This window comes from Carya illinoinensis, chromosome 15 (assembly GCF_018687715.1).
Source record: "Carya illinoinensis cultivar Pawnee chromosome 15, C.illinoinensisPawnee_v1, whole genome shotgun sequence".
Taxonomy (NCBI): Eukaryota; Viridiplantae; Streptophyta; class Magnoliopsida; order Fagales; family Juglandaceae; genus Carya; species Carya illinoinensis.
In genome coordinates this window covers 44466704-44527306 of record NC_056766.1, presented here as the reverse complement: position 1 = coordinate 44527306, position 60603 = coordinate 44466704, and the positions used below count along the sequence as shown (strand labels likewise).

General features: G+C 34.5%; 7 protein-coding genes and 1 non-coding gene across 10 annotated transcripts; 4 read left to right on the top strand and 4 right to left on the bottom strand.

The window, feature by feature from the left end:
- Positions 1 to 7785: 7785 nt before the first annotated feature.
- LOC122295651 (cytochrome c oxidase assembly factor 6) lies at positions 7786 to 8559 on the top strand. The gene is made up of 3 exons (XM_043104741.1): positions 7786 to 7922; positions 8020 to 8157; positions 8266 to 8559. The coding sequence occupies exons 1-3, from the start codon at positions 7839 to 7841 to the stop codon at positions 8386 to 8388; spliced, it is 345 nt and encodes a 114-aa protein (XP_042960675.1). The 5' UTR covers positions 7786 to 7838; the 3' UTR covers positions 8389 to 8559.
- Positions 8560 to 20211: 11652 nt separating this feature from the next.
- On the top strand, positions 20212 to 24243 carry LOC122297106 (bHLH transcription factor RHL1-like). Its single transcript, XM_043107002.1, has 7 exons — positions 20212 to 20941; positions 21040 to 21141; positions 21231 to 21371; positions 21540 to 21605; positions 22667 to 22732; positions 22911 to 22979; positions 23803 to 24243. The coding sequence occupies exons 1-7, from the start codon at positions 20384 to 20386 to the stop codon at positions 24202 to 24204; spliced, it is 1404 nt and encodes a 467-aa protein (XP_042962936.1). The 5' UTR covers positions 20212 to 20383; the 3' UTR covers positions 24205 to 24243.
- Positions 24244 to 28243: 4000 nt separating this feature from the next.
- On the bottom strand, positions 28244 to 35512 carry LOC122296344 (NADP-dependent glyceraldehyde-3-phosphate dehydrogenase-like). 2 transcript variants are annotated; one of them, XM_043105954.1, is made up of 11 exons: positions 35180 to 35512; positions 34823 to 34913; positions 33069 to 33188; positions 32346 to 32539; positions 32137 to 32265; positions 30773 to 30892; positions 30460 to 30596; positions 30203 to 30358; positions 29155 to 29533; positions 28638 to 28776; positions 28244 to 28559 (listed from the first exon to the last, which is right to left on the bottom strand). In XM_043105954.1, the coding sequence occupies exons 1-11, from the start codon at positions 35201 to 35203 to the stop codon at positions 28546 to 28548; spliced, it is 1503 nt and encodes a 500-aa protein (XP_042961888.1). In that variant the 5' UTR covers positions 35204 to 35512; the 3' UTR covers positions 28244 to 28545. The 2 variants fall into 2 exon arrangements, with proteins under 2 accessions (XP_042961888.1, XP_042961887.1); XM_043105953.1 differs by having other exon boundaries at positions 28660 to 28776; positions 35180 to 35509.
- Positions 35513 to 41623: 6111 nt separating this feature from the next.
- On the top strand, positions 41624 to 43046 carry LOC122297436 (replication termination factor 2). The gene has a single exon (XM_043107482.1). The coding sequence runs from the start codon at positions 41776 to 41778 to the stop codon at positions 42904 to 42906; it is 1131 nt and encodes a 376-aa protein (XP_042963416.1). The 5' UTR covers positions 41624 to 41775; the 3' UTR covers positions 42907 to 43046.
- An 849-nt stretch (positions 43047 to 43895) lies between these two features.
- TRNAT-AGU lies at positions 43896 to 43969 on the bottom strand. Its single transcript has one exon. It is a non-coding gene; the product is annotated as a tRNA-Thr (tRNA).
- A 913-nt stretch (positions 43970 to 44882) lies between these two features.
- LOC122296998 (UDP-glucuronate 4-epimerase 3-like) lies at positions 44883 to 46784 on the bottom strand. Its single transcript, XM_043106788.1, has 2 exons — positions 46700 to 46784; positions 44883 to 45211 (listed from the first exon to the last, which is right to left on the bottom strand). Exons 1-2 carry the CDS (start codon positions 46782 to 46784, stop codon positions 44883 to 44885), a joined length of 414 nt encoding a protein of 137 aa, XP_042962722.1.
- LOC122296346 (probable CCR4-associated factor 1 homolog 7) lies at positions 46411 to 47947 on the top strand. The gene is made up of 2 exons (XM_043105957.1): positions 46411 to 46818; positions 46981 to 47947. Exon 2 carries the CDS (start codon positions 47050 to 47052, stop codon positions 47872 to 47874), a length of 825 nt encoding a protein of 274 aa, XP_042961891.1. The 5' UTR covers positions 46411 to 46818; positions 46981 to 47049; the 3' UTR covers positions 47875 to 47947.
- A 1557-nt stretch (positions 47948 to 49504) lies between these two features.
- LOC122296345 (trafficking protein particle complex subunit 5) lies at positions 49505 to 54078 on the bottom strand. Of its 2 annotated transcripts, none has more exons than XM_043105956.1 (8): positions 53874 to 54074; positions 53605 to 53693; positions 53042 to 53105; positions 52788 to 52865; positions 51210 to 51286; positions 51037 to 51103; positions 50848 to 50955; positions 49505 to 49782 (listed from the first exon to the last, which is right to left on the bottom strand). In XM_043105956.1, exons 1-8 carry the CDS (start codon positions 53943 to 53945, stop codon positions 49753 to 49755), a joined length of 585 nt encoding a protein of 194 aa, XP_042961890.1. In that variant the 5' UTR covers positions 53946 to 54074; the 3' UTR covers positions 49505 to 49752. The 2 variants fall into 2 exon arrangements, with proteins under 2 accessions (XP_042961890.1, XP_042961889.1); XM_043105955.1 differs by having other exon boundaries at positions 49745 to 49918; positions 53874 to 54078.
- Between the last annotated feature and the right edge of the window lie 6525 nt (positions 54079 to 60603).

The window sequence follows — 60603 nt, the reverse complement described above, 5'->3', positions numbered from 1 at the left end:
GTTTAGTTAGACATTTCGATCTCCTCTTCAAGTTATTAATAGCTAGAAGTACTGTTGCACTTTACAGATTACAGATTTTTTGTATCTCAAAAGGTTGCCTAAAAAACATATTTGTGAGTAGAAATAATGTTTACTAGGCCAATTGGGAAATAAACACTTAAAAGAATAATTAATTAAAATGGGTTGCACTTTTGAGAACGTAATCGCATTTTTTCCTCTTTTCTTTAGGTTTATATACCCCTCTTTCCTTGAATCTTCACGTTTATTCATTAGTGATGAATCCCCAATTTCCTACAACCCAACTCAAGTATATATATATATATATATAGAGAGAGAGAGAGAGAGAGAGAGAGAGAGAGAGAGAGTATACCTATCTCATGAGAGATAGTACTTGTCAAATTGAAACTTGGAGCTGTTTGGAATCCTTTAACACAATCGATATGGTATTTAGCACCCACTAGACCTAGTTCGCATTAGAACTTATATATGCAAACACATTGACCACAATCAACCCAATAAATCAAATTGAGATTTAGCACATGATGGAGTTATATGCTGGCCGGCATAGATATCACCTCACTATATCAGGACATCATGATCTGATAATGATAATTAATTGTATTGTTAAATTACTTTATAATAAACAATCCAAGTAATTTTTAACAGGAGAAATCAAATCATAAATAAATCAAAAGTACCATAATTTACTCTAGGGATCATCATAAGTAAACCATGTTATACTCTATGCTCGCTCATCTACTTATTGTATAAGGAAAATCATGCTTTAGCTATAGATAAATTGCATAAAAGTAAACTTTTTTTAAAAAAAAGTAAACTTATAATCTAATGTGGCTTGATGTGATACATTAAATTGTAAATTTATTTTTATTATAAAATAAATCTAACGTATCATATAAAGTTATATTAGTTCATGAGTTTATTTTTATAAGATATAATTTTCATGGGTGTAACACTTTTCATTGCATAATTTATATATATATTATCTTTCATTTTATATTTTATTATTTTTAGTTATAGATTGCTTTGATATATTTTAGATGACTTTATTAAAAATTTAAAAGTCAATTAGTTCAGTAAGAAATTATGTAAAACGGTGTCACACTAGCTTATTTAAAAAACACGTTTGATTTTTTTTTTAAATGTTATTTATAACTTATTTAAAATTGAAAAATACTTTAATATTAACTTAATATTTTTTTTATTAAAGAGTTTTTAAAATGATTTAAATACTTTTATAGGACTCCTGATACAATCACAAAGAACTCGTAAATCTTAGTTTTTCGTATCTCCAATGATGGTCATGTCGTTCAATTTGACATAATTTAAAAACTTTACAGGAGGTACACCAGAATAAAAACAACGTAGAAACCGAAAGAGCCAACGTTTTTACATCTTTGATCGAGCATGATCGGTCACCACCTCCTGGCTCCAGATAAAGAAGAACATCTAATGACAGTACGAAAGATAACTGTAGAAAGTTATTGAAACTGCCAAAAATGTCAGTCAACTTCGTAGGTGACAATATTGCTTGCAAAAATTTTATACATAAGTAGGTTTTACTTTTCACTCCACCCACCGGTTGATTTCTCCATGTCACGGTTCTAAACAAAAATCCACTCTCCTCTTACCCCCTCCCCTCTGAAGCCACCATCCTTTGGAAAGGTTCAGTGTGAGAAAATCATGGTCTTTGTCAATAAATAAGAACACCAATAACCGTATCTTCACTTCTCTAACTGCACATGGAGCAATAGTTACAAAGAATCTATTGAGAAATGATGCTTTGAGTGGTTAAGAATCATAACACATCAACCAATCGAGTTTATATGTAGCAAGCAAAAAGCAAGTCCATCCTCAGATTCGTAATGTTGTGTGGTTTTATCTGTAGAAATATAATCTGGTTGTTTTATCTTGAATAATTATTATTCATGCCAAACATCACCCCCACAAACCCCGTGAATCCACTAAAGTAAAAGAAAATAATAGACAAACTTGAGAGAGATGAGATTTACTGAGATGCTCAGATTCGTAATATTGTGTGATTTTATATGTAGAAATACAATCTGGTTGTTTTATCTTGAATAATTATTATTCCTGACAAACACCACCCCCACAAACCCGTGAATCCACTAAAGTAAAAGAAAATAATAGACGAACTTGAAAGAGATAAGATTTACAGAGATGCTCAGATTCGTAATGTTGTGTGGTTTTATCTGTAAAAATACAATCTGATTGTTTTGTCTTGAATAATTATTGTTCCTGCCAAACACCGCCCCCACAAACCCTTGAATCCACTAAAGTAAAAGAAAATAATAGACGAAATTGAGAGAGACGAAATTTATAGAGATGCGAGATTTACAGTATATCTTCACATAGAGATATTTAAACTGAGAGAAAGATATTTGTATTGAGGGAAAATACTACTGTTTGGGAAAAAGCTCGACAAAAGAGAAAAAATTTATACCTGACAACCACGTGTATGGGTGTGTGGTACAAGAGGCTGATGAATAAAATCACTCTATTGCTTAAAACAGACGTTCTTTTTTTAGAACTGCTACAGATACAAAGAGATTACATAAAATAAAACTACAAACTAATGTAGTTTTATAAAATCCGTTAAATTTGTTTTGTAATAAAAATAATTTTATAATTTGATGAATTCTATCAAATTATATCAATTTATGAATTTATTTGTATATAATCTTTTTATAGATAAAGTATTTTCTTTTTTTCTTTTATTTTATTTTTATTTTATTTTTATACGTAAAGCATCGGTACCTGCCCGCAATGCCCGCTGTCGGCCTCCAAGTGTCGGCCTAGCGAGTCTTGGTCCAGTTTGAGCTGACGTACGTCTTCTTTTGATAATTTGGAGAATATTTTTTTTCTTTAAATCAATTTTTTTAAACAAAAAATCATAACTGATTCTATAAATTCAAAAGAGAAAACAAAAACAAGTGCATGTATTCATTCAAATATTAATTCGATGAGTTATTTTCAAATGGAAAAATATTTCTTTAAATTCTTATTCGAACTTAAAAATCATAAGCAAAATAAAGACTATAAAAAATGGTAACTTTATTTTAAAAACAATTATAAAAAAAAATCTTATTTATTCACATATCAATCTGCTGAAAATTATGAAATTTAAAATTTAAAATTTAAATTTAAAAAATAAATTGATAAAATGAATCTTATTATACGTAAAATTATAAATACATGTAGGCCGACTTGTAGCACTGCTCAATAAAAATAGATACTTGAAATGGGTCGTACTGTATTTATTATTAATCTAAATAACAATAACGAACTTACTTTATATGTCTATATTTCTTATTCAAAACGAGTATGTTCGTGGAAAGAAGGGAAAATTAGGCTCGAAGGGGTCGGGGGCCAATTGGCATAGACAGGTACGTACCACCATATATGGCACCACATGATGCATGCACCCAGCTCCATCATCAGTTTGCATTATTTTCTTATAGTACTGTCTACCTCAATGCATATAAATGCTAGGGGTCCGATAAAAGTACCAACTTGCTGCTGCCTCTCTCAATCACAATGAATTATTTCTTTTCGCACAGCACGGGATGGGGCATATACATGCATCATCAAGACATGATGCTACCATCCAAACCCTAGCTATATATATATATATATATATATATATATATAATATAGTAATACTTTTCATCATTTTAATTTTTATCATTTTCTCATCATCACATAACGTAACATTAAATTATTAGATATTATTTATTATAATTTACTTGTGAATTTATCATCTAATATCATATTATAAAATAATGAGATGATGATGATAATTAAAATAATGAATAGATTTTTTTCATATATATATATATACACACACATGCACACTCGCAACGTGCGCACGTGCCAATCAAATCTAAAATTTTGAGAAATACTTATAAAATCAACTCTAGTCTAAAGTATCTAAACTAAAACATTTCAATAGGACCAAAATTCATTTGACAACTTTTAAAGACATACAAATGAGGAAGATTTTTTGTACCATATATATAGGCTAGACCCTTTTTAGGTGTATGTTATAAAATAAAATAATAGATTGTAGGTGAAATGCATTATTGGAGTTTTTAACAAAGAAAAATATAGTTACAAGCATAATTGTGCACTAATCTGTATACTAATGTGATGTGATTAGTCAAAAAGTAGATTTTATTGAAAATAGTGTTAATTTAAATTTTAAATATGAATAAATCAATATTAGTACACAGATTAGTGCGCAACTGTGCTTGTATGTAACAAAACTCTTTTAGCAATTCATGAAGATGACTATGAATTTTCATGGGCCAAACATTTATTTTTCAATTATATATATACAAGGCTGTATATAATATATATGTATATTTTAACTAGAAAAACATCTCATAAAAATAAATACATAAATTAACATAGTTTGATGTAGTAGTTGGAATGTAAAATTACTTTATTATAAAATAGATCTGAATGAAACTATGTCAGTATGTAAATTTAATTTTATGAAATCTATTTGTAACTGCAACACTTCTCAAATATATACACATATACACACACGAGTTGGCTCATTCAAGTGGTAAAACTGCCCTCTGCTACCTTATCTTCACTCTGCCTAGGATCTATATACACACACGAGTTGGCTCATTCAAGTGGTAAAGCTGCCCTCCTGCTACCTTATCTTCACTCTGCCTATGATCTATATATACACACACGAGTTGGCTCATTCAAGTGGTAAAACTGCCCTCTGCTACCTTATCTTATCTTCACTCTGCCTATGATCTGCTCCCTCTGCAACATTTCAGTGTTCTGCTACACCACTACGGCCTCTTACCATTATTGTGAAGATAATAGATGCAGACTAATTGCTCTGGAACCAATATCATGCAGACAGAAGGAAATCTGGAAATGAATGCTTTAAATGGCATGATCTTTTTCTTTTGCTAGCTGCTCGAAATGGTAACTACCAAAAACACATGTCCCTCATTTAGAACACTACTGCATAGTTAAAATTTAGTCAGAAAATTTACTTTTATTAATTTAAATTTAGCTACACACTTTTCAATAACATCAAATAACAAACTTTCCAAATCTATCATTATTCTATTAAAATATTGAGTTTAACATTTTCATTTGTTTTAATTTTAATTGTAATTGTTATTCCATAAAAATTATTTAAAAATTAAAAAAAAAAAAAAGCTCTCCAATTTTCACTGGGATATATTTACCTTATTCAACTGGACAGGTTTGAGAGTAGAGATGAGAATTTTGAGTTTGAGATGAAAGTTTAAAATATTATATTTTAGTATTATTATTATTTTAGAATTTGAAAAAATGGAATTAAAATTTAAAAAAGTTAAATTATTTATTATATTTTGTATGAGAATTTATAAAAATTATAATAATGAAATAAAAATTTTAAATTTAAAATAAAAATTCTCGTTTACCAAACCTGTCGTTATTATGTTCACCTGTAAATTTTTACACCCTACAGTGGGAACAATTGTATGGGAGAAGTCAACATTCTTTTCAAAATAGTGTGGATTTTTCTGCAGTTTTTATTTGCATGAAGATTTACCAAGAAGGAATATTATATGTCTAAAATATGATTTGGCCAGTGACTATGGTGTTAGTTAAAAACACTGTAGATTTTATTGAATTTGGTGTAGATAGAATTTATGCAACTTAGTTAAATTTTGACTATAGTCATCTCACTACTAGTGCTCTTAGCTACTGCATGCATGCCTAGTGATCATAGAAGAAAATGATAAACTTACAATTAGTCTACGATTAATTTACCAGTACTCTACTTAAAATAAAGTTTAGTTAAGGAAAATTGAAATTCTTATAATGAAATGTCACAGTTTCATTGGTTGTAAAATAGTTGTAAGTATATCATTACCTTATCATGAAATTAACACTTGTTGACAATCTCTTGTAATGTTATCTAGGTCAGTGCACCAACATCTCCTCCTTAATTCTCTTCCATTAATTTGATATTTGACACATGTATACTCTTTTGGGTTATAAACTTGTTCATCTCTTTCATCCACCATTTTCATTATCATTTGCTCAATAAACAACACCTAAAAATGCAAATAAATATAAAATCAGATGTAGGAGTGTAAAAATTAACCGGAAAACCAGACCAATCTGAACCGGTGGAACCGATTTGGTTTTGGATGATCCAAGCCTAGACCGGTTCCCTTAGTTCCAGAACCGGCCAGTATCGGTCCAGTTCTAGTTCCAGTTCCATACTTTTTAGAACTGGACTAGACCATTTTGCTATATTATATGTTTCAAATTAATTTTTTTTAATATTATATATAATTTATATATATAATATAAATTATAATTATATATAAGATAATATTATTATAATACATAAAATTTTAATTTTAAACATAAAAATTTATTTGATCATATGCTTTAATCATGAAATATATATTTTAATAACATTTGATGGCCTAATAAATTCTCAATATATTCTTTTTGATAAGTACATTAGTAAATTAATAGTACTAATATGCATTAGCATATAATGTATATTAATTACAATTTACATTTTATGGCCAAATACTAATAGTCTAATACTATATTACTATTAGTAATCTATTTTAAGTCTATATAAATTACTATACTAAATAGTTATATACGAAATAATGATATAGTAATACTAATAATATCACTATCAATGATATACTTATAATAAATTAAAATCACTATAAGAAATACTAATATATAGTTATTCTAATTACTATAACTAATACTAGGGCTATACACCAAACTGAGGAGCAGACCTCCATTGACGGAAACCGACCGTCGGAAGTCGGAACCGGCCGAAATAGACAAAGACCTGGTCGGCGAACTAGTTAAATATATAAGAACTGACGACGGGTAGTTCGGTTTTGGTTCTCCTATGCGAAAAACCGTTGAACCAGTCAACCGGTTCTTATATATATATATATATATATATTTCTTTTATACATATATAAATGATGTTGTTTCACTTATTTCATTTAAATGAGTGAAACGATGTCGTTTTATATTCTGGAAATAGAAATATATATATAAAGGAGCGGCGCTGCACTGTTTCAAAATGCGATTAATAAACCATCCCCACCCCCTTTCTTCTTCTTCCCTTCTCCTTCTTCCTCAATCTTAGGTTTTCTCCTTTGCAACTCTCTTCTTAGACTCATGGCAGACTTGCAACTTCCCTCCTTCATCACAAAGACGCCGACAGAAAACCCAAGACCGCACCGATGCACGTCGAGACCGAGACTACTTGTTTTCTCTCCCCAGTCGACCAGTTTCGGCCTATATATTTCTCCAACGTCGATTTGCCACCGAAACCTCGCTGAACCAATCAGTTTTCATCCCTAAATAATACTATTAAAATTGAAAAACTAGACCAAGTCGGACCAAAACTGGAGGTATTGATTTAGAAGGGTAACCGGTATATAATTGATTTTTTAAAATATAAAATTAGTACATACCTATTTGATCCTAAATTTTATCTAAAACTAGATCAAACTGGCTAATTACACCCCTAATCATGTGTACATTTTTATGGCAAACAATATACTTGGGGAGTGACAAAATGTGAAGGTGAATACATCGTAGTACCTAGGATGTGTGTGTCTTAAGGCCCAATTAGTCATAGTTGACATTTTGGGGCCCATGGCCTTTTGTGGACCAGCTATCTTAACTCGTGGACCATGTCCATTAATGGGCCAAATCAATGCCTAATCAAAATCGTAGTAAAGCACGAAGCAGTACTTCGACAATTCCTCTTCGAGAATTCTTCCATGGCTCTGGAAGCCTACGCTTCAAGAAACGCAGACACAGTCCACGCCGATGTTCTCTCCGAAGCCAGACAAGCTTGCTACAAGGTCCTTCTTTTTCTCCCTCTTATTCTCTTTCCTCATCCTCTTCTTTTGTTTCATATTTCATCTCTTTGTTTTTCTTGTTGGATCAATAAAAACTCAGGCTCGGGATGCTTTCTATGCGTGTCTGGAAAAGGAGTCCAACAAGACACCCACGGAGATCGCTTCGGTTGGACTGCTTTACCCATCTGACTGCAAAGGATCGAGGGCCGAGTTTGTCAAACACTGCCGAGCATCTTGGGTAAGACAGATCCCATTCTTGCAAACATTGATTTCAAGATTTGTCCAATTTTAGTTCTTTTACTTCTTGGTTTTGAGAACTCTTGTCGTGGCTTTTGAAAAATGACAGGTGAAGCATTTTGATAGGCAGTACTGTCGGAACCGGAGGGTGCAGAGGCTTTTGGATGACAAGGACTCAAGACGAGGTCCGTTGACGCTTCCGCAGCCTTACACTTTCAAGCCTCCGAGTTAAGAGTTTTTATGAGCATTTGGCTTTCTGGGTGTTTTAAAGCTGTTAGTTTTACCCGGCATTGATGAATTTTCACTTGTACAGCTATCAATCAAAGTACAGCATACATTGCCTTTGAGTATGGAATCTAAACCTATGATGGTTAATTATAAATCATTATGGGTATTTTGTTAATTTGATTTCTTTATCCTTGACCGTTGTTGGTGGTCCATAGCTTGTTGAAAATCAGTAGTCAAGCTTGAGGAGCAAAAGTCGTGTGGAAATGTTTGGTGTGAACAGTGTCCTATTTAGGTTGAGTCTATAACAGGGGTGTAAAGGTTCACTTGGCACCAAAAGAAATAGAGGCAATCATAATGGTATTTTACAGGTTTTTTGCATGCCACATTCAACTTCGTGCAAAGGCTCTAGAATGGTTGTAAGGTCTGTGGTGGTGTTACTGCGGAAGGAGCCTGTTATTGCTTGGTGTCATTTGTTGTTGGTGTTAGAAAAGTGGGATACTCGTATATGTTAAACCTGATTCCCTGAGTGAAAAACATTGTTATATTAATCATATTTTCCATGCTGAATTAAGGGCATTGGCATCTGATGATGTTATTTTTGTAAAATACTTGGATAGTTGGGCAGTTTAATATTTTCCGTTCTTCCATTGTTCCATGTCTTTAGTGCAAACAACCTATTGTGGCATTGAAAAAATGAATTGAGACCGAATGGCATATTTCCACTTCCCATGAAGTTGGGTAGCTTTGTTGAGTTTGTTGATCATATGAGTGTGAGGTGAGTGCACAGTTTCGACATTATTATGCTCATGATGAGTTATTCCTATTTTTTTAATCTCTTGCTTTTAAAATGTTCTCTTTATCAAAGTACTTTGGATGGGAATTTAAATCACATTATCAATATTAGTGGAAAAGCCAATAAAGACCAATGTAGACATTTTATTTAGTTGGAGAAAGAGGGACCGTTTGCCTTAATTTTGCCAATGATATAATGTGGCTGAAAATTGTTTCGGTCTGGAAATATTTATTCCCTCCAATCTTTCCAGTAGTGTCAGTAGTTCAAAGTAGGAGTTAAAAAAGAAAAAAACTTGGTAGGTAAAAGTAGCCAATTTACTTGCAGTTGACCTTTTCTTTGGCTGAAAGATACTATGTTATTTAGCCCTTAGTGGTTTATCATGAAGTCAATCTTCTTCATTGCAAGAATTCATTATCAATAAGAGAGAGAGAGGAGAGGAGAGAAGAGGGGGGGGGGGGGGGGGGGGGGGGGGGGGGGGGGGGGGCGCCGGGGACTTAGCGAATGACATGATTGAGTGTTGGATTGAGTCGTCAGATGACAAATATAAGGCAGTAAACTCCTCGTTGCAAGTGATAATTTGGATATGTTGTAAGTATTGGAGCATCATTGCAAAGATTAGGAAGGGAGCATCCCCATCCTTTAGAGGGGAAATTGATCGTCGTGTGAATATGTACTTAGTTACTCTGCGTACTCCATTTTGATATGAACCTCATCCTCAAACATCTCATAATGATGTTGACATTGACATAGATGTTAAAAAGTTGTGATCACTGGATTTCTTCCAGACCTTTCTGCACTTCATCAGATATTTTATTTATTTTTTAGCTTTTGCATGGTTATGGGGATTTTGTATGCGAACATTTGAACAGTGAAGAAACATGTTTCTTTGTTGCCTCATGGTGCAGTTCCTTGGTGTTTTGTCTTGGCAATTCCCACCAAGACGCTAGTAGTCTTTATTACAAAAAGGGATCCATGAACACATGTTAACGTGTCAGTACCATGTGTTACTCCTATATATGGGGGTTCCTGTCTCTATTGCCGTGTTTTGATTGTCTTGATTACTTGATTTTCATTGCACTAGTTTTTGGATTCGATATATAAGAATGCCATAAATGTACAACAATGTTTTCGTTCATATGTCACCAATTTCATCCCCTTGGTCTCTGCTGTATCTCTAGGCTCTGCTTTATATCGACCCAGTTAGGCAATCTTTAGAACCAAGCTTGCCTAGTTAACATCATAGTTATCAAGTACGTTCCGTTTTGGTGAAAATTATCAAGATATTACATATCAGGGAGCAAATTGGTACAAAGAATTCTTATCCGTTTGTTTCAATCGTGTCTTTTATAAACTGATATATCTTGATATATCTTAACATGATACATATTTCTCATGTCGGGTCATATCGTTGTGATAATTATGTAGACCACGCAAATTGGCCAAAATAATGTAAATGGTAGGCCACAGTTCCTTTCAAATGAACAGTTGGAAAACAAAAAGGAATCCATGTACTTTGTAAATTGTATTATTTAGGTTGAGGATCAGCAGTGGAGCCGTGAAGGGGTTGTTTTCTTGAACAATGGGGACAGACAAATAATATTAAAGTAACATCCCACTTTGTAATGATCATGAAAATGGGATTTTTCTTGTAATCATCTGTTCTTCACCAGTACCCTTCTTTCCTCTTTGTAAAAATGATGCAGCAGACATATGCAAAATCAGGTTTTATATGCAGATCTCGTGCGCATGCTTATCAAGTCAATGTTTGTTATTTATGTGCATCCGTGTTAAACATTTAGCTATACCTTTAGCTTTTTTAAGATTTAAGTCCAAGACTCGAAGCTTAGTCTGGTAGAAAAGCATTACCTTTTTGTACCCTTTTACCACTACTTTGGTACCTTTTCTTTTTAATTTCTGCAGACTATAGATAATGTTTGATGATGAAGCTTCAAAGGAGGCCACCCACTCAGGCTCAGGCTCCAGCCTCCAGCACAACAAAAATAAAGGAAACCTTTAATGAATGATTGACACAACCGCACTTAAAAGCTGATTAAGATTATTAACAGTGCAATTGTGCCTGTAATGTGTTTTACCATGTCATAATATATTATATTATATCAAATCACGTAATTTATAAATTTATTTATTTTTAATTTTTTTTATAATTAAAATATTAAAAATTTTATATATAGTTATTTTTATATATTTTTTATATACTCTATTAATATGATTAGTTATATTATTTTTTTAATAAAAAAATAATTATTTTAACTAATCAAATAAATAAAATATAAAAATGACTACATATTTTTTTATAATTCATGTAACTTTGAAAAGGAACTACTTTATAAGCTTCCCAACAAATCCAGCTTTAATCAGAACCTGAAAAATATCAGAACACAAAAGAAGTAGGAAAGGGAACCACTTTGTCAGGTTGGAGACTGGAGAGCTACTTTTTTCAACATCATACCAAACGTAATTTATTAGAACTACTTTTTAAGGATAACTACTTCACATAATTGCTTCATTTTGGCAAAGAATTAATTATAGCAATTTACTCACTCGATCGATTAATATCCAACTCATAAAATCAATGAAAATATGACGTATAGGATATTTAATGTCATAGGCTCGTTTGGATAGTGAAATGAGATGAGATAAATTGAGATAATTTATAAATAGTAATTAGATTGTTGAGTTGAAATGAGATTATACAGTTTTTAAAAATTGTATGTTTGGATTAAGAAGTGAGATGAGCTGAGATGAATTTAGATTAAAAAGTTATTTTAAAATAAGTATTTAGATAAGAGAGTATCTTTAAGTACGAGTTAAACCATATCATCTCTGAATCCAAACCAACTTAAATCTTAATAGTACTTCAAATGCTTAAATTTGATAGAATTTTTAAACATTGACTCTAGTGATAAGGGTCTTGGTGTTGGTAGTAAGTTCCTATCATGTTTAAAGTTTGAATCATATCAAGCATAAATAGTTTCTAGGGGTCATTAGAATGGAACAATTTTCTCTTGAATTATTTGATGTGCACTATTAAGGAAACTCTTTGTCGAGGATTTATGTACACTCGAAATTAATCGGGACTCTATTCTCAGACATTCAGTGCTAATAAAAATTGGTTATATTTGATAGTTTAAAGTGTTAATGACTAGTTTTTACAATTTAGAATTGATAGACTTATCTGCCACTACCTAATTCCCCATAATTGGTCTAAACCTTTACAGATTCCAACTTGGCTATAATAATATATACACATTTGGATGAGTATTAGCTGTAGGATAGTCAACATAAGGTCTTGGAAATTGCATAGGTCAATTTATATAGGGGAAGGCATTCAGAATGCCCTGTTAAACCAGTAGGCAATATTTTCTTTGAATTGTTGCTAAAGGGAACCCCATCTTCCTTTTTGTGGAGCCCAATTGCTTATTACTTTTATCCATTGATTCTTAACCGTTGGATGGAATTCAGACCTTTTGTAGGTCTTCTTTTGGGGTACCTGATATATATGTATGTATAAAAAAATATATGGAGAGAGAGAGAGAGAGAGAGAGAGAGAGAGAGAGAGAGAGAGAGAGAGAGAGAGAGAGAGAGAGAGAGAGAGAGAGAGAGAGAGAGAGAGAGAGAGGCTTTCATTACATTTGGTTATGTGGTGAGGAATCAAGATTAAGCTGCTCATTAGTCTCTAATCAATTATTAATGTGTAGAGTTTTGGACTTTATGGAGGCTGCCTTTTCTTTTGGCGATACCCTTATTAATTTATTTTTTTATCCTCTTCCTCCTTAATGATAGATAAAACGTTTTTTCCACTAAACATTTTTCCCAGAGTTGACTATGCTGTAAAATAGTATTTATTTCTCTCTCTTTCTCTATGTATTTGAGGGTAGTGAAAGTTCTGGTTAGGAACATGTCAATTTTTGCAAAAAGTCCTTGTATTGTAACCCTAGAGTGTAACTTCTGCATAACATCATTAACCTTATAAATATTGATATGCCTGTCGCATCGATTCTATAAGATTATTAACTTTTGTGCTTGCCACATCGATTGTGTTATATGCGTGTCCTTTACCTATTTAATTAACGCTCAAAGATTGAGTTATGCTTTTAGGTTCTTTCCTATAATCTTACACTATGATTGTTGTTTTAATGATAAACCGTGTGCAAAACTTACGTATCTTAAAATAATATGTAAAATTGTATTTAATATTATTTTTATTAACTATGGGCTTAATGCTGTAATTTTTAAATGCCGGCTTAATAGGTATACGAAGAATAGGTCTATGCTTATGAGAAGCCCATCTAAGAATAAAACAAAACAACATAATCATATATTTTTGAATTGGTTTGGCATATTATGTGTTAGTTGATGGGTGGGATGAGGTGTAAAGTGATCCTATCAACTGAAGAAAGGTGGAGGATGTGATTGATGCAAGATCAGGACATCTACCAATAATTTTATTTATTTCTTTATTTTTGCTTTGCCAAGAATTTGCTAGAAAGTATTTATATTTTCAAGCAGATATATAGGGTTTATTCTCCTTTCTCCACACTGCCTATCTCTATTTACTTTATTTAATTCTGTTTTTTTTTTTTTCATTTTTTTAAGGAAATTTCCTTTGACATGATCGATAGTGACAAAAAAAAAAAAAGACATTTCCGAATTAAGAAAGAAATAAAGTTTCAGAATTTCAAAAAGGAGAAATTCTTTATCCCGGTAAATAGTAATAGCAATTGCAAGAATCTTGTTGTTAAGTACTATATTCCTGCTCTCCTTCTCTCTTTGGGTTGGACTTGTCTTTTAAGTAAATTCAATAATGGGATGATCTCAAAACGACTTATATTGTCACTTTCTTGGCCTAAAATTAATCATGTGATAGTTGATCATAAAGTTTAAGGTAAAGAATATTACTTTTCTGTTTTTACTAAACATTTTTTGCTCAAGTTCGCTCGAGATGTTTTTAATAATGGGCTCGAACAAAAGTTAGACAGATTGTTCGCTCAAAGTTCGCATGATAGTAGGCTCGATTGCAGGACAAACATATTGTTCATTCAAGGCACGCGTGATGTTGGGCTTGGGCGAAGTATTAATCCTAGTGTTTGCTCGAGCAACGTTCAATAGATTGCTTGAGCTAATATTTGATTGGCTGTTTGCTCGAGGTGTACTTGACATTTAGGGTTTCCAACACCATTTTATTTATATGTATATATATATATATATATATTTATTGTTTGTTCTTTTGTGAAAATGCGCATCAAATAACAATGAAGAAAAGAGGCAAAGGTGTGAAAGCATGTTGAGAGAGTGAAAAATCTCTAAAGAGTGAGAGTTGCAATTCTGTGAATAGAGTAATACTCTTGTAACTCATGATGTCTGATTGTAATCTCCTCTATAATAAAATCCCTTATAATTTTGTGGAGGTAGACATATTGCTGAACTACGTTAATTTTGTATCATGTGATTATTTACTTTTATCTATTTGTCATCGTTAACTTCACAACATGACATCATAATGTTAATTGGGAATCAGTAATAAATCTTTATTACCATGGAAAGAATTGTGTGGCCATTGCAAAGTGTGGTCATGATCAGTCCATAAGAAGAAAGTCGAGTAATCTTTTTATTTTACAAGAAATTATAATTTTTTTTGTAACTAAAACATTTCTCTATTAACCAAATATAATGTTTCAAAAATAACCTGAATAATTACATAACAATCAAACCTTATCCTTCTCATGTTACATTAATTGATATTACCACTACTCTCATGCGTACATTGATTTTGGTCTTGGTTTTAGCAAACAATATTTGATTTACGAGCCGCTGAAATTCCCCCACAGAATTAAATGATGTATTTGAATATAGTTTATGTCCTTGCTTCATATATATATATATATATATATATATATATATAATATGAGATAACGAGATAACAAAGAGAGTCACGGCCATTCAAGAATAAAAATGTAGACTAACCTCCATAAATGTGTCTTTTGGGAAAGTAGTTGGACAAGGAATATTACTGATAGGGTCCTCGGTCGAGATTCTAGACACCAAGCTGCCGCGCCCCTTCTTGCTCCTCAATGACCGATGTGGGCTGCCACTTGCTTGACCGTAATGGTTATGGGTGGTGTTGGCTGAGTTCGTATGATTGATCAGTGGCTGATGGTGGGCGAGATTCTAGTGACTGGGCTTGCATGCGTGCATGTGCAGAAGCTGAATCGTCAAAAACAGTTGTGAGTGGGATCAGGTGGTTAAGTGGCTGGCCGACCAAGTCAGGCACACGTGGCTCCTACTGGTGGGCTGACCAAGTCAGGCACCAGGTGTCTCTTGATGGTGGCTGACCAAGTCAAGCACATGTGTCACTCGCTTGGGGGGCTGACCAAGTCTCACACAGGTGTCTTCTGATGATGAAGCACACATGGCTAAGGGTGGTTTAAGTGGGTTGGCCGAGTGGGTGATGGCTGAGCGGTTTAAAGGATGGTTGGTTACTCCCTACAAAGTAGGGGAGCGGTTGTGGCTAGACAGGTGGCAAGGGCGTGTGGCTTGGCTGGTGGGTGGTAACTGTCAGCTTGTCCCCGACCTTGCTCCAGATTCGACCAGGGTGGCCTGGTGCAGACCAGATGCCCTTCAATGGCAACTCATGGCTGCCTTAAGCGATGCCCCACTAGAACGGTTCAAAATAATCAGCAAGCAAATGCGAATGTGGTGCAATAGACACAATCCAAAATGCTGAAATACCTCAACAGCGCATTAATCAAAGGAAAACAATGAAATGAATAGGTTACCCTGATTCACGAATTACACAGGGTGAGCCTTCTCCCTTGGGATTCACGGATTGCACCCAATGGAGCCTAAGTGACAAAGCACCAATGTGTCTATGGGGACTACAAGCCAAATTCGTCCAAATGTTCCAAGATAAAAACTAAGTGATAGCCTATTGCCTCACTTATACTAGAAAGCAATTAAAACGATTATAAAGGAAAAATGGTTCTGGGCCCACGCCTCCTGGTTAAGGCCTCGTGCTGTCAGTGGCCCATGGGTGGCCAGGATGACTCACAGCATAGGCTTCATGCTTGCACGCATGGGTCTTCAGGTTGGCCTACCGGGCTAGCCTTGGCTGGTCCATAGTTCTTGCATGTGTGGCCTAGGTTGTGTGGGTTGGGCGCCATTGGTGAGTCGCTGGGTTGGACCGTGGTTGGCTTAAACATGGCAGGCTGTTGCATGACCCAGGCTAGTGGGGCCTGGGCGTTGGTCTGCATGGCCCAGGCTGTGGTGCCTGGGCGTTGGTCAGCAAGACCCTGGCCAAAGCCAGGGTGTTGATCAGTATGGCCCTGGTCAAGACTAAGGCGTTGAGCAGCAAGGCCCTGGCCAAGGCCAGGGCGTTGATCAGCATGGCCCTGGTCAAAACCAGGGCGTTGAGCGGCATGCCAGCATACATGGGCCTGCTGGGCAGCCGCACTGTCAATTCCAAGGTGGGTGTGCAAGGGTGCGCTGCGCGGGTGCCTAGGCCATGCATGGGCCTTCTGCCTACGCACGACCCATGCATGCACACGGTGTGTGCGTATAGCCCATGCGTGCCCAGTCCGCACTAGGCGTGCGTGCAGTCTAGCCGTGCGTGCAGTCTAGCCGTGCACTGAGTGTGGTGTGACAACCTCGCTTGTGTGCATGCGCCGACTGTTCACTGCCTGATGGAGGGTGACCGTGGTCTAGTATTTACCAAGGGTTCGGTCTGTGGGCAATCAAGCGACGCCAATAGTGCTGTTGGCGTGATGTCCTGGCATGGGCTGGTGTTGGTCAAGGCATGGCCCGTGGCCTCCTGCCTTGGGGTTTTGATAATTACTTGATTGGTGGATTTGTATTAAGGAAAATGATTTATACAGTCTAAAAGTGCGCAAGTCCTGAACATTTTCACTGGAAAAAAGTAAGAGAAATATAAGATTCATATAAAGTACTAGATTTTTTTTTTTTTTTTTTATAATGAGATCCCATTTTTTTAAAATAAGTATACAAAACTTACACATCTTAACACTATATCTAGCACTGCTCATACAAATTTTATCTAAAATTTGCCTAATTTTAAGTCGTCATGCTATAGTTGAAATAGTTTGCCCCCACTTCTCAACTAGAAAGGCCAATTTTGTACAACTTTTGGACTCATTAAAAAAACAAAAATAGTCCTTATAATTAACTAAAGGCTCGTTTGGAAAATGAGATGAAATAAAAATTTTGTAAATAATAATAAGATAATTTGTGAATAGTAGTGAGATAGTTTAAATTGAATATTTTTTGAGTTTTATAAAATTAAAATATTGTTAGAATATAATTTTATAATACTATTTTGTTTTAGAGATTTAAAAAAATTGAATTGTTTTTTATTTTTTATTTAAAAATTTGAAAAGTTGTAATGATTAGTTTAAAAATTTTATATTTGAATTATGTTTACGAAAAAGATGTCAGAAGAGATGTAATGAGATTTAAACACAAGGAAATAAGCGTTAATTTTTGTTGATTGATTTATTTATTTGTTAGAATTTTTGTTGGGCACATTCTCTCGTAATTCTAAAATCTTGTTTAATTGCACAAATTATCTAATCTAATTATTATAAATTTTTTAAATATTGACATAAAATATAATAAATAATATAATTTATTTAAATTTTAAAATAAAAATAATATTTTATTTATTTTTAAACGTATCATCTAATCAATGTTATCCATTCATTTTTTGAAATTCAAAGTCGCACTCTCAAGCAACCTCTCGCCTCAATAGCGACTACTGGGATAGTAGTACGTACCCTACGAAGTCGCCGAAATTGTAGCAAAATTAATCTTGAGTCAAAATAATAATAATTGTAATAATTAAATTAAAAAAAAAAAAAATAGAATGTGGCGGCTAAATTCATGGGAAGTGGGTCACGCTCTGCGTACACCACGCATTCGATTATACAAGTCAAAACTGGCTCACATTTTACTCTTTACAAACTTATATATATTGTCAATAGTTATATATTTTAGAGAAATATTTTAATTATAAAAAAATTATATAAAAGTAAATTTATAAAATAAAATAATTTGATGTATTACGTTAGATTATAAAATTATTTTTATTATATAATAAATCTAACGTATTATATAAAAATATGTCAATTTATGAATTTCTTTTTATTATAAAAAAATTAATATATCACATCTTCTCATATTAGTTTATAAATTTTATTTTATGACATTGTTTTGTGAATATAGCACATATCATAAATTTAATTATTTTTATAGATGAGATGTGGTAAGTTAAAATTAACGTTGAAAATTGAATAAAACATGTTAGAATATATTTTTTAAATATTATTTTTGTTTTAAAATTTAAAAAATTAAATTATTTATTTTATTCTGTATGAAAATTTAAAAAAATTATAATTATTAGATTACAGTGGATGAGTTAGCTATAGCCTGTGAACCAAAAAGAATGTCTTGTAAGATAAGAAACACATGTTGATGATCCTATCAAACATATCCAAAATGTGTGTAGAATGGTGATGAGAAAGTCCCAAAAGTGTAGAAATGAGAGAAAGGGTAATTATTAAGGGAGTGGGCAGCGTGGGGGAGATGATAGGCGTGTGCTTTGGACTGTTGTAGCGAACTGAAAGCGAAACCCATGGGATATTGGCCGACCATGCGAGACCTTGGAGGAGGAAGAAAGCAAAAAATCCTGATTATTCACGCCAATGCGTGCGGGGTGTGCATGGATTAATGTACACTTAAGGGTTTGATGTATGACTTATATATATATTATATATATATATATATATATTTATATATACTTAAGGGTTTGATGTATGACTTATATATATATATATATATATATATATGCTACTTGCATGTGTGTAAATACATTTCTTGCTAACTTATACATTTATTTCTTGCTATGATCACATGAGGTTGTATTTACACACATGTAAATAAAATATATATATATATATATATATATATATATATATATATAATTCGATTAATGCTATACACCACATTAACATTCTATTTGCATTTCACTATATATGATGTGATACATTTACTACCACTTGATGATAAAGAAACATACAATAAATGATCATTTAATGGTGATAAATGTGCTACATCTTATTTAGTGAGATGCAAGTGAGTTGATAGTATAGTATTTAAAATTTTCTTTATTTTATAGATATAGCAAACTCCTCAAGTCTCAAATAGGATTACGAAAACGTAATATCTAACAAGAGTTATTATATTTCCAAATCAATATATAGAGCACACCATCCATATTACTTATTCAAATTTTAAAATTTATCTTTATTTGCTATACTTTACGCATCGGGCTTGAGAATTGTTGTATAATCAAACTTAAATCTTGTTTTTGAGAGCTTTCAAGCCAAGTTTATGAGGTCTCAATTAATCTAAACTCGACTTCAATTCAATCCCATGCATAATAAGAGATCAAGTGCACATGATCAAGGTTGAATTATTTGACTTTGAAAGATTAGAAAGAGCCTTAACTAGAAGTGTTGGTCAATCAAATAAGATGAAGAACACCTCTCCTTCCACCTTCAAATCCATTAAGGTCGTCACAAATCACAATCTAGTCTAGCCATTATGGACATGATCTGATCGAGCAAAGACAAAATCGTATAAATATACCAAATAAATGTCTAAAATCGACGCATCAAGCCAACTTGGTTGAAAGATATTGTTGTTTTAAACAGCTCTAAGATGAGAAAACAATGTTGATGATATTTCAATCTGGTTTCGTGACATCCTCAAAATATAGTTTTTTTTTTTTTTTCTTGGTGCTTGACGCATCACATGATAAATTCGTAAGTCATCATAGTCAAACATTCCAGCCCTACAACTACAACCACAGAGAGTGAGATCCCAAACATCTTGAAGCTCCAATGGGTCTTCACGCGCTTGAGTCGCTAATACGACGAAACAAACAAACAACCCCAAACAAACAACCCCTACTTTTCGCATTTATATAACCCCAAGACATTAACCTCCGAGACAAGAAACAAACAGAGAAGCACAGATACACGGCAACTTCATCAGCTTCCAAACATTCGTAAGCCCCCATAAATATGCTTTCCTTGTGTTTTCTCAAGTACTTCTCATTCCCCTGACTCATTCTCTCTCTCTCTGAGTATCCAATTCGTATAAGCAGCAAGATATGCAACCTTGTAGCAGAGAAATGCAAGGAATGAACTCCCTCTTAAACCCACCTCAAATCTCTCTCCAAGACCTCCATAACCAACAGATACAGATCCAGAACTCTCAGATTCACCACCACCAGCATCACCAGGTCCAGAACTCCGGCCACTTCGACCCCACCTCCCAAGAAGACTTCTTGGAGCAAATGTTCTCCACCATCTCTCCTTCATGTTCCTGGTCTGACCTCAACCCCACCAACCCTACCAAGACCGCCTGGGAACTCAAGCCCAGAGACCTCACCGACGAGTCGGTTCCGTCCAACCATGACAACAACAATGTTGCTTTCCAGTTCGATGACTCCTCCACCCTCGCCTCCAAGCTCCGCAACCACCAGATTAGTGGCTCTGTCAAGTCGGCTTCAGCTGCTGCCTTGATGCTCCAGCAGCAGCTCTTGATGTCCAGGGGTGTGACCGGCGCCGGAGCCGGAGTCGGCGAGTCTGGGCTGATTCAGATGCCGCTGTCTTTGGGGTCAGACGACGTAGTCGATGGGTCTTCGTCTTTCAAATCTGCCAATCCGGTGAGTTTTTTTTACAGAAAAAATGGAAACCGTCTTATGAGTTATTTGCATTAATAATGGCGAATCATGGAGTATTTTTTTTTTTTTCTCTTTTACAGGGAGGTGAGGGTTCTATTCAAGCTCTGTATAACGGGTTCGCTGGATCTATTCACGCACAGGGTCAAACACCTAACCAGGCTCAGCATTTTCAACATCCTCAGGTAGTTTTTGCAGCTGAAATTTGATAAAAATGAAGAATTAACTCGTAGGGTATTATTTTTCGGTTATTTTACGGGGCAGACCTATCCAGGGCCAAAACTACGGAGCTCCTGGCGCCGTGATGAACCAAGCTCCGGCGAGTGGTTCTGCGGGGAGTGCGCCGGCTCAACCAAGACAGAGGGTGAGGGCTCGGCGAGGTCAAGCCACTGACCCACACAGCATCGCCGAACGAGTAAAGACTTTTCCTTTGACTTTTGCGGACTTACTTATTTGTTTTGTTTCATGCCCTGTTTGTTTTCTTACGTTTTCCGAGCATCCAAACGGAAGCAGTTACATATAATTAGGGTTGTATTCGTTCTTATTCTCTGAAATGATTGGGGGTGATTTCGGTATGTGGCAGTTACGGAGGGAGAGAATCGCTGAGAGAATGAAAGCCCTACAAGAACTGGTTCCCAATGCCAACAAGGTGACGACAAAACCAGAAAATTATTATTATTATTATTATTATTATTATTATCAGCCTGATTTATAAGAGAAAAAAAAAAGAAATAAATTTCCATTTTTTTTTTTTTTTTTCTAACATGAAAAAAATCTTAAATATATAGCAATCTGGATGGAATATTTTGTTGGGTCATTTTAGTTAGAGTAATGTCATGTATAATTGTGAAGTGGGTGAATATCATATAATTATTTAAAAAAAAAGTAAGATTTATTATTAAAAATTTAATTTTTTTATATAAATTTCATATTTATTCATTACTTTTAAATTGATTACACATACTCACAACTATAAGTATTATTTCTCTTTTAGTTATTATCTTTTCTGCTCAATATTTATTATATATTGAGGGCAGATGTTGATCATAGTTAATAAATGGAAGTATTTTCTTTTCCTCATTGAATACAACAACTCAATTAGTAGGTGGCTTAGAATATTATTCGGGTTAAGTTTGATATGAGTTGAGTTAAATTGTAAATAATAATATTTTAAAAATTTTATAAAAATATATTTATTTTTTTATAAAAAAATTAAAAACATAGATCAGTGTTCTCCTTAATTTTCGGTCGATTGATGATATTCACGTGAGGAGATTATTTTATTTGAAAATCATTTCTAAGTTTCTGTCTCTATCTAAAAGAAATCTACCGCCTACCAAGTATTTTTTTCTTGAGTTTGGTAATAGGCATGTTCTTTTGTTAATGTATTCAGGTCATATATAGAGGTCAATAGTATGAAATTACTTGTACATAATAAACTTCTGTCGACCAACCACATAAGAAAATACTTATTAAGCACTGTTTGGATATTGAATTCATCTCATCTCAATTTATATTATTTTATTATTATAATTTTTTAAATTTTTATATAAAATATAATACATTTTTTAATTTTTTTAAATTTTAAAATAATAATATTTTTATTTTTTAATTTATTTCATCTCAATTTATTTTTACGTGATCGCATAAAAACATATATTAATATGTTATATATATATTTTTTAATATATGGGAGTTTTGGTACGACAGACAGACAAGCCTTCAATGCTGGATGAGATCATAGACTACGTGAAATTCCTCCAGCTTCAAGTCAAGGTACAGAGAAGGCTCTCTCTCTCTCTCTCTCTCTCTGTGCTTAAAATTACATGTTCTGTACTGGAGTTTATTAGATAATAATAATGGGGAAGGATTGATTCCCTTTGGTGGTTGAAATATCGAGAATTTTTAATTAAATGCATGGGTTTCTGAAACTAAACTTCCATTTTGGGTACAGGTTCTGAGCATGAGCAGGTTGGGCGGTGCTGCTGCGGTCGCTCCCCTTGTTGCTGATATGTCTCCCGAGGTACTTTGAAACCAAGAATTAGATAAATTTATGAAAAATTCTATAATTTGTTATATTTTCATCTTTTTATTTCAACACACACACATATATATATATATATATTAATATATAAATATATATACCTTTAAATAGAATAAAAAAAAAAAATTACATAATGATACATAATGTGGAAATGATATATAATATTTTATATTATATTCTTAATAATCATTATATGATATATTTAATTAAATTTTATAGAGTATAAAATCAGAATTTCAACTCAAAACTACTATATGGTATGTGATCTAAAGATTTTTAAATAGAATAAATTGATAAATTAATGTAATTTTATGAAATCTGTTACATTTATTTTATAATAAAAATAATTTTATAATTTAATGTATATATTAAAATATATTAATTTATAAATTTAATTTGTGTAATTTTTTTTATAGTTAAAGTATATATTTTTTTAATAGAGTATCTTTTTTTATAAAAACACTTGGTGCGAAATTTGTACATACAGTACTTGCATATCATTTTCCATGCTAAGAAATACAGACAAATTGAACGATATCATGGCATCATCATCGTCAAAGTCTCTCTTTCATTCTCAATCAATACAAAACGACAAAACAAAAGCAGCACGCGTGCTCCCTTTCTCAGATTCCTCTCTCTCTCTCTCTCTCTCTCTCTCTCTCACGAGCTTTTTCCTCTGCTATATGATCTACATCTATATCTACGTGTGTGTAAATATGAAAGCTTTTTTCTTTATATGTACGACTGTCACTCTTTATAATTTTACGCAAAGAGAAATGAGTTTGATTTGTCGTTGTTGTAGGGGGGCGGTGACTGTATTCAAGCCGGTGTAGGTGGTGGGTCACTCGGTGGGCGCAACAGCTCCTCAAATGGCCACCAAACGGCGTCGTCTAACGACAGCCTGACGGTGACGGAACACCAGGTGGCGAAGCTGATGGAGGAGGATATGGGTTCTGCCATGCAATACCTCCAAGGTAAAGGTCTCTGCCTCATGCCCATCTCACTTGCAACGGCAATCTCCACCGCCACGTGTCACTCCAGGAACCCCATGATCGGCAACAACCACCACTCGGTGCTCCAATCCAACGGTGGCGAGGGCCCCTCCTCCCCCAGCATGTCCGTGTTGACCGTCCAGTCAGTCACTGTGGGTAACGGTTCCGGTGAGGCTCCCGTCAAGGACGCTGCCTCGGTTTCCAAGCCGTGAGTTGACGGTGTTGACTGACTTTTTGGTCATGCAAAAGCAGTTTTTAGTATTAAAAAAAAAAAAACAGAGAGAGAGAAGAAAAGAAGGAAAGAAAAGTCTACGGAAATAAGGCCTCAGGGGCCCTCTAAGCTTTTGGAGTCGATAAACGACGCCGTATTTCCGTAGACTTTTTTGGCTAAGGCTAACTTCACCACCATGAGCTACCCACCTAATCCAAAGATGTCACACTTTTTTGTTTATTTGTTAATTATTTTATCTTATGCAATTTGGTTATATTATTATAATGTCCTAAACTTTTTCTAATGAAAGCGTTTTAAATACGCATTCATTATGTTATTATTGGAATTTTAGCTTTAGAATAACAAAGTACTGATTTTGTGATTTGTTTATGTATCAGAGGTTGTCTTTTGATAAAGTTTTATGTGGTTTTTGTCTTGTTTTTATTTCTTTTCCTTTTACTCTGCTAAAGCTACTTGCTTTGTGGGTTGGTCCAATTGCAATGTGGATTGAGGATCAAGTCAACCACTCAATGACGTGTCGCTTTTATTGGCATGGGCTCAGTGGATAAAAGTTGGTGAGAAAGTTCATAGAAACTCAGCCAGGCTGTGAGCAATTATTAACTATGAAGAGTTAAATCCATGTAATCAGTGGAAGTTTGAAGCTTGGGGTTGATTTGAACTTGAGTTTCTCATTGACTAATGAAGCAAGGTGAGCTCAAAGTCAAGCTTGAGTGTTTTAACACATCATTAGTAGAAATTTCATCATTTAATCCCCTAGGCGTGGGCTCAAATCTGAGGTTCGAAATTATGGGCGCAAACAATTTCAAAGAGCTATGTTTCATCGACTTCTCATGTCGTGTTTGTGAAATAACTTCAATGAGTAGATAAACACGTGAAATATTTAAATAAATAAGGTAAAATGTTAAGTCAAGATTAGAACATTTTTTCTAATATTATGTGAAATTACTACTTATATCAAAAGTTTAAAGTTTAAATTGATGGAAAGAGATAGATTTAATTATTTATATTATAACTTTGGATATCCTCATCGCCAAAAATGAAAGAAATTATGTTTTATTTACTAGGCTCAATCATAAGCATGCTTATCTTTTGCAAGCCGTTTTGGACCACCAAGCACCAAAATTTCAGAGAGATATGGCTTTCGGCCGGCCCCATGTTGGCAAGATAGTCAACAAATTAATTAGTCTCCCTGTAGGCATGGCTTCATTCATTCTACCACCGAGCTTGACAACTTGTATCGATTTCATCCAAGATGTCTGCCACCGGCAAATGAACATAGCCCTGCCACTTCCCCAGCCACTGCCTCCCCCACACACAACTTAATTCATCACAATCTTAGAATTTTAGAATCAAATTCATTCAATCGCCTCGCCATCACTGTTGATTCAGCTTTCAAAGCTTGCAGCCTTAGGTAAATGATTAGGAGTACAACCAATACTCATATTCTGCACTGCAGCACACCACATCCACTTCAGAATAATACCTTGGACATGGTGTAGTAAATAAAAGCAAATCGAATAGAAAACAGTTTCGATCACGAAATAAATTGCACACTATAGACTTTATCTAGCATTATTGTTTCTTAAACAAAAGGTTAAAAATAGCTATTAGGGAGCAGGAGGAGTAATTCAACCTTAAAGTACTTAAGATTCTTGAATTTATAACTCATCACTTGTAATCGAGCTTTAAAACTCGATCGACTTGACAGTGTGTTCGCACATTAGACAGTAAATTCATATATAAGAAGATTTATAAAGTAAAAGAATCAATCATTTTTGTTTTAATTGCAACTTAAAACTCTCTCTAAATATCATCAAGGGGGTATATGACTATTAGGAATGATAAGAGAAAAAGTAAAACAAAAAGTGGAATCAATCATACACGACATAAGGTTCGTGACACAAGGTTAGTGTGATTTGGTAATGTGACTACATCCATGGAGCTACAGAGAATTTTATTAAGATGACAATTAAAGATACAGTGCGGCCGTACAATAGTTTAATACAATATAATGTAAACCTCAACCAATCACTCTGGCCAATCCTTCACTCTATAGCCCAAGCTTCATTAAAAACTCACAAAAAAAAATTGCAAGGAATCTTTGTCGGGTTGGGTCATCAAACCGGGTCGCACACAACACAAAAAGCCAAGCCAACAATGGCTAAATTATTGGCTTGACCACGTCTACTTGTGGTTTGCACGCTATGGGGGTCTATATCAATGATGCTTGATTATAAACCCCACTTTAACCATCCCTACTTCAAAGCTTTACAAACTTTTAGCATTAAATTCTTATCTTTCATAATTCAAAGCCCACCTAAACCTCATTTTCCTAATTAAGAAATGAATTAAGTCATCAGCAGTGGTAATGTACAGAACAGAGAGTCAAGTAGGTTGCGTTTGGGAAAGTGTGAGGTGTTCTTTAGCTTTAGCTTCAACATATTGTTTTCTACCTACCAATCATTAAGCTAAGACATATCTCAAGATACCTTGGATATACCAAGGAAACAGGAATAATTGAAGATGATCTTTTTTCAGTTTTATTGAAATGGCTAATGATTTAGCATCTCGTTCAAACATCACTTCCATTGAAATATCTTTGTTTGGGCTAAAACAGAGCATTTTATTTGATTATTTCCTTTTGAGCATCTGTGTATTGAGCATTTTGTTTGATTATCGCCTTCAAACTTAAAGTCAAAAAGATGTGAATCAATGAAGTTCATCAATCAATTAATTAAGTAGGTGGAACGTTACTTCATTTCATTGGTGAAGACATCCTTAATTTAAGTTAATTAGGATACATTATTATATATTTGACAGCTGGAGACCAAAAACATTCTATGATTATTAACTTAGGTTAGTGGATGCTAACCTACTAATTGAAATGCATACCAAACCATCCTGAGATTGACCTTATCACACGCATACATTAGCACCAATCCTTAAGATAGATATCAACATGTGGGAGGAAGACATGTTCTCCACTACTTCTTGTCAGCATGCAATGTAGAGTTTTCTGTTTCAAGTCTATCTTTTTCCCCTGCATTTGCTCCAGTATGAAAGCTTTCTTGGAGGAGAAATTTCAATAGAATTCCACTGTCATGAAATCTTGAAATATATATCATATAGTAAAACTAATATTTTCTAATTAGTTTAGACTTTTGGATTAGTTTGTGATTTAAAATGTTATCAAAACAACGGTTTTGATTCTTTCTCCTTAATCCTAATTGGAGGGTCCAATATTGGCTTGGCCGAAATCATGGCCCTAACTACGACCAACTACTCTTGAAGGAAAGACGTTCGAATAAGCTGCTTGGCTGCCCTAATTACTAGGAGGGATAAGCCTTTCCCAATGGAAATCCATAGTATGGCTGTTAGATCACTCTAGTAATTTATGGATAAGCCTCACGGCTAACTACCGCGTGAACCTAATCTATTTACAGTGTTGATCCAATGGACTTCTACGCCTATATATAATAGGTAACTCTAGATCATCTAATTACATACTTAAATTATTATCCATCATTTGTTATTAACTTAGGCATCGGAATTGTCATAAGCACTCATTGCCACCCACATAATAGCTAGCAAGTTAACGATCACGTTCGGTTGTGGGACACGTCCTTTACACTAACTCGCTATTCCTCTTAACTAGGAAAAATTATTAGATATTATTGACATGTGGACAACATGATAGTACTTTCTTACTATATGAGTCTCGTCCTTATAATAAGTCAAAATAAATTTATATTTACAAGTCGGTGTATAAGGTATATCATTGATATGACAAAATTTAATTAACAAAATAATTTAAAATGCACATGGGTTTGGCTCGACTATAATCAAGTTTAGGCGCGATTGAGCCCTAGCTGCCAGCCCATTGTCATTGAAAACCGTACATATTTAAGTGCAAGCCTGGTCCACTAGATTTAAGAGTGGGCTTGTTTGGCTTAATTCCTTTCCCATATTGTCTACTGCATTACTTTATGTGGCAAACAGGAGCAAGTAAAGCCAAACAATACTGCTGCAAAAGCTACTGCATTATTTATAACGCTTACTATTGTCTGAGTTCGTGTATCCCCATTATTCATCTGGCTGTCCATTGACAACAATTACAAATTGACAAAGAAAATAAAGGAAACTAAAGTCTACAAACGTCGTTCGTTTACATAATTTTTGGTGGCTGCAGTATGAGTAGCGGTGATGATCCATATACTACCACTAGCCCATGGTGTATGAAGGGGTTGGTAAGTTGATGACTGTGGTCTTGACCTTAGTCATCATGTTTATGCTGTTGGTGATTCCTTGCGACCCAATTCCACTATCCTTTATGCCCTGTCATGAAAGAAGAATTTGTTTATGTGCATTGAGATAATGAACTTAAGCTGACAGGTTTCTTGAGAGTTAGTTTACCTGGAAAGGAAAATAATCCTACCTGGAAAGGAAAATGATCCGGTCCTCTAGCTGGTGCTGAGTTTATCTGAACTGTCCCAGTCTCCATTGCATCACTGATCAACATTGCTTTGTTGATGTCCCTGGTGAATACACAGCCCTGCATATATAATTCATGTGCTTTGATCAAACGTGTGGGGAGAGATTAATCATAGCAGACAGGCTGCTGAAAAATTAATCATAAGTGTTCGATAATGGCTAAACTACTATATTTTCACTTATAGACAGATTGATCCCTTGGTTTTAAGTTCCGTGAAAAAACCTCTAAGTGGACAATCAGGGTAGATTGAACTAGTGTTACAGGTGGTCAAACCTCAGATAATTCAATTATATTTGAGATGAGGAGATTGTTCATTGCCCTCTAATTAGCAAATGAGTAAATATACATGTTAGGTGTAAGATGGACATTAGTGCAAACAGTATGAACTTTAGGAGAATCGAAACACAATATTCAGAAAACTAGAGGAGAGATGTATACCTGGAGCCCAAAGTTGCTAGCATTGCAATGGTGGATTCCTTCTTCTACAGAACTGATCCTAATAACTGGCAGAACAGGTCCAAATGGTTCCTCCCATGCAATCCTCATATCAGGCCTAACATTATCTAACAACAACGGCCAGATGAGGTTGCCCTCTCTTCGGTACTCTTGGCAAAATGTGGCTCCTTTTTGTTTAGCATCCTTAACCAACCCTTCAATGTAATTAGAAGATGACTCTGACACCACAGGAGTGATATCACAGTTCTCCTCAGGTGGCCCAACGGTCAACTTAGCGACTCTTGCTTTCACTTTCTCAACCAAGGCATCAGCAACAGATTCCATCACCAGGATGACCTTAACTGCTGTGCATCTTTGACCACTGCCATTAACGTCGGCACCAAGCTTTAGAAAATATCTTAGCAGTCACAGGGAGCATAAACAATTAGGCTCAGTTTGGTACTGCAGAGAAGTAGATCATAATACATGGTTCCCAATGCTTCAACCAACCATTTTTATGCAAATAAGAAGCTTGAGACAACACCGAACAACTCCTATATATTATCAAAATAGAGAAGAATAATTCCCTTTAGGACTGTTCCTAAATGAATCCTTAAGACAGTGGCCAAGTCCATTCAAGCAACAGCATCTCAGGTATTAATTATCTTGAATGTTGTAGCAAAAATTAGCAACACAATGACAAAACTTGATTCCATAGTTGTTCCTGACTATATTTTCCACCATATCAAATGGAAAGTTATTTAGTCAATGGAAAAAGGATAAAACTATGTCAACTGGGGCATCCACTCTCTAAGTACTAACATATTGTTTGAATGAGGTATGTATAGCCAGCTTATATCTACAAAATGACTTTCCGATCCCTGCAAACATAACTCAATTAGTTTTCCTTTGTCATTGACAATATATTCTAGTTGCAAAAATTTTCAATCTTCTTGTGCTTTAGTATCAAGAGCAATGGTGATTTAATGGAGCTAACCCCCAACATCTTCCCTCTTGTAAAATAAAGGAAATTTATGGAAAATCCTTTTACCTGTAAGAAAAGCCCCCTTTTATTACGTTTGCTGCTACCAAATCTAGGTCAGCATCCTCAAGTACAATGCAGGCATCTTTTCCTCCCAGTTCCATCTGAAGAGGAACCATGCCTGCCTTTTTTGAAATTGCAATACCTGTGTCTCCACCAGTGAAGCTGAGCAAAACAACAATGCAAGTTAGGGATGACTAATCAAATACCTTACAAGGGAATGGAGAGATATAATTTAGTGAGAAAGAAAGAGGAACTGGATTTACCTTATACAGTTTACCCCAGGATGCATAGTAAGGAAGTCACCAATCTCAGAGCCTCTCCCAGTGACACAGCTAATAAGGCCTCTGGGAAAACCAGCCAAGTGAAAACAGTTAACCATATGAAGAGCAGCAACAGCACCCTGAAAGGAAGTTAACGGTGAGATTAAGAGACATACCCCATTCAAGAAGAGACAAAAAGATGGCAAGAAGCATACATCAGTTCGGATGATAATGGTTGGAGGTGCATATATATGGAGATTACATACATTATTGCGAAGACTAGGTGCAGAATAAGCTAATTCATTAGGTGAAGTACCTGGGTTGGAGGCTTGAGCACGATGGAGTTTCCAGCTATCAGTGCGGGAGCAATCTTTGACACAGCAAGATTGACAGGATAGTTAAACGGTGGAATGGCTAAAACCACTCCAATCGGAATCTGCAACATAAAGCAAATGTGATATGTAAACCATATCCAATATCAAGTTGTTGTATATATGCTTTCACATATCTGTATCTTTTCGTGTTTCAGGGGTATATGATGTACAACATATACATCCAAACAGAACAGAATGCACCCAGCAGCATAATCATGAATGTGCTATATGATGTACAGCATATACAGTCAACTTGGACGGTAAAGCTTATACATTCATTGGTACATTAATTTTTAATTGTTGTTTTGTTTGGTTTTATCCTGGTTCATCATAAACTCCTCTTGCCTTCCTTCCACTCACACGCATGCTCCTCCGCGCGCGCAATGAACTGTTTAGATTAACGTTAATATGCATCAATAGACATGAGATGTTGTTGATATCGATGGATGACAAAACCTAAGCTAATGTACTTACACTCCCATCCACCTTCTCCATGAGTTATCATGTCTAATTTACTGTCCAATGCTGTATTTTTTGTGGGACCTCAACCTTTCGCTGTCCTCTCTACCTGTCACTGCTCATTCTATTTATTAATCAAGATCTTATTATCATTGCGTTTCCCAAAGTTATCATCAAATTTCAGATAGGACATGGGAATAGAAAGAAATTTTCATATGGAATTTAGCCAAGAGTAAACATTTTCATTTATTTTACCGTCATCTTAGAAACTAAAGCAATCAAAATACATTTGGTGGACTAACATGCAGAGAAAATGACAGGGAACCGAGAAGAACTTGGACTGCTTATTTAACTGCATATTAAATAATAATAATAATAATAATAAGCAAGGTTGTATAGATAAAGATGAGGATACTGGGCTGTAGAATTGATAACAACATTTCCACAAAAAATGACAGGGAACTGGGAAGTATGACATCAGAGGAGAGAACCAGGAAATATTAGAATATTAGAATTTGTTACTTATGGTATTAAAGGATTGGCTTTTTGTGAGATTGTTTCAAAAGATTCTCATCGATTTCTTATCTCCATTGTCAGACTGTCAGACAGAAGAACGCGTTACGCCATCAATAAATAACAGTATCTCTGACGTTATAACTTATTTTATCCAAAGAAAGCAAGGATGTGTATGAGCTGCAAATGCAAGAATACCGCTTGTAATAATTTTGCCAGAACTAACTACAAAATACCTCATCTCACTGTATTAATTCAATAAATCCATATTTCGAATTCGTTATTTAATAAGAAATTTCCATCATGAAAAGGGAAAAAGAGTGGAAAAGCATACCTTAGAAGTCAGGCAGTATTTGTTTCTCTCATTTCCAGGAAAACTATCCGAAACCAAGAACTTTCCCTCTCCCAGAATCCTAACCCCCTCTTCAGCACAGTAAGAAACCAGGTCCCCAGACCTCACAACCTTCATCAAATCCAAATATTCATACCAATCGCCTTCATTAATCGATAATTAAAACATGAATATAAGCATGATTTTGATACCTCAGTTACTGAATCTTTAGCTGGTTTTGCGATTTCTTTTACGAGACACTCAGCAATTGGGGCTTTATGCTCTTTGAGGATAGCAGCGGCCTTGTGAAGGAATTCTGCTCTCCTCCAAAGAGGAGTCTTGGCCCATGATTTCTGAGCACTTTTTGCCGTTTCCATGACCATATTTACCTCTTCTTGTGTACAAGCTGTAGAGATAACATAAGAGCAGTTCATGAGAAGATAAGCAGCCCCTAATGTAAATCAAATAACTTTGAAAAGATAAGTTTTGCTGGGAGTTGTAACTGGTTTTGATTATCAAAATTAATGATTTTGGTATAATTCTGCTTGGAGTTTTCACTCAGTGAGTTACACTTTTCTTTCCACCATTCTTTGACTAACCAAAGGAAGTCATGTAGTTGAAATGTGTATATTTATGTCATAATTCACAGAAGATGCTCAAGCTTATTGGCATTCTCAATTCTAAAACCACAACAAATTGATATCACCCACTTTTAATTACCTAGTACATGGTTTTTGCACCATTGAACTTTATATCTCGAAGTCTTGCGTGATCAATAGTAACAAAGATAATATCAGACATTATGGGTCACCTAAAACTCGTGAAACTAAGATTCCTTTAGAAAACACCAAAACTTAGCGACAGATTCTCAGTTCGAGCAAAGAAAACATGAACCAAAAACTTTTCCCTAGTCCAAAACAAAGCAAGATGGTCACCTTGAACCTTGTACTGCGTCTTTCGCGTAGTCGGGTTGATAATAGCAACACTCTTACCGGAAGATGATCTCTTCCACTCTCCTTCTGCGTAGTACTTGTACACATCTCCGTCCAAAATCTCTGAGAACACTCCAGTCCCAGCCATACTTAGAGAAACAAACTCAAGAAAAGAAACAACTTCAAATGAAGCCCTCTTCCACTCCCTTGAAAGAGGCAGAGAGTCTGTCTGTGTGTGAGGAAGTGAAGGTAAGGAGTTTCTGGTGTAGTTTGGTTTTGGTGTTGTGTGGTAATATATATAAGGAGAAGGTAAGCCACGCCTTGCTCCATCCTCCAATGACTTGGGACAAAAGGGGTTGGTGATTAGCCATTAGGTGGTTCAAAGCTTGCCAAATCAGCTACTCAATTCCTTTCTCTTTTTTTTTTTTTCTTTTCCTTTCTTTTAATTTATCAAATTTTCCTTCATCACGCTTGTTTTTTTTTGTTTTCAAACGGTTGCATGCCAACCAAATCGATCAGCTACCCTCGTTTTCTTCACGAGTTCTTATATGTATGTGAAGCTGTATCTAACTTTTCATTTTTCAAATTTTCTAGATAAAAAAGAAATTTTAAAAAAAAATTAAAAAAAAGAGAAAAATAGGATATATATAGTTTTTATAATGTTATTATGTGGAAATCCCTATGCAATTTGTACCTAAGAGTTTCTTGTTTTGTCTTTTTTGTTTTTGGCTCTAGAGCAGTAATACTCTTAATGCTTCTCTATTTTGCAATTTTATGTAAAATAACTAATAATATATGATCTGTATAAGTTTCTATTCATCTTTGTAAATATTTTTTATTATTTATTTCTTTTTCCTAATCTTTCTTTATATTTCTCACATTTACAGTACTTTTAGTTATAAAACATGAAAAAGTCACAATATTATTAGATTATTTTATTTTAATAAAAAGAGAAGTAGTTAAAAATTTTGCACAACATGATAATTAAAAGGACATATAGAGAGCTCACCAACAATAGGATGAATGAGTTTTTTTCATGCTTATTTTCTTTTTAATTTTGTATTGGGCTATTGATGTGATTTTGACAACAGAGAGATAAATTGTTCACATTAGAAAGATTGAAAGATTTGGAAATATTACAAATTTAAAAGCAGTTGAAAAAATATTTAGAAAAAAAAAAAAAAGAATAGACAAATATTTATGATGTATTGCAAAAGCTGTTTGGTAAAATAGAAAAAGTAGATTTTGCTCAAATTTAAGTAGTGTTAAATTATAGCTAATGGTAGTCAACCTTAGCCCACCCTAATTTTAATAGTCTATTTTAATTTTTCGCTCTAAAGCTGAGCATTTAAGCATTTATTACTTAAATGAGAGTGTGATATGTAGTATAATTCATTAACTTGATATCAACGAACCGCTTTCGGCCATAACTTTGATGGGTATACTTCCAAATTAATTTCCATAACATTAACTGATCTTCAAAGTCCTTAAGCAACTTTAATTAATGGCAATGTGTACGTTATAAACAGTGTGTAGTGGGGACAGATAAGAATGCGGGAGAGAGGGAAGGATTGTTTGGACTAAGGGTTCTTAATTGCATCGAAAAAAAGAAGTCAAGTGAGAGGGAGATCAAGAGATTTTTGTAAAGAGATCATGAGCTGATCACATCAGCTTGCACAAAAACTTGCCAAATTACTTTGTGTCTTTGAGATTTGTCATGTAAATCAAGTTTCCGGCCATGAAATGTAAATTAGAACCTGGTGAATTCACTTTGCATGTCTGGATCAGGTCCTGATCAACAGTACGATACGTGTGCAAACTGGGAAACGCATGACAAATACCAGCTAGCTACATCATGATCAGTCATCAACATGAAAGTGAAAGAACATGATCAATACAATGAGTAATTATATACAGCAACAAGAGTTCAAACTATATCAATGCCAACAAAAGGAAAAAAGAAAGATTCATGATGAACATGGAGATCATTAATGCGGAATATTGACTGAAACAATTGAAGCTAGCTACATATACGGCCTGCAATGATCGCAACCTCATGAGTCTATTATGAACCTGTAAATTGAAAATTTATATGCCATTAATTTTTTCAGAACCTGAGTAGTAGAAAGCTGTGCCATGCCTCCTCTCCTCGGCCTCCTCCTCTCTTCTCTTGGTGATCTTCTTTCACATCAGGGAGATTTATTTGATTAAATAGACTGCCGAACAGAAAGTTATCCTAGATTTCATCGATTCTAGCGATGGTATCAATGCCGTACGTTATTGCAGTTAACTCCACAAAAGTAAGTTGGATCTAACGTGCATGGTTAATGGGCGGGGGACCTTAATTACAGAGGATTAATCGAAAACCAATTCCCTCATTTACAAGTATTTTTGCTTCTTTCAACAATTAGGATAGATCGATGTTGCAGACCCATCAATTTTATATTAGAGATCATGAGCTAATTGTTAGTTTATATGTTTTTATCACTTGATTCTTCAGATGATCGTAGTAGTCTATGTGCTCTCATGCATGCATGCATATTAGCCACTTGGCAGTTGCACCAGACCATTTGCCATGCTATGGAGCTGCCAAGAATGCTTCAAATATACAATATTGTCGATCGATGGCTGTTTGATCAGCCATCACCACTACTTTAAGTGAAAGAGGACAATTTTGGCTGGAATGCACGTTCTTACGTGGACCTATGTGCCATTTTCTGCACGCAGAGAAAGACACATCATGCATGCACGTCCTCAGAGAGAGAGAGAGAGAGAGAGAGAGAGCAGTAGTTATGCCTGCTTAAAAGAGAGATTAATCAAATTAATCAATGAGTCTAGTTTATTATTGTAGGTTTGGCGCCGCTGTGCCAAAGAGCAAGAAGAAGAAATACAAGGGTACTGATCATTTAAAAAATTGCAATACCAAATTTTGGACAAAGTGATGCCCCATTATGCAAAATGTAGGCAGGCAGATGCATTTCATGAAGGTCTATGTTTTAATTTAATTTTTTTTTCTTTTTCCTTCAAATACGATCTCGATCGATATTGCGAGCTGCTTATTGAGACTCGGATTATCACTTCAATTCCTGCATTGAAATTGCCCACAATTCACATAAAATTCGATATTGTTGATATTAACAATGCAGCAATCAAACAAATTAAACCAAACGGCCTGCCCAACAAAAATATGAATGCAACTGTATATGTAATAATAATAGGCCATATCTGGTTGTCCTTTTTATCTTAAAAGCTACGGTCCAAGAAATGTTCCCCTTGTATTGTTGATCATTGCATGCAGTAGTATCAGCTATACTACCATACCGTGTGCGGGTGTATATATATATATCAATACCCATAAAAGGCTGTGCCTCAATAGTCTCCCTCCCCCAGTTGAAACTTTCAAAAGAAACTTTCTATTTCTCCTTTCAATAATATGAGGATAGAATAACTGATAAAAAAAAAGTAGGCGGAAAAATCAATTTGCACTGATGAATTCATTAGAATGTTTGAAAACAATGCAAATTTAAAAAGAAAAAGAAAAGAAAATGCTCATAATTCTCTACATTTATGAAAAACCAAAGAAGAAAACCATGTCTCCCAATTGGACCTTGCATATATAGTATTTGCTTTAATTTTCCCCAGAAGATGTTGATCAAACTAATTAGTTAAGAAGTTTAATTTCTTTGCTTTTCTTTTATGGTTTTTTTTTTTATCTTTTTTGCTATATATTCTTGATCTCAATTTGGTAAACCTGACCCTACCCACACCGAATGGCCCCCACTCCATGAAATTTTTGGGGTATATTCCTTGGAACCTCGATCCCTACACAGCTATAGTACGTACCTGCAATATTTATGGCATAAAATATTGATTTAAAGCCTCCACGTGATTAAGATCAGTACATATACAGCATGCATGCCTAATAAAAAAGAAAAATCAAGGTTCAAATATTTTCTAAAAGACCATGCTTGCTTGAGACCATCATGATGAAGTCCTACATACCTGCCTGCAACATTAAGGTAGGAGGATTGAAAGAAGTTTCTCTTTAATTTTTTTAATTTCACATGCTCCAACCAAAAAGTCAATATCCCCCTAACCAAGATTGGAGTAGTACCGGAGGAGTAGCTAAAGCCTGAAGGCATGAATACATGCGTTGTTGGTGGTGATAGTTTGATAGGTACGTATGTACAAGCATCCAGCTTGTGCTTAAAAAGGAGTCTAACCTCTACGGCAGCCTCATTTATACACTCCAGACCAAATTATATTTTGTTAAAAATTGAATAAAATATTACTATAATATAATTTTTTAATATTAATTTTATTTTAAAATTTGAAAAAATTAAATTATTTATTATATTTTATGTAAAAATTTTAAAAATTTATAATAATTATAAAAAATGAGATGAAATAGTATAACCAAACCTTGGTGCAGGTTCAACAAAAAAACCATAGCTAGCAGCCACAAAGTAGTAGTTTCGCGTGGTTCACAGTGCATTAATTCACTTCCATGCATGCATGCACCAACCCCACATATTTATATACATTTTTCAATACTTTTAAGTTAGATGCCCCACCAGTCAATTCATGTTCCTAAATCCTTGCTCGTATCTAAATGAACCATTAGTCAAGACCAAACATAACTTCTAATTACGCAGTCAATCTTTCCAATTACTGTTTAGAAAAAAGATAGACACATCATGTGATCAAGTCTCGTCTCGTCTTGTATGAGAATTTAATATTAGAAAAATACTTTAGTCATAAAGAAATTAAACAAGTAAACTTATAAATTGATGTGGTTTGATGTGATATATCATATTGTAAAGTTACTTTTATTATAAAACAGATCTAACGGATTCTATAAATCTACATCAATTTATAGATTTATTTTGTATAATCTTTTTATATTTATAACAGTTCTCTATTAGTATTTATCTCTCTCTGCATTTAAGCATCCAAATCAATCAGATAATTAGAGAGAATGTCAATCGTCAATCTTTTGCACAATTTAGAAGAAAACTTTTCCAAACTTTTGTCATGCCTCCAAGCAGATAAAATGCTTTCAAAAGACAAACTGACTTTCAAGGGTTGAGATATACCAAAGATATCTCATTTTGAAATGGTACAAATGGTCATGAGTTTATGACCCAAAACACTTGGATGTGAAAGTACTATAGTTTTAACTTGAGAAAGATTGGGTAATAGGATCACCAAGTTCCAACACCAACTCCGGCCCATATCTATCCCTAAAGCATGGTTGACAATTTCTACATGAACACTGATTTTAATCGCAAGCTTTTGAAAGTAGGAACCAACAGTTATTAGTTTAAATGAGATAAGATGAGATGTTTTATTAAAAATTGAATAAAATATTATTATGATATAATTTTTTAATATTAATTTTATTTTAAAATTTAAAAAAATTAAATTATTTATTATATTTTGTGTAAAAATTTATAAAAATTATAATAATTATATGAGATAAAACGAAATAACTTGGATTTGGATATCCAAACCAGCAAGTGTGTTAATGAAGACTTCCAAACAGGAATTTCATACAAAATAAGCGTGGCCCTGGCATTCTCAATAGCTAGTATGTATCTTTTACCTGATCCATCTAGAAAACGGGACCTTTCAAGGCTTTCCTAATTTCTTAGGCGCTACTCAGATCTAAAAAATTTGCTACTAAAGAAACAAGAACTTTAAAATGTGAACAAGCCAACCAACACAAATGTGGAATCCATTGAAAGCATTTGACACAAGTAAAATTAACGAGTACATCATCTACCAGTTATAAATAGATAGTTCTGAATTATTATTATTATTTTATTAGCACTAGGTATCTAGAAATAACGTCCCAACTAATAACAAAGGTGCACTAACCCTCGGCAAAGAGTTTTTTACAGGTACACTTTGGGTAATTTAAAAGAAAAATCTCATAATCTGATAGCTTTAGAGATTGTTTGCATCCAAAAAAAAATTGAACTAACTTGGAGGATGGCCCTAGAGATTGTTTGCATTTAAAGAAATTTGAACTGACTTGGAGTAGCGTACTCCCAAATCCCAAAGCCTTTGCCACTTGAGTCAACTCCTAGAAAATCTGAAAATTGACAAAGACAAGTAACTTCAGAAACTCCTTAAAAGTTGGACATATAAGTTTACAACTATAAAACTCAAAATTGAATATCTTGCCTTTCATAATATCAAGTATCTATCACAATGAAAAATGAAAATGTCTGAGCTACATAAGGAACAGTCTCTCGATGTAAAACAGAGCCTCTCTTTTTTAATATTTTCAACTTAATAAGACTTCACATACTCCTGGATAAGGAATTCCAATCCTAACCAAACAGAACCAAAGGATTTGCTTCAAGCTCCAATCTTCTGTGCTACCCTTTTAGTAGAACCATGTCTTGAACATCAAAGGCAGTGCAATTGACAAAGCCAAGCCCATTGTATCTCACATCAAGGCATAAATGTTCACTTATTCATTCCAAAACTTAAACATAGACAACGAATCTTACTGAAAACAAAATCCTAATGATGAAGTGATGGGAAACGAAATCCTGATGTTGATCACATGCCATTTTGGTTTCTCGCAGAACCCAGATAAGGAGTAAGGTCAGAGCTCCCAAAAACAACATTTTCGACCTTTCCTATAGTTTACTCCGAGGGTTCTCGGCAACCAAATAGAGCATCCAGCTGACGAACTCATAACTAAAAAGGAATCTAATGGAATAATTAACTAAACAAAAACAATGGATTTGAATACAAGGAGCTGACCTTGTATCTGATCTGCATTGATACAAGGAACGAGGGAATGATTGCACCGTGGTTTTATAAAGGTCAAGGATGAACATATATGAAAGTTGAAACCCTAACACCTTTGCAAATTCTATTTTACTATAATTCCCTTCTCATTTTCACCAAATTTTCTATCTAAAATAAAATTTAGTGCCAAAAATACATTGAACAAAATTAACAAATTGGAAAGGTTTATGATTGACGAGTGCTAGAACAACAAATTAATATGATTTTATATAATTTATTAGGTCTATTTTATAGTAAAAATAATTTTATAATCTAACGAGTCATATCAAATCACATTAATTTATAAAATTACTTTATAATTAAAGTATTTTCATTATGAATTTAATTACTGAGCTACTATATCAAGAAAAGAGTCATGACAGGTGATGAGGGGAAGACAAAAATTCAAGAAATGTTTGGTCTATGCACAAATTTTGTATATATGATTTACATGCGATTTGAATAATAAAATGAGATAAGATAAAGCATTTTCATTATCCAAACGAGACCTAATGTAATCTAATAAATTATAAAACTCCTTTTATTATGAAAGAAATAAAACGCATTACATTAAGTCACGCCAACATGTAAATAAAATTTGTGTATAGACTTAATATTTTTCGTAAAACTTAATCATTATTTATACATTGCACATGTTATGTAATTTTCACCTTCCATTTTTTTTCGTATCTCCTCCCTATGTGTCAAGCACTTTTGTTAAAGGAGAAGGATCCATATTTAGTTACAAGAGTTTATGATTAGATTACCATTTAAATTCATCTTGAAGAAATGATTGCAATTTCTCGAGAAAGAGATCTTCAACATCAAGTTTACACAACATATGATTGATGATATGATATATTTTTTAATAATTGATATAAAATATCAATAAAATAAAATTGATAGTTTAAAATGATATGGGCTTTTATTTTTTTTTATTTACTTAATAGTTAAGTAAATATTTTTTATTGAATTTATGATTTTTATTTTTTGAAAAAAATATTTAATGAATTTTAAAAAATATATTTAAAAAAAAAAAGATGAAAAAATTTTAACTGTTCAGTAAATGTTTCGGTGGACTCCCTTTGTTAGCACCGTCAAATGAGAAATGGTTTCAACAATTTTAGTAGGTGTAAATTTTGTGTAAATTTTTAAAACAATATTAAATTTAAAATTTACATAAAAAATTTATTTTTTAATCACAAATCTGATTATTTTAAAAAAAATATATAAAATTTACGTATAAAAAAAAGGAAAATACTTTAACTACAAAGAAATTACACACAAGTAAATTTACAAATTGATGTAGTTTAATGTAGAAAAAAATATCCAGCATTAATCTTAAGAGTTTTTCTACTCATCATTTTTATACTATATACATGTAAAGAGAATAAATACATAAAAGATAAAAACTAAAAATATGTATATAATGTAAAAATGATAAGTAAATTTTAAGAAATTATATTTATAATTATAAAGTAAGATAGCTCACTTTTTTTTATTTAAAACTGTATCTTAACATTTTTAACATTATTCTAGTTTTAGATAAATGAGTTTTGCTATATATATACAAATAAATTTACATATTAATATTAATTTTTTCTTATTTAAAATTTAAATTAATATTATTTTTAATAAATTTTAATTTTTAACTAAAAATATTAAATTAATACATAATTATTCTTACAATTTTTCATAAATAATATCTCTCGTTATAAAACTTTGTGAAGAAATGTAACTTTTTCGGCGGTCGTCGTTTCCGTTTTATAAAAGCAGCTGCGATACGTTTCGGAACCTATTCGTCTTCAGAATCTGTGACCCTGCGATCAAACCCCTGAAAATACCCAAATTTCCAAATTCTTCAATTCACCAAACCCTAGCTCCCAATTCCCTCTAAATAAAAATGACTCTCCAAATCTTCGTCCAATCCCCTGAGCCACAAATTCCCTCCCAGACCCTTACCCTAACTCCATCTTCAACACAAACCCTCCACCATCTCAAGCTCTCTCTCCTCCCCAAACCCTTAATCGAGTTTTTTTCCTCCTCATTCTACTTCACCCTCAATGGCAAGCCCCTCCCTGACTCCACCCTGCTCGAAAGCCCCCAAATTGCCCCTCTCTCGACTCTGGTTTTACACCACAGACTTTCCGGCGGTGGCGGCGATGGTGGTGCCACCGGAGCCGAGTCCCGCGACTGCTATCTCAACATGTACGCGGAGCGAAAGCCCGATAAGGTCGACCCCAACGAGCAGAGGCTATCTAAGTGGACAAATTGCGCGCTCTCTAACGAGCCATTGAGGGAACCCTGCGTGATCGATCGGCTCGGTAATGTGTTTAACAAGGAAGCGCTTGTGGAGGCGCTTCTGGGCAAGAAATTGCCCAAGGAATTCGGCTACATCAAGGGCTTGAAGGACATGATTACAGTTAGGTTTTCGAGGGTTCCAGGGGCGGCAGAATCGGATGAAAACGCTGGCGGCAGGACGCTGTTTGAGTGCCCAATTACCGGCCTCGAGATTAACGGAAAGTATAGGTTTTTGGCTTTGAGGAATTGTGGGCATGTTTTGAGTGCGAAGGCCTTGAAGGAAGTGAAGTCCTCGGCATGCCTTGTATGTCACGAGGAGTTTCAGGAATCGGATAAGATTGTGATAAATGGGAGCGAGGAGGAGGTGGCGGTGTTGAGGGAGAGGATGATGGAGGAGAAGGCGAAGGTGATGGAGGAAAAGGCGAAGGTGAGGGAGAAGAAAGTGAAGAAGAATGGGGAGGAAGGTGTAGAATTGGAGATTTCACGTTTGAGTGGTAGGAAGCATGGAATCGATGTGAAGGCGGTGGAGAAGGCGGTTTCCGGTAAATTGGATGGAAATGGGAAGTCTGCCAATGGTGGGGTAGTTAAAGGATCATTGAAGCGATTCAAGGCAGGGGATATGGCCCCGGCGAATGCTACCAAAGAAGTTTATGCTTCGATATTTACATCGTCTAAGAAGTCAAATTTTAAGGAAACATACTCTTGCAGATCTCTGCCGCTTGGTAGGAACTGATGATTGGTGGTATGGAGTATGACGACGTCTTCTCGTTTGAGCTATCTTTTGGTTTATTTTTCAGTTCTTGTTGTAATTGGACTTGCTCATTTATAGAAAACATGGATTTCTTGAGGTTGCTCTTTGCATCCTTATTGTCATGTCATGTGTTTGTTGGCTTTATGATAAATCAGATGTATTTGTGTTTGCTTGAGTAATTGGTACCCACGCTGGTCTGAAGAAGTTATTTTCACTTATTGCTGAAAGAAGCTACTCAAAATTGGGAGAGAAACCAAAGAATACCTGGGTTTATTGACATGTTTCACAAAGTAAGGGGTGTGTCTGTTTCTATAAATTGACAAGTGAGTGGTGTATAGGTTCCATATTGAAATGTTATTATCCTTGGAAAAAAAAAAATCATGATTTCTAAAACTAGATATCAAGCCGACACCAAGGAATGAGACATTCTAGTCTTGACACCATCTTTGAAAAGGGCCGAGAGCTTTCAAATTTTAAACCCTCCCTAGTTTCAGAATTCATTTATGCAGTCTCGACATCTGAAATTAAATTAATTTGAACCACACAATTAGTAAGAGGTACAAACAGGTAAGCTATGAAAAATGTCTGTGGAAGCTCAGCAGCATGAAGTTGGAAGAGAGCTTTCATTATGATTTGGACCATTTGGTGTTGCTCTTGTATATATCCCTAAAATTTGCAGCATGCGCATGGATTATGCCTATTTCTACCTATAGAATTTGCTTACTCATAAAAAAAAATAAAAAGAAAACAAAAAAAGAAGAGAGTTTTCATTGACTGAAAGTTTGGAACTATCAGTGAAAAAAGTTGGAAGAGAGCTTTTATTATGATTTGGACCATTTGGTGTTGCTCTCGTAAACATCCCTAAAATTTGCAGGATTATGCCTATTTCTACCTATAGAATTTGCTTACTCATCAAAGAAAAAAAGAGTTTTCATTAACTAAAAGTTTGGAACTCAGTGAAAAAGTAAGAGTGCTTTCATTGAGAGTCGAACTCAAGACCTCCCGCTTACTAAACGGGTGCTCTAACCAACTGAGCTATGAAAGCGCTGTCTGCTCCCTTTTTGAACTGTTTAATAATGAATGACTGAAAAAGATGAGTACAGTTTCATTGCATATCTCTTATAGGACCCAGACTGAATTCTGGCCCAATACAGTGGGGTCATATTAACTTCATCCTTAAAATTGGAAGGGCCTAGGTCCTTAGGATGTTGCAGGGAACAAGTGCAGAAGACCCATAAATTTTCTAGCTTTTTGACCCACATGAACATCTCCATCCTTCTTTACTACAATCTCATCTACCTTGGATGATGTTCTTTGCAGGTGAAGTCTTTGTAGAAAACCTGTTATATGCTTAACAATGGTTAATTGTAGTGAAAAAATGGAATGTCAAACAACAATTTTTGTGTTAGTATATGAGTAGTACTATATGTATTTACAATTTTACGACAAATTTGGTAATTTTTTTTCCTTTTAATTCAAATAATTTTAAATTTCATAATCTCTAACGTATCAATACTTTGTCAAGTCAATACATACTATTGTTACATGAGTACAAATTTAAAATACAAATAGCATCTTTTCTCTTTCCACATTGATCTTGATTTTGTTATTGTGAAAAAAAATATATATATATATATATTGTTATCATATTGCACTAAATATAATAGGAAACTTTTTTTTTTTCTTTTAACAAATGATTGAAAAATATTAAAGGATCTTTTGGTGAGAGAATCGGAGAAATGTCATCATTCTCCCATGACAATTAGTCTTTATGCTTTTGATTATTAACCTTCATTTTTTCAATGCTTATGTCATAATTTTAATGCACATTTTTGCCCGACCCGGTGTGGCCCGCAACCCAACCACAGTACAGAATGACCAATCCGACCCGAATGATTTGGGTCGGGTTAAATTTGCGGGTTTTTTGTTTTGTTTTGTTTTTTTTTTTTTTTTTTTTTTCAGCCGGCAGCCTTTTTCCCACCAGAATAGTAATTGAGATACCACCTCACAAACTTCTTCAAGCCCGTCTGCAGATCCGTTGAGGGCTTATAACCAAGTTCCCTCTCAGCCAAGCTGATATTGGCGTGAGTAAACTGGACATCCCCATTTCGTGGCAACTTCATGATATGTCTCTTGACCTTCACCTTCAAGAGCCTATCTAAAATGCTCACAAGGTCTGAAACCGGCACGGGTGAAGTATTTCCCAAATTGAAAACCCGCAGTTGAGCTGGGCCCCTCTTCTTCCCACCACTCCCAGTGCTCTTTGTATATTCTCCTTGCGGGTGCACTGGAAACAACTTGACAAGTGCAGGCAGAATTAATAAAAGGAACTCATCAATAATAAAATGGCTGTTTTCTGAACTTTTAGTTTGTATTTATCAGTGAAATTGAGGAGGATCGAAGATGGTGCATAGTGAAAATCTCTAAGAAGTCATATTCGAAAAGAAACGTTGATGCAAAAATTGAGATAAATGAACATACATCAGTTTTTTGAACCTTCGTGTTGAGATCAAAGACAACTAGGCCAGGAAGATACCTCAGTTTTCTGCAGTTGCTGCCGAGTGCCGTCTCACAGAGAGAGAGAGAGAGAGAGAGAGAGAGAGAGAGAGGCTAGGTTTTGTTTTACTGAAGAAATGAAGAAGGGAGTTAGTATTTACGGGTTATCGAGGCTAGAACTTTTCGCCCGCTAAAGAAATTGTTTTGACCCGCTAGTAATTATAATTCGACTTTTAACGGGTTGGTTGGGTCGGTTCAATTGGGTTGGTCGGGTTATGGCTTTTCTGCACAGGCTATTATTTATAAGAGTAATATTAGATAAAAATTTAAGATATACAAGTCGCACGTATTCTTTTAAAAGATAATAATAACAATAAGATAACACATTTAGAAGATATTAAGAGTTATCACTAATATAAATAGAGTAAGGAAAAAGCTAGGGATCTCCCCGAAGCTCCTTTTTATTTTTATACTTTGTAATTAATATTGTGAATTTTTTTTCTTTTTTATTAAATATTTAAAGTATTAAAAAAATGATATAAAAAAAATTATTTGGACATAATGGAAGCCCCCAGTAGTGGGTGTAATACCCATAGAATAATGTTATATATAATTTTATGATATGCGCATTCTGCATGTTCAATCTCTATTTACCTTACAGGATTGGGTCTAACGGCTCTATTTTGAAGAGGTTTTGGATATTAAAAAAATTAATATTTTATAAAAATTATTAAGTATTTTAAAGAAGGAAAACTTATAAGGGGTATTAAGTTATTATCAATTACAAAAAATTATGTACAATTATTTTTATGTATTTTTTTATATATTTTATTTATATGATTGATTGCTTGTTAAAAAATTAATATAGTCAATTATATTAATAAAAAATATAAAAATATATAAAAATAATTATTCGTAGTACTTTTATTTTGAATTACTTATTAGCCTCAAAATAAACGTCAAAACAATTCAGAAAAATAAAACATCAAATAATTTACGTCCGGAAAAAGATCGGAGGGAGGAAATATAACGAGAGCCACCCTTTCGTCTCGAAAATATCTCTCCATTGTCTGTAACCCGTTCTGTTTACGATGTAGAAGGTAGGCAGGCTATACATCTTGGCCTGCACACGGTTTTATCTAACAGCCTTTTATCCGCCATTTTACTCTCTTCTTTTTCTTTTTTTCTTTTTTTATATATTTTTCTTCCTTCTTTTCTTGTTTTTTCTATCTGTTAAACCCATCTATCTTTCCATTAATAAATTCGAAAACCCTCCAACTTTCTCGAGAAACGCCTGGAAAATCCCCACTGTTTTTCGAGAAAATCCCCATTTCCTCGCGACCCAATCGTCCCCAAACTCTCATTTCCAGAAGCGTTTCACGGATTTTGAGTCTTGAGGTAAGATTTCATTGTCTTGTCCGCCTTCCTTCTTTGTCTGTCTTTCGTTTCTGGTATTGAATGCTTGGATTGGTTAGAGGTTTAGATCTTTCTGAAGCTTTTTAAGATATGGGGTTTCCTTGATTTGATTTGGGGTTCGGTTTCTTGGGCTTTTTTCTGCAGATATAAGGGTTGGGTCCTGTTGGTTCGTTGTTGTTGGTTCCAAAATTTCTTGTATTGGCAAAGGTTAAAATGTCAATTTTGCCGAAAAGCGATTTGATTCACATCCGGGAAGTTTGGAATGATAATCTTGAAGAAGAACTTGCTTTGATTCGGGATATTGTAGACGATTACCCTTATATTGCAATGGATACTGAGTTTCCGGGGATCGTGCTTCGCCCTGTAGGACAATTCAAGAGCAACGTTGAGTATAATTACCAGAACCTTAAGGGCAATGTGGATCTCTTGAAGTTAATTCAGTTAGGTCTTACTTTTTCCGATGAGAAAGGGAACCTTCCCACTTGTGGGACTGATAAGTATTGCGTGTGGCAATTCAATTTCCGGGAATTTGATCCCAGTGAGGATGTGTATGCTAATGACTCCATTGAGCTGTTATCCCAGAGTGGCATTGATTTCAATAAGAACAAAGAGAAGGGTGTTGATGCTCGTCGGTTTAGTGAATTGCTGATGTCTTCGGGGATTGTGTTGAATGATAATGTCCATTGGGTTACTTTCCATAGTGGGTATGATTTTGGATACTTGCTCAAGTTGCTTACTTGCCAGAATCTTCCCGATACGCAGTCAGGGTTCTTTAATCTGATCAAGATCTATTTTCCTGTGCTTTATGATATCAAGCATTTGATGAGGTTCTGTAACAGCCTTCACGGCGGATTGAACAAGCTTGCAGAGCTCTTGGAAGTGGAGAGAATTGGTAGTTGTCACCAAGCTGGTTCGGATAGTTTGCTTACTTGTTGTACTTTCATGAAACTGAAAGAGAGTTTCTTTAATGGGTCACCTGAAAAATATGCTGGTGTCTTGTATGGTCTTGGTGTTGAGAATGGACAGGGTACATATTGAAAAAATACTGTAAAAAAATAATAACAATGAAAGCTATTTGTTAAGAATACATGTGTTTGCTAGTTTCCCTCTATTTGCTTTCTATTGCGAGTACTTGCATATTTGATGAATCTGCAACATCATTGTTAATGATTTAGCTCACAATGAAAGAAAAATTATAATTGTCACTTGGTTGACTAATTGTTCTTCTACCTTCCACACATACTAATAGAGGATGCTTGGGATTCTTTGGAAATGGGTTAAAAGGAAGCCATTGTCATGTATCTTCTTTTCTTTCTAGTCACACTTCTCCCTACCAATATGAAATTGGAGTTCAAAATTTTTGCCGACTGTTAGGCAATTAGCATGGTGCAAATCAATTTTTTTTTTTTTTCTAGTGTAATGATGATTTACCAAATACAGAGACGGGTAGATAGAATGTGGTTTTTACTGCTATCATTGACTGAGCTCTGCTTCAAAGACACTATTGAACATGTGAATGATAATGGATCTGTACTGCCGGGTTACTCAGTTTCTGTGTGATATGTTGATTGTAATACCTTTAGTCAATGTTCTCCCCTGTCCTACGAATCTTTTTTAAGGTTCTTCCCCTGTCCTACTTGTCAGGATCAAATTGGCACGGTTTTAGCTAGACATGTCTTGTGTGTCTAATCAAGAGCGTAAAGTTTCTGCCCAAATTGGCCACCTTGCGTAGTTGAGGACACTGGTATGTGTCTAATCAAGATATCTAGACGTTTTTCTTTACCAGTGTCTAATCAAGGTATCTAGACATTTTTCTTTAGTCCTTGGCTTCAATGCCTTCTTTTCTGCTTTCCTCCCTCCAAGATCTTTGGGATTATTGCCCCAAATACGTGCTTAATATTTTCGAGATGGTGTGCATACATCGTGTCACTTATAAAGAATGAGATCTTGCCATTGCTGGAAGCAAAGGAATTTGCGATCCAAGTGGTAAGAGGTTCTAACCTATATGAAAGTTGTATAAAGGTTAACCCGTTTTGACAAATCCCAAGGTATGTTCAGTCTTTTACCTGTTTCCTTCACAAAGTTTTTAGTCCTGAAAGTACAGTACCCTGTACTCTTGATTGGTGTTGATTGCCAAATTGTCGCAATGCTTCCTTGTTTCAATGTTTGATTGCGCTTGGTTATCGGAACAGCCTGAGGCTCTTTTGAAAGACATTTGCAGCATATATTTATCATTAGGTTTCCGAAACAAAGATTTATAAATATCATAATACAAAAGCACAAATATTTGGCCTTTCCCTTCCAATTGTGGAAAAGGCAAAGGTTGGCACTGCGCTTTACAACCAGTCCGTTAAATAGAGTCATCACGTACTTTCCCCCAGGGGCTCAACTGTTTACCATCTTTGCTTCCAGGCATTAAACAGAAGCATGTCTCCTCCCAGTCCCAGCAAGAGCACTTGCTAGCCTGGTTTCGTGCCGACGATTTTTACTGAGTAGATTGTTCGTCCAAGTTCATAGAAGCTATGAGATCGGTACTTTTGATTTCGGCTGAAACTAAAATCCTACTTACCATGTAAATAACACCTCTAGTTATGACCTAAATCAACCAGAACAGTAAAGAATACATTTTCTGAGAACAAGAAAATTATTTTCCCCTACGGCTGTGTGATGAAAATAAAAGAGAGCCCCCTCCATAAATTACATTCAAGTCCATTTGCAAGTTTGTGGCATGAAGTCGAGTATATATCAATACAAATCTATGATAGACACAAATTGGCCAGAGTGACAGAAATGGCAAGTGAATGGCCAAAAATGTTCCAGAGTCCATCAAGTCCTTCGAGAGCATTAACATATATTCATCACGTTCTTGCTAAGCATCGATCCAAACATTACATGTAATAAATCCAGGCACACACATTAACCTAACCTTGCTTCTCTTCGTAGTACCTAGGAGAATGACCAGATAACAGATGAGAAAATTGTGTAGAACGCTCACCAGTTGCCTAAAAGAACATGCTCTACAAGAATGGCTATAAAATATGCTAGCTTATGTTGCAATGATGCGTCTATACACATTACGAAACTAGACAGAAAAAGTTTATGTAAATCAAATATGCTGTATCACAAAACAACTGGGAATAAAGCACAAAGAAAAGAGGAATTTAATGCTAACTACAGATGCCCATTTACGCTTCAAAATTCCCCTATAAAGATTAAAAAAATGCCCAAGAAAAAATATATGAATAATTAAGTTGTATGGTGAGTAATGTAAAGGATGTGACTGAGCCCACTAGATCTGAATTCAAAGAACAAAATGGTAAGAGTATGCATAATCCACCCAGAACAATAGGGATAATCAGCTAGAAAACTTTTTGAACTAAAGTTACGATTAAGTTTATGAAGATCCAGTACAAATATATACAGTATACACTGCGATGCCATCTTATTTAAAGAGTGCACCATCACAAACCACTTGCTTCGAAGCAAGTTTCTCCAAGCTGCTGCTTATTAGAACTAGCTATATGTTCAATGATATTTGGCAACTGTGCTAATGACAATCATGCCACACATTTGTCGTTCAAGTTGGATGGATGTATACATGCATATCCTTAGACTGAGCCAGACATTGTATGAATCTCAGAGAACGCCACCCTACTAGATAATGAAGATCCCCAGCAAGCCTGATATTACCCTATTGTAAAGATCTACCGACGTAACTCTAAACTACTAATCTTCTTCCTTTCCTTTTTTGGCTTAGGCATCCAATCACATATCCTGGCTCCAACACTATGCCCTTTTCAACCCAATCTAGTTTTTAACCAACCTAAAACTCCCCATCACAACGAATGTTTCAAGAGGGTGATAATTGGCTTGTTTGGAACAAAAGGAACAATGAGTGTGGAAAACCCTTTTTATCAACTGCAAACATTTTCATTGCAACACTGAGCAGCCTATATTTCCAAACAACAGGGTGCATCGTCAGCTTGTGAAAGGGAAAGCAATTGTCTTTACCTCTTCAGCAAATTTTATCAAAATGGTTGTCCGGGGTCTCTGCTGACCTTCCATTGGCACAAAATGAGCCGTGACAACAGCTGGAAAACCAGCACTGTCCAAAACACCCTTCAAAGATAAAGAAAAAACCCATCAGCGCTTTCCAACACCTAGGCTTGTTAATAGGAACAGCAGCAATGAAGCACTTACCCTTACTATTCCAGCAACAAACGCCCCACAATTAAATGTACCCATGTCTTTTGGAATCGAAATAAATCTGCAACCCCAATTAGTGCATCAGCTGGACAATAATGTAAACTTACAGACTCAGCCAGTTTGTAGTATTTACGATATAAACTTATAAGAGCCGGCAAATTCATTACCTGTTAACAAGGAGCTCCTTTTCACTGATCATGTATTCATCTTCATGTTCAGTGCCTTTCTCAAGTGAGTCAGCCACCTAATATGATGACAAATAGGAGTTGGTAAGATTATTGCTGCATTTACGGATTTCACACAATTTAACTTTTGTGGTCCATACATAACAGAAGTAAAAACTAGAATGGACAATTCTGACCTGAGTTGTGTATTAACATAAATGAAGATGCATGGATACCTTTTTTGATATAACTAAATGAAGATGCATGGATATCATGGATAACAGTTAACACTATACTTCTTTCCTCTGCTAAGTGAATGACAAAGCAGAGATGATATTTCATTCAGTTCAAGCAAGAGCACCATTTATGTTATTAATGAAGTCTAACTGTTACACATGAAAATTCAGAATCATCATTCGAATTTTAAATGATATGCAGTCTTAAAGTAAATTTTCAACAACTAATGGAATACCCCATACTGAGTGAGTATAAGTGATGAATGGGATCTCACATTGATTGGGAGGGATAAGTTATTGCTTTTTATAATGATTTGAAGGGCCTCCAATAGTACTATTGACTAGCCCTTTTGGAGTATGGCCCAAATGTGGCTTGGGCCTCCCTTGAGGCATTACAAATGGTATCAAAGCTAATTCTAACCAGAAATGTGAGACTTGAGCTGTGCCACCTTGTGATATCCTATATTGAGTGAGTATAGGTTGTGAATGGGGTCTCACATTGCTTGGGAGGGAAAAGTTCTTTCTCTTTATAATGATTCCAAAAGGCTCTTATTGTAGCATTGACTAGGTCACTTGAAGTGTGGCCTAGATGTGGCTTAAGCATTCCTAGGGTATTACAACTAATCAATCAATAGATATTCATACCATATGATTAAGGATTAAATACAAAATTAGCTCATGTGGCTCACTTTAAAGTCAAATTACTCTTGTACTTTTTAGTTAAACTTTTTACCCTGTAGTGGCAAGATTGATCCCTTCGTCCGAATTCTATTAGTGATCTATTAGAGTGCCACGCTAACACCAATGAATGTTTCACAAGTGTCACTTGAAAGTCCACATTTGGATGTGCGCCACATGTATAAAAATTATAAAAATGTAAAAAATTCCAGAAAATTAAAAAAAGAAACTATGAAAAAACTTTAAAAAATAGGTTAAAATTAAAAACAGGAAAAATAAATACACTACAAAACTAGAAAATGTCCTACCGGGACCAATGAGAACTATAAGCTAAGAACAATTTGCTCAAAACAATTGTGCCATAGCCAATGAACTCTTATTCTAACACTACACTCAAACAGAAACATACTCCATTTTTTCCACAAAATAAAGCAATATAGCATACTTCATATTTCCACCAAATAAAGCATCATTTCATTTTCAGATAGTATGATGACTAAATTGAAAGCTTTTGAGTCAAGCACAGCTAAGATGATATGACTGATTTAGACTGTTGACCACAGCATTCAATAGCTGACCAACAAAATGAAATAATATATATTTCTTAGAATTCAAACCAATGAACTACTCGGAAAAGATTAAAAAATAAGTAAAAATAGGCATTCACCTTTCCAAATAACACCTTCCACACGGTACTGTGTACAAAGGAGAGAATGCCCAGCAATCGTGTTTCCCTTCGATTTCCCTGTGGTATCAAGAAATCCATCACCATACCATTCATTCTAACCTCATGAACCTCAATTGGGAACAGTCTTCAAACCCAAAATACTATTTTACTTTGCTTGATAATGAATCCATTACTGCAAAATCACAAAAATACTCGAAGGGATGAGCCTGAAGAACTTCAACAGTGTCCCATACCTTATCCCTATGGCAAAGAAGTTCCAAAACTCGAGCACCGACAGCATAGCCTGCATCCTCCAGTCTGCTCCATTTACCATAAATTTTTTCAACATTCACACAAGGTAAATTTCAAGAAAATTCAATGTAAGCAAACAATTTATTATCTGAAAGTTTCTACTCATGCAATTCCAAACGGGCTTTCGTTTTCTCTTTACCTTCGAATCTAATCTCAGACTTCTATCAAGTTATGCTTTGTTTATCCAGGAAGTGAATACGACAAAAAAAAAAAAAGAAAAAAAAAGGGGAAATTAGATCAAATATACAATGACAAGTTTCTCACATCTAGCACAACAAAACATGAGCGTTTTCAACAACTGATCAGAACCATTCAACCTAGTAGAATCAAGAAAATCTCATTTTTTTCGAGACAGCAACCCTTACAAAACTTCCATTTTTATCATCAATTCTCTAGACAGCCGATCGAGAGCTTGTTGCAATGTAATCAATTATAATAACCCGAACACAGTACACATATACATGAAGAACGCAAATACAAATTCGCCGTATTTTAACAAGTTCACCTTCTTTCTAACTCGGCGATATTGTCCACCTGCGTCTGATTATACTGCACAAGCTCCGAAAACAAGAAGGCAAACGCACTCAAACTCACCTGCAAACAAAAGCACATTCTTTTAAGTGAAGAATTTCAAAATTTCAAAATTTGAGAGCCATAGATATATAAAAATTTTCCAGATTCAAACGCTTTGACACGGTATCTTCGGTGAGATCTAAGAGGAGTTTTGAAAAGTTACAAAAAGGGTAGAGAAATATTAGAGAAAGAGAGAGCGACCTCTTGCTTGCCCTTGGCGAGGGGCTTGTCGAGAACGTTGGAGTACTGCTTGATCTTCCCTACTCCGATCATCGTTTGTCCCTCTTCAGCTCCTGCTGTGTGTTTTTCTCAGATTCAAGGGCTTCCAAGATGTGGGAATGTTCTTTTACTTATTTTCCTATTTTCTCATTATAATTCTATATTTCCTTATTTTGATAGAAAAGAAGTGGCAAAGAAGTAAACAAATTCATTTGATATCCCCAATTTCATATTTATGGCACTATTTCCATTTATACCCATGGATGATATTTGTAAGGGGACTCCTTTTTTTTTTTTTTTTGTATATTTTTTAAATATTTTCTAAATCATTTTAAATATTTTTTTAAAAAATTTATCAACTCATTTAAAAACATTTTGTCAATCATTAAGTAAAAAAATACTACCGTTATTATGTAACCGATTCGATTTGGTCCAGTTTTGTATAAATTTTGAGAACGGACTGGTATACACCAGTTTTATATTTTTAAAAATCGATCCAAATCGATTTTCCTCTTAAACCGGTACTTTTGATTTTACCAATTTCAATCCTATCTGGTCTGATTTTTCAATTTTAATCAAGTGTCAAATTCATTAAAAAAAAATGTTATAAAAAATTCCTATAAAAAAAATCTATTGTATACAAAAATCTATCGTATAAAAAATCTACTATTAGAAGAAAGAGTTTTTCTATGGAGCAGCCACTATAGCTATGCACACATTGCACACACAATATGACTGCTTCTGGTTTTTTCTTTTTAATCAAAACGGTGCGTTTTGATTTAATTTGAATTACCAGTTTCCCTATGCATCCCCATTTGACATCATCCTATGAAAGGAGCAGCTCCCTTGACAACAACCCGCTCCTTCAACTTCCGCCACGCAATGCCTCTCGACAATGCCATCTCTCTCGTCAGTGGCACCGAGCGACGCTCCTCCATCTACCCAGCACCGCCACTCCTCAAGAGCTTGTTGAACAGAGCAAACCAGATTGATGTCCCATGAAACCCACCCTTCTTCCTCGCCACGAACTCCTGTTGGGTTCCTCTTTCCAGCACCACCTCGAGACAACGTCTCTCTGTTCAGCTCCACCTCACAATGCTCCTACGTCTCCCTTTTGCTCGTCACTCCTCATAAGCTGAGTGAACGTACCAAACGAGTGGAAATTGCCCAACAGCTCTATTCTTCTACATGTATTTTGCTTAGCTTCCTGGGTAAATTTTGTACCATTTTCTCGTTCATATGTTCATAATTACATCGAGATGTGATTTTTATGTTTTCTGATATGGATATTGTGGCTTAGGGCATGGATGGAGAAAAAAATATTCTTTGTGAGCATACATGGAAGAGGGTGTGATGATGCCTTTCTCTATGGTGTAGTTTTCATAAAAATGTTAACTTTTTGAGAGGTCATGTCTATCAACCTAGAGTTAAGGGGATGAGGCACGGATCAATCGAACTATAACTTCTTGCATGTTTGATTATATATATATATATATACAATATGAAAATGTCTTATATTTTGGGAAGTATATATATATAATACATTTCATTAAAGATTACAATATCAACTCTATGAAGATTAATTATAATTTTGAAGGGGCCAACGTTATTCATCTAATATATAATTATTAATTAATAAGATCATTTGTTTAATGTTATTCATCTAATTATAAAGAACTTTTCATTATAAATAATTTGAAGTATCATTTGTTCCCCTTGGTTTACAGTTTACCAATGTTGGTTTAAGGACGTAAGATGTCAATAATTTTAGAGTAATCGCTGTCCAACAATATAGTTCGTGATCTTCTTTATTCTTTTCATCCTTCTTGTTATGTGCTTTCCCCTGTAATTTAGTATGGCAAATTAACAATGCGCTCACATCACCCTTCTTGAAGAGTTTATATTTTTTCACATCCTAAGGCATGTAGGATCCTTAATGCTTCCCACAAAGATCAAAGCAAACTTATTTCTCTTAATGACCATGGCCTTAAACTTGAAAGTTCTACTCTTGAAAAGTATTTCTTGTTTTTATTGTTTCATTTAGAATGACTTTGCCTTGCCTATACCATGCCACTCATAGTAAGATTTGAACACTAAGTCATCATAGGATCCCTAGAGCCAAAGCTCAAAGCTACTTATACTTGGAGTTCTCTTTTTTCTTCTATAGGTAGAGTAAAAAGGTCAGTATGAGTTGATATTAGGGAGGGAAACAGATGAGCTGATATTATTTATAGTATGATTTTGAAGGTCATAGTCCAAATAACTACATAGAAGTTAACCCTTGACCTGCTTGTAATTTTCATCTTTATGATGCAAGAAAATATGAATTTGTGTCACGAAGATGGTTCCTTTCATTTATCTACTTCTGATAGTTTTGCCTTGACCATATTATATATATTTTGAATTTTAATAGCAATAAATATTAACTAGCATACAGTTTCTCTTCTTCCTCTACATCACTTCATTTTCTTTCCTCAATATTTAATTTGTTATAATTATTAATTAAAACAATATTGTTTTCAAACAACGACCAATCAGCTTAAACAGAACCAACAAATAGAACACTTTTTTTTTTCCTCAGATAACATGTATGTATGACACTTTTTTTTTCCTCAGATAACAGGTATGTATGGCATGAAAATTGGAAGGACTTGTGTAGTTCTCCTTAAGATCCTACAGCCTCCTCTACATAGCTCCATTTAAAAAGTTAAATTCATTCCTCAACTCCCATTGTTTTGGATCATTATATGTTTCTATTTCATTTCTATAGAAAGTGCTTATATTTTCAAATTCTACATTACGTATGAGAGTTTAATCTTCCTTTTTCTTCTTTGTCATAATGTTCTTCACCTATAAAGTCTCGGAAGACATTCGTAGTCTTAGTATGATGGGGGAAGAGGAAGATGGAATGCCACATATGCCCTCGACGTTGACCTCATAGCCATTAATTATGCCTCCAAATCTTCTTTATGGAAATCCATACGTCTACTATGTGAGTAGGCAGGTTGAAGTAATTCTCATTTTTTAACAAAGTTTGTTTTAAGTGCTCATGAATACTTCTACTTGCATAATTGCAGTGTCCTTTTGATGTAAATATGCCTTGCCATCCGCCTAGTAATCCGGATGACTTTAGCCCATTTGATGATTCATTTTACATATATTTATTTGAATTTTTATATTCCATAAATTAACTAGACATTTTGTTTAGAGTCATTTCATTTTGTCTAACAACGTGTCTATTTTAGCAGACTCCACCTTATATACCCTATCCTCCGCCAAGTAATCTGAATGAGTTGAGAGAAGAAGCGCCCCCAACGTCAACTATGCCAACTGATGCAGAATTTGAACAAAATCTTGAAAGTACATCAAGGATGACTAATGAAGATTTTCATGACGCCGATGGCATTACAAGTATGTTTGGCTTAATTATAATGACTGTAATATTGTTTTGATGCTAATCCATTCATATGTTTCCACTTTTAAAAATGGTCTTTGACATAAATGAAGATTTAGAGGGCACTACTGTTGTCTTGGATGATGAGGTACGAGTTGAAGCACCAAGATTCGGTATGAAATTTGATAGTGTGAAAGAACTTACAGCCTACTATAAAAAATATGCCAAGCAAAGGGTTTTGGTGTATGAACCCAAAAGACTAGGAAAGATGATGATGAGAGGCCTGTGTATGTGACCGTTGGTTGTGCCCATGGCGGAAAGTACCAAAGTAAGAACAGTAATATCTCGAAGCCACGGTCAACAACTAGAACAGATTGTAAGGCGAGAGTAAATGCAACGTTGAGCAAGAATGACATGTGGGTTTTCACCACTGTTGAAAATGTGCACAATCACATAACTGTAAGCCCCAAGAAGACAAGATTCTTGCGATCTCACAAGTAGCTAGATGAATATAGTCAAAGGATCCTCGACCTAAATGATCGAGCTGGCATCCGAATGAACAAGAATTTTTATTCTCTTGTTGTAGATATGGGTGGATTTGAGAATCTTCAATTTCAAAAGAAAGATTATCAGAATTTCATTGACAATGCTCTATTTAAGGTTGCATAAAAGAGATGATGATACATTTAATCAATATTCAAAAGAATGAGAGATCAAAATGATGGTTTCGTTTTTAACATGGATGCGGATGATGAGGGAAGGCTACAGAATGTGTTTTGAGTTGATGCTCGAAGTCGAATGGCTTATGAGTTTTTCGAAGACGGTGTAACCTTTGATACAACGTACCTAATAAATAGGTACAGGATGCCTTTTGTTCCATTCGTTAGTGTTAACCATCATGGACAATCCATATATATTAGGGGTGAGATTACTTTCAAGTGAGGACATGCATACTTTTGTGTGGTTGTTTTGAATGCGGTTGGATTGCATGAATGGTCAAGCACCCAAAGCCATTATAACCGACCAAGATCGGGCAATGAAGAGTGTTATTTCTATTGTATTCCCCGAGATTCATCATAAATATTGTTTATGGCATATAATGCGCAAACTTCTAGAGAAGTTAGGATCTCACGACAAATTCAATGTGAGGGTTAAAGAGCCATTCAGATTACATTATATAACTCACAGACCACCACAGAATTTGAGAAGAGCTGGGGTGAACTACTTGCCAAGCATGATTTGGTTGGCAATAAATGACTTCAATCCTTATACGAGAAAAGGTCGGGTTCCAGCTTACTTGAAAAGTGTATTTTTGGTTAATATGAGCACGACTTAAAACTCGAAAAGCATAAATGCATTTTTCAACAGGTATGTTCATTTTGGAATGACGTTGAAGGAATTTATCGACCAGTTTGATAATACTCTTAGAAGAAGGTCGAAGTAGAGACAACTGTTGATTTCAATTCTATTAACCAAAATATTCCCTGTGTGTCTCACTTCAACATTGAGAATCATTTTCAAAACGTATATACAAATGTAAAGTTCAAAGAGATCCAAAGAGAGTTGCTAGGCTTGATGTGTTGTAATTATTTGTTGGTAAGCACACAAGGGTGCATTTTCAAATATAATGTGTTGGATGAAATAGCTTCTGATGACCACATCAAAACAATCCATTTCTCAGTTTACTATAACGAATAGGAGGTGGAGATAAAATGCATATGTGCACTGTTTGAGATGAGGGAGATTCTATGTAAACATGCGCTTAGAGTTTGTCAGTTGAAGAAGACTAATGTACTGCCTGATGTATATATCTTAGATCACTGGAGAAAATACATAAAAAGGATATACACATTACTTAGAAGTAGTTACGATGACAATGAGCTTGTGGTTTCAAGATGTTTGAAATTAGCAACCAAAATATCCTCAGATAATAGAAAAGTAAGTGTATCCCTGCATGTTGTTGATGACTTTGAGACAAAATGTGAAGGTTCAACACTAGAGTCAACATTCTAACAAATGAAGGCAAAACCAAAGGTGAACTTGGATAAGGGTAAGAAGATATTAAGTCTCAACGTAGTCCAAAGGAAAGGAAGACCCCAAGTAAGAGGAAGGTTCCACCCGTGAAAAAAATAGCAACAAAGAGAAAGAAATCAGTAACTATTGTCGAAATTTGTACCTTTTTAATAGTTAGTATTATGATTCTAATATACCTCTATTATTTTTTCAGAACTTAGATTTATAGGAAAATCTTAGTAGATGAAATAGAATTGGGTGACACCCTAGGAGCTCAACAGGACGGTTTTCATGATGGGGTTGGAATTTGTACCCATGACAGCATTCTTACACATTCAACTCCACCTAGGAATGAGGTTAACTTTGTCTTTTCAATAAGTGAAAACCATGTATGACATCATCATGTAAATAATTTGGTTAAAGAAAAATCATGCTTGAATCTCAATTTTAATTACAGTTGTTTTTTTTTTTTCCAGATGTGTGACCATATTGATGCACACTTATAACTCCATGGTGGTGATGAGGAGAAACATTTTTTGAAGCTCTCGTACTGAGTATGGAGCTATGTGAATGCTATGATCAACTCAAACGATTCCAATAATTTTGGATAATATAATTTTAGTTAATAAGTTGTATTTGGCCAACAGCTTTCTCTAAATTATTTTGCATATGAGTTGTGTATTTGAATTAAAATACATGTTTTAGATGTAGTTGTTTGCTAGTTATAATGCTACTAAGTTCTCAGTGTTATAAGAAAAATAATTAGATAATTGCATGTTGCAGATGTTCATGTTTGCCAGCTGTCATTCTGGTAAGTAATCATCACCTGGTCTTTGAGTGGGATTCAACTTCAGATAAATGCATGTTTTGTTGTTGGATTGAATATGGTTGGACATGATATGTGCACAAGTTGAAAATATTGTAGTTTCATAGATAAAATAATTTGCATTTTATGGAAATGATGTGGCCAAAAAGTTTAATGTATATTCTCATTTTTATGGATTCTTTGAGGTTTAAAGACTTCATAATTTAATTGGTATTTTCAACTTACAAGTGGATTTTATGGTTGTAATTCCATGTTTGAAGGAGGTGGTGGTCACGTTTAAATCACCATTAAATGCCATTTTTTTCTTCATAACAGTACTTCGCTAAGCCGCCAAGTTCAAAGAGCATCAAGCTGTGATAAGCATTATTAACGACATTAGTGGTATCAAGAGGGCTGGAATTACATAGTGGAGCGTTAGTTTGTAATTATTCAAGTCAAATGTACAAAATTTAACTCACATAATCCCTTTTATTTATTTA

Excerpts from the sequence above, each read along its gene's own strand:
- LOC122295651 (XM_043104741.1), top strand. The coding sequence starts at position 7,839 with ATGGCTCTGGAAGCCTACGCTTCAAGAAACGCAGACACAGTCCACGCC. Across the intron at positions 7,923-8,019 it reads CCAGACAAGCTTGCTACAAG|GCTCGGGATGCTTTCTATGC; the intron begins GTCCTTCTTTTT and ends ATAAAAACTCAG. Across the intron at positions 8,158-8,265 it reads AACACTGCCGAGCATCTTGG|GTGAAGCATTTTGATAGGCA; the intron begins GTAAGACAGATC and ends GAAAAATGACAG.
- LOC122297106 (XM_043107002.1), top strand. The coding sequence starts at position 20,384 with ATGCAACCTTGTAGCAGAGAAATGCAAGGAATGAACTCCCTCTTAAAC. Across the intron at positions 20,942-21,039 it reads CTTTCAAATCTGCCAATCCG|GGAGGTGAGGGTTCTATTCA; the intron begins GTGAGTTTTTTT and ends TCTCTTTTACAG. Across the intron at positions 22,733-22,910 it reads TCCTCCAGCTTCAAGTCAAG|GTTCTGAGCATGAGCAGGTT; the intron begins GTACAGAGAAGG and ends TTTTGGGTACAG.
- LOC122296344 (XM_043105953.1), bottom strand. The coding sequence starts at position 35,203 with ATGGCACAGCTTTCTACTACTCAG. Across the intron at positions 32,266-32,345 it reads CTAAAGATTCAGTAACTGAG|GTTGTGAGGTCTGGGGACCT; the intron begins GTATCAAAATCA and ends GATTTGATGAAG. Across the intron at positions 30,597-30,772 it reads TGCTCAAGCCTCCAACCCAG|GGTGCTGTTGCTGCTCTTCA; the intron begins GTACTTCACCTA and ends ACTTCCTTTCAG.
- LOC122297436 (XM_043107482.1), top strand. The coding sequence starts at position 41,776 with ATGACTCTCCAAATCTTCGTCCAATCCCCTGAGCCACAAATTCCCTCC.
- LOC122296998 (XM_043106788.1), bottom strand. The coding sequence starts at position 46,784 with ATGAGAGTTTGGGGACGATTGGGTCGCGAGGAAATGGGGATTTTCTCG. Across the intron at positions 45,212-46,699 it reads TCCAGGCGTTTCTCGAGAAA|TGCACCCGCAAGGAGAATAT; the intron begins GTTGGAGGGTTT and ends AGTTGTTTCCAG.
- LOC122296346 (XM_043105957.1), top strand. The coding sequence starts at position 47,050 with ATGTCAATTTTGCCGAAAAGCGATTTGATTCACATCCGGGAAGTTTGG.
- LOC122296345 (XM_043105955.1), bottom strand. The coding sequence starts at position 53,945 with ATGATCGGAGTAGGGAAGATCAAGCAGTACTCCAACGTTCTCGACAAG. Across the intron at positions 51,287-52,787 it reads GGAAGGTGTTATTTGGAAAG|GTGGCTGACTCACTTGAGAA; the intron begins GTGAATGCCTAT and ends TCATCATATTAG. Across the intron at positions 49,919-50,847 it reads TGATAAAATTTGCTGAAGAG|TTTCGTAATGTGTATAGACG; the intron begins GTAAAGACAATT and ends TTTTCTGTCTAG.